Source organism: Lactuca saligna, chromosome 4 (genome assembly GCF_052625555.1).
Source record: "Lactuca saligna cultivar CGN05327 chromosome 4, ASM5262555v1, whole genome shotgun sequence".
NCBI classification, from domain to species: domain Eukaryota; kingdom Viridiplantae; phylum Streptophyta; class Magnoliopsida; order Asterales; family Asteraceae; genus Lactuca; species Lactuca saligna.
Genome location: NC_136420.1, coordinates 10,721,037 through 10,793,125, shown reverse-complemented (window position 1 = coordinate 10,793,125; position 72,089 = coordinate 10,721,037). Strand labels below are relative to the sequence as shown.

The 72,089-nt window shown below is 33.2% G+C and overlaps 5 protein-coding genes and 1 pseudogene across 6 annotated transcripts in view; 4 read left to right on the top strand and 2 right to left on the bottom strand.

Moving 5' to 3' along the window:
• Positions 1 to 13,434: 13,434 nt before the first annotated feature.
• On the bottom strand, positions 13,435 to 15,059 carry LOC145041213 (ribonuclease 3-like). The gene is made up of 4 exons (XM_078989192.1): positions 14,873 to 15,059; positions 14,374 to 14,529; positions 14,065 to 14,263; positions 13,435 to 13,863 (listed from the first exon to the last, which is right to left on the bottom strand). Exons 1-4 carry the CDS (start codon positions 14,975 to 14,977, stop codon positions 13,607 to 13,609), a joined length of 717 nt encoding a protein of 238 aa, XP_078845318.1. The 5' UTR covers positions 14,978 to 15,059; the 3' UTR covers positions 13,435 to 13,606.
• Positions 15,060 to 27,565: 12,506 nt separating this feature from the next.
• LOC145039274 (uncharacterized) lies at positions 27,566 to 39,859 on the bottom strand (annotated as a pseudogene).
• Positions 39,860 to 42,501: 2,642 nt separating this feature from the next.
• FAR1 (FRS (FAR1 Related Sequences) transcription factor family) lies at positions 42,502 to 46,891 on the top strand. Of its 2 annotated transcripts, none has more exons than XM_078989191.1 (8): positions 42,502 to 42,827; positions 43,489 to 45,565; positions 45,653 to 45,709; positions 45,831 to 45,899; positions 45,974 to 46,036; positions 46,119 to 46,187; positions 46,351 to 46,395; positions 46,717 to 46,891. In XM_078989191.1, exons 2-8 carry the CDS (start codon positions 43,511 to 43,513, stop codon positions 46,771 to 46,773), a joined length of 2,415 nt encoding a protein of 804 aa, XP_078845317.1. In that variant the 5' UTR covers positions 42,502 to 42,827; positions 43,489 to 43,510; the 3' UTR covers positions 46,774 to 46,891. The 2 variants fall into 2 exon arrangements, with proteins under 2 accessions (XP_078845317.1, XP_078845316.1); XM_078989190.1 differs by having other exon boundaries at positions 45,968 to 46,036.
• Positions 46,892 to 47,900: 1,009 nt separating this feature from the next.
• On the top strand, positions 47,901 to 51,304 carry LOC145041211 (putative apyrase 6). Its single transcript, XM_078989189.1, has 8 exons — positions 47,901 to 48,851; positions 49,434 to 49,546; positions 49,651 to 49,758; positions 49,867 to 49,921; positions 50,001 to 50,165; positions 50,235 to 50,332; positions 50,415 to 50,611; positions 50,709 to 51,304. The coding sequence occupies exons 1-8, from the start codon at positions 48,215 to 48,217 to the stop codon at positions 50,998 to 51,000; spliced, it is 1,665 nt and encodes a 554-aa protein (XP_078845315.1). The 5' UTR covers positions 47,901 to 48,214; the 3' UTR covers positions 51,001 to 51,304.
• A 15,516-nt stretch (positions 51,305 to 66,820) lies between these two features.
• Positions 66,821 to 68,912, top strand: LOC145041210 (uncharacterized). The gene is made up of 8 exons (XM_078989188.1): positions 66,821 to 66,961; positions 67,261 to 67,479; positions 67,591 to 67,662; positions 67,740 to 67,807; positions 67,918 to 68,074; positions 68,158 to 68,244; positions 68,339 to 68,428; positions 68,529 to 68,912. Exons 2-8 carry the CDS (start codon positions 67,303 to 67,305, stop codon positions 68,670 to 68,672), a joined length of 795 nt encoding a protein of 264 aa, XP_078845314.1. The 5' UTR covers positions 66,821 to 66,961; positions 67,261 to 67,302; the 3' UTR covers positions 68,673 to 68,912.
• A 3,055-nt stretch (positions 68,913 to 71,967) lies between these two features.
• The window catches only part of LOC145041209 (large ribosomal subunit protein eL34), a 1,443-nt gene continuing 1,321 nt past the window's right edge, over positions 71,968 to 72,089 (top strand). The window contains exon 1 of the mRNA XM_078989187.1: positions 71,968 to 72,089. This exon is cut by the window's right edge and continues 47 nt beyond it. Coding sequence (XP_078845313.1) covers positions 72,058 to 72,089 — 32 coding nt within the window. The 5' untranslated portion in view covers positions 71,968 to 72,057.

Sequence of the window (72,089 nt, the reverse complement as noted above, 5' to 3'; positions counted from 1 at the left end):
CGGCTCGGGAATTGCACTTCTCGGGATCTTCGGGGCTTTGGGACTTGCCTCGGGGGTCGGGAATGATATCGAGGCTTCGGGATACCTCTGGCATGCAAAACGATGCAAAACGGGAGAAAGATGAGAGAATTAGGCAAAAGAAGTCGGATGCCCTCGCATGCCTTTTATAGAGGCTGAGCCTCGCACGTACGCTGGGCGTACTCAGTTACACGGGGCGTACGTGACCAAAAACATCACTGCATGCGTCATCGGAGCACTTGAGTCTGAGGCAATGCATGCATCGGGGTACGCTGGGCGTAATTCGGATCAGACCAATGACTCCTTCGGATATTATCCGAATTAAAGATTAAATAAATAAGTATTAATCATTTAAAAACTTCTGAAATTCATATCTTCTTCATAAGAACTCCGTTTTCAACGTTATTTATATCCACGCGTAGGTGAGACTACGCTCTACAACTTTTGTTTAGACTCCATCGGCTAATTTTGATTTTAATTTTATTATTTATTTTTAGTAGGCCGGGACTAGAAAACTCCGTTATAAATTCATAACTTCTTCATCTGACGTCCGTTTTTACCTATCTTTTCATAGTTTCACTACAATTAACGAGATCTTCGATTCTCATTTAGATTGTTTCGGCTAAAAACCGCTCGGTCTTAAATCAAGTATTAGGGCTGCATACTGCTAAGTCGAAACTTAGAAAAATCATAACTTCCTCATACGAAGTCAGATTTGGGCGTTCTTTTTATGCACGCTCTTGGTTTAACGAACTCTACGACTTTCATTTCGATCACTAAGGCTAAATATCGCTCTAACATAAATTTCACTTTTTACGTCATTCAGCGTTGTCGGTTCTGTCGCGAAACTTCGACAGGTCATAACTTCTTCGTTATAACTCGGATTTCAGCATTCTTTATATATTCGGAAACCTCATTTCAACTACTACAACAGTATCCATAGATATCAAGCTTATCTAACATTTCATTTTGACGCTTATTTTTATTCTTAATTCAATTAAGTCACACAGTTAAGCACAAAACACATAATACTCAAATAATACACTTCTATTATTTCAAAATGGTTTACAAAGGTTAACCTAGTCTATTATATCAACATTAATGACAATCCCAAAAACACAGGAGTTACACCATAAAATGGGATTATGGCTAAGGTTAATGTCTTCGAAGGAGTCGGGGGTTAGGCGTATCATGTTAGTGACAACGAACATGGTTTATAAAAACAGCATGGAGGGAAAGGTCAAGGCAACGTAGCCTATAATGGTTGAATGAATTTGTTGGTAGAAATGTCAAGGCAACAAAGTCCACAATGGTTTGAAGGGTTGTTAAGGAAGATGCATAAGGTTAACCAGGGTTAGAGTCTGCAGTCGGTGTTTATGTGGGGTAGAATAAGTACCCCGAAAAGTGAGAAGATATGAGTAGGAGGGTGATTTGTTGTATAATTTAGTGAAGAAAACGTGGTTTGGATATATTTTGAAAGAATGATGTTTCGGAGATGAATAGCCATATGTAAGTCCTTAACCTAATAAGTAGAGGAATGTGCAATTGGAATAAATGAGTAAAAATAGAGTTGTTGATGGTTCAAATCAAGTGTTTTGACTTCCTGTTTTGTTGGGAAGTTTTAGGACACGAAAAAATAATTTTAATGTCATGTATGTCAAAAAGGTGGTGGAGTTGTTAAATTCACTAATATGATCATATTGGAATGCTTTAATTTGTTTATTTAATTATGTGTTTAAGAAAGCAAAAAAGTATAGAATTTTTTGGAAGTGTATCACATTTACGACAAAGAGGATAAACCCACCAGTAACATGAAAAATGGTCTAAAATATATAGCATAACATTTTATTCCACTAGTACATGTAATATGTAAGTTCCAAATTTCTAATGAAAAATATCAAAAATAGAACTAATTACAATTGATGGATAAAAATAGAAGATCGCTTTGTTTTTTGAGTTCACAAGATTGGCAAAGAGTGTTGTATTTATTATCTTATAGAAATTGACAAAGAAACCGATTTTGTCAATATTTATCAAGCATTTATTATCATGTGTAAATTTACATACATAAATGAGTTTTTTTATTATTTGTGGGGTAATTAATTAGGTGAAAGATTCAATGAGGATTCAGCAAAATTAATGTTCTATGTGAGTTACGAGAATTGATGAATAGTCGTCAACAATGATAGATGAAATGTAGTGTTTACTAAGAATAAAATTTACTTGTATCCTATGAGAGATGAGTAGTTGTGTCGGTGTCCATAAACCACTCGGAATTCGACAAATCGTGGAGATTTAAATTAAATACAAAAAACGATTGTTTAAAAATGTTAATAGTTCGGATCAGACCAATGACTCCTTCGGATATTATCTGAATGAAAGATTAAATAAATAAATATTAATCATTTAAAAACTTTTGAAATTCATATCTTCTTCATACGAACTCCGTTTTCAACGTTATTTATATCCACGCGTAGGTGAGACAACGCTCTACAGCTTTTGTTTAGACTCCGTCGGCTAATTTTGACTTTATTTTTATTATTTATTTTTAGTAGGTCGGGAATAGAAAAATCCGTTATAAATTCATAACTTCTTCATCCGACGTCCGTTTCGCCTATCTTTTCATCGTTTCACTACAATTAACGAGATATTTGATTCTCGTTTAGATTGTTTCGGCTAAAAACCGCTCGCTGCATACTGCTAAGTCGAAACTTAGAAAAATCATAATTTCCTCATACGAAGTCAGATTTGGGCGTTCTTTTTATGCACGCTCTCGATTTAACGAACTCTACGACTTCCGTTTAGATCACTACGGCTAAATATCGATCTAACGTAAATTTCACTTTTACTTCATTCAGCGTTGTCGGTTTTGTCGCGAAACTTCGACAGGTCATAACTTCTTCGTTTTAACTCGGATTTCGGCATTATTTATATATTCGGAAACCTCATTTCAACTACTACAACATTATCTATAGATATCGAGATTATCTAACATTTCATTTTGACGCTTATTTTTATTCTTAATTCAATTAAGTCACACAGTTAAGCACAAAACACATAATACTCAAATAATAAACTTCTATTATTTCAAAACCGGTTACAAAGGTTAACCTAGACTATTATATCAACATTAATGACAAGCCCAGAAACACAGGCGTTACAATTCTCTCCACCTTAGAATGATTCCGTCCCCGGAATCACACATCAACAAACAAATGCGGGTAGCGACTCATCATGTCACTCTCCGTCTCCCATGTGAGATTTGGCCCATTAGTGTGTTTCCATCGGACAAGCACTAACTCGACCATCTTGCGTCGCAACTTTTTAGTCTTTCGGTCAATGATTGCCTCTGGTTCTTGAATCAACCTTTTGTTCTCATCGATTCTCAACTCCGAAAGTGGAATCATGTTGGGAACTTCTCCCGTGAACTTACTCAAATAACACACATGGAAAGTGTTATGAATTCCATTTATTTATTCTGGTAATTTGAACATGTAAGATTGGTTCCCAATCCTCTGAAGAACTTTAAACGGTCCAATAAACCTTGGACTTAATTTTCCCCTTTTACCAAATCTTATAAGTCCCTTCCCCGGCGAGACTTTAAGCAAAACCGAATCTCCAACATCAAAAGTCATTGTTCTTCGCTTGTTGTCAGCATAGCTCTTTTGACGATCCTGAGCTGCTAACATTCTTTCCTTAATTATTTTCAACTTTTCAGCAGTTTGATGAACCATCTATGGCCCCATAAATTGCTTTTCCCCATCCTCAAGCCAACAAGATAGCGTACAACACTTCTATCCGTACAAAGCTTGATAAGGTGCCACCTTTATGCTCGAGTGGAAACTATTATTGTAGGAAAATTCTACCAAAGGTAAATGTTCATCCCAATTACCTAGGAATTCCAGGGTACATGCTCTCAGCATATCTTCATGTGTTTGTACCGTTCTTTCGCTCTGACCATCAGTCTGTGGATGGTAAGTTATACTTAAACACAACTTAGTACCCATTTCCTCTTGTAGACTCTTCCAAAACCTCGAGGTGAAACGGATGTCACGATCCGATACAATCGTTAACGGAACACCATGAAGCCTCACAATTTCCTTCATGTAAGAATTTGCAAGCTTTTCCATAGACCATATCTCCTTTGCTGCTATGAAATGCACACTCTTAGTGAATCGATCAACGACCACCCAAATCATGTCGTGACCACTTTTTGTTCTGGGCAGTTTAGTGACAAAATCCATAGCAATGTCTTCCTACTTACCCATAGGCACATGCAAAGGTTCTAAACTCTCATATGGTTTCTGATGTTGTGTCTTGACTCTCGCACAAGTCACACACTCGCCACATACTTTGCAACTTCAAGCTTCATCGTTGGCCACCAGTAGTAGTGTTTCAGGTCCCTATACATTTTAGTGCTACCGGGATGAATCCAGTTAATGGTCTTGTGAGCTTCTTCCATCAGAAGATCTCTGACACCTCCTATCTTAGGTATCCAAATCTGATCTTGGAAAACCTTCAGTCTGTGACTGTTTATACCGAACACCAACGTTTTGCTCAAACGTTCTTTTTTTCGATCATTCTTCACAGAAGCTTCCTCTTGAGCTTCCTCTATACTTTCCACAATTGTCGAGGCGACTTCTATTCTCAACGCTCTTGGCCTTTTTCCTTCAAGATTGACTTTCCGACTGAGAGCATCAGCAACAACATTAGCTTTACCAGGGTGGTAAATTATCTCACAGTCATAGTCCTTAAGTAACTCTAGCCAACGTCGTTGCCGCATATTCAATTCTTTCTGATTATTGGATACTCTTATGATCAATGAAAAGTTTGCACTTTGTGCTATAGAGGTAATACATCCATATCTTCTGAGCGAAAACTACCGCTGCCAACTCCAAATCATGATTCGGGTAGTTATTTACATGCTCTTTCAATTGTTGAGACGCATATGCGATCACCTTATCTCTTTGGGTCAAAACACAACCCAATCTAGCCCCATACACATCACTATAAACAACGAAGTCTTCAACTCCATCGGGTAGAGAAAGTATCGGTGCCTCGCATAGTTTCATCTTTAGCTTCTCGAATGCTTCTTTATGCTTATCATTCCAATCATAAGTAGCTCCTTTGTGGGTCAAAGCTGTTAATGGACAAGCAATCGAAGAAAAGCCTTGGATAAACCTTCGGTAATATCCGGCTAATCCCAAAAAGCTTCGGATCTCCGTGGGACTTTTCGGTTGTTCCCACTTCATCACAGCTTCAATCTTCGCTGGATCAACCATTATCCCTTCTTGGTTGACCATGTGACCCAAGAATTGTACTTCTTGAATCCAAAAATCACATTTGGAGAACTTTGCATACAACTTCTCCTTCTTCAACACTTCGAACACTTCTCGCAAGTGTCTGCCATGCTCCTATTGGCTTTTCGAGTAAATCAGAATGTCATCTATGAACACTATCACAGATTTATCTAGGAACGGATTACAAACCATGTTCATTAAATCCATGAATGTTGTTGGAGCATTGGTTAGTCCAAACGAAATAACCAAAAACTTGTAGTGTCCATATCTTATTCTGAATGCAGTTAGGTCGATCTTTGAAAAATAACATGAACCTTGTAGTTGATCGAACAGGTCATCAATCCTTGGCAATGGATACCTATTCTTTATTATTGCCTTATTCAGCTCTCTATAATCAATGCACATTCTCATACTTCCATCTTTCTTCTTCACGAATAACACCGGAGCTCCCCAGGGTGATGAACTAGGTCTAATGAAACATTTGTCCAATAACTCCTGAAGTTGCACCATCAGCTCCTTCATCTCCTTCGGTGCTAATCGGTAAGGTGCTTTTGCTATTGGCGTCGTCCCTGGTAATAGGTCTATTCTAAACTCCACTTGTCTATCAGGCGGTAATCCCGGAAGATCTTCGGGAAATACTTCCAGATAATCACATACGACAGGAATGCTCTGCATCGCCTTTTTCTCCTTCTTAGCATCTATCACAAATGCTCTATACGACGTACATCCTTTGGCCAAACACTTTCTGGCTTTCATCAATGAAATGATTCCAAAATTTACTTTGCGTTTATCTCCATACACCATAAATGACTCTTTCCCAAGTGGGTTTAATTTGACTATATTCTTCTTGCACAATATATCGGCGTCATTGGCGCTAAGCCAATCCATTCCAAGCACGATGTCGAAACCGTTTAGTTCGATAGGCAATAATTCCTCGTGGAATTTATTCCCATTCAAGTCAATTAAGATGTTTTTCATACGATGGCTAACAGGTACCAACTTGCCACTGGTAACTTTGACTAATAAGGCATTATCTAGTCTATCAACCGGCAAAACTAGTTTTCTTCCAAATTCATGCGATATAAAGGAGTAGGTGGCTCCATAATCAAATAAAATTTGGGCAGGCAATTTGTTAACGAGAAAGGTACCCGAAGCGACATCAGCTTCATCTTTAGCAGCTTCCAGCGTCATTTGGAATGCTCTCGCCTTCGGCTTTGGCGGAATATTGGGTCTTGTTGCCTCCTTCTTTTTCGGGCAATCCCTCGACATGTGTCCCTCCTCACCACAAACATAACAAACTTTCTTAGTGAGCATGCATTCATTGGCATAGTGCCCTTGCTTTCCACATTTAAAACATGTGGCCACTACCTCACATTTTCCATGATGCTTCTTCTTACATTTTTCACACCATTTCGCTTCGCCTCCTCCTCCTCTCGAACCAGAATTCAAGAACTTGTATTTCTTGTTGGACCCTGAAAGTCCATCGAACTTCCTTTTCTCACCAACATCTATCCTTTCCAGACCCTTTTCCTTCTGCTGGGCGTCCACATTCTTAGCTGCTCGAACAGTTGTTTTCAGACTGTTTGTCATCTTGACTGTCGGGCCAAAGTCGACAGGCAGTCCATTAGCAAACCTCTCAATCTTGGAGAGTTTCGTTGGCACTAGGTACAGAAATAACTTCATTTTCTCAGTGAATGCAGTAGCATAGTCATCTATGCTCATCCTCCCATTCTTCAAGTTTTAGAACTCATTGTTCAGATCAATCAGATCTATCTCTAAACAATACTGCACCCTTAACTGTTCCAAGAACTCCTCCCATGACATTTTCAGGGCTTCTCCTTGTGGCATAGTATCTGCCAACAACTTCCACCAACTCAAGACTCCAGTCTTCAGTTGTCTAACTGCAAAGACAGTCTTCTGTTTGTTGCTACATTCGCAACTTTCAAATACCATCTCCATTTCGGAGATCCAATCCATAATCTCAACATGCTTTGGGCTTTCAAAAAGACTTGGCGGGTTGGCGCCCAGGAAATTTTTGTACATTCGCCCATCCTTGTTGTTTCTCCTTTCCAGGTCGTTCCTTCATTCTCCTTGAGTCCCAACTTGACTCATAATGCGACTATTGTTTCCTTCCTATGATTGCTCGGGAATCAATTCAGGTTCCTCGATGGGTATGATAGGTTCGTCCCTATTATCATGCAACATCTGTCGCATTTCATCCCTTTGTTCGGCTAACATAGCCCGAATCATAGCTTGCACCCCAGCCATTGTTATTGGTTCTGGTGTTGCTGCTACAACAGGTATTTGCTCAATCACTGGTGGTTGATTCTTGTTTTCATTCGCGTTTCCAACGCCACTCCTTGTTCTCACCATTTTTTATCTATACACCGAATAAGGTGAAATTAGATCCTCATTCACGATAGATATTCAAACCATCCTTATTACTCCGAAACGTTTACATGCTAGTTCTAATACCGTAGACATACGCTTAGAATCCTAAACACATAAGGTTTCCAGATTTGGTCGGCAACAGACCATAGATCCGAACAATTAATATCATATATGGCAACATATAACATTTAGCACATAAAAGCATTTTAGGCAACTTTCCTAAAATAAACTAGTGCTCGTGTCTAAAATATAACAGGCACGTATCTAACAACCTTCACTTAGCATTCTAAGTTGAAGTCTAGAAATCCTACAAATTCCTAGTTCGCTTAAACTAATGCTCTGATACCAACTGTGACATCCCCAAAATATCGGCCAGAAAAGACCGATTTCATTTATGCTTTTTAAAATAATTTCAGAGTAAATCCTTTTGATTTAAAAGAGTTTCGGAATTTGTTCCCAAAAACAAAATATGATAAAATAATATTTATCAAATCATTTCATCAAGAGATGCATTTTCATTATATAATCAAAACTCGGGATATCATGTTCCGATACAGACCATAAAACATAAACGATAACATTACAAGTCATTCAAAAAATATATACATATACAGACTTGTAAACAAAACAACTCGATGATTCATCCATCTTATGCCTATGCGCCACTCCCTGTAATACAAATAAAACTGAGTGGGTCAGGCTTGGGAACCTGGTGAGCATATAGGTTTTTCAACCCACAATAAATAATTATATTTAATTTTCACCAACCAACAATAACCAGATTACCCATTCCCGTTATCCTCAATTTACGTCCCTAAAACAACATCTATTACAAGGGACCTAATCTAAGATTTTCATCGGGACGGACATTACTGCTAAGGGGTTTCCTCAACAATAGATATCCTAAAGGCAACCATGAGGGGGATAAACCCACCAGTAACATGAAAAATGGTCTAAAATATATAGCATAACATTTTATTCCACTGGCACATGTAATATTTAAGTTCCAAATTTCTAATGAAAAATATCAAAAATAGAACTAATTACAATTAATGGATAGAATAGAAGATCGCTTTGTTTTTTGAGTTCACAAGATTGGCAAAGAGTGTTGTATTTATTATCTTATAGAAATTGACAAAGAAACCGAATTTGTCAACATTTATCAAGCATTTATTATCATGTGTAAATTGACATACATAAATGAGTTTTTTTATTATTTGTGGGGTAATTAATTAGGTGAAAGATTCAATGAGAATTCAGCAAAATTAATGTCCTATGTGAGTGACAAGAATTGATGAATAGTCGTCAACAATGATAGATGAAATGTGGTGTTTACTAAGAACAAAATTTACTTGTATCCTAGGAGAGATGAGTAGTTGTGTCGGTGTCCATAAACCACTCGGAGTTCGACGAATCTTGGAGGTTTAGATTAAATACAAAAAAAAACGATTGTTTAAAAATGTTTATAGTTTAAGAATGGTGAGATATAGATCCTTTAAAGTATATTTATATACACTTCATTTAACTAGTTGGGATGCCCCAAAATGTAGTTTTTAACTAGTCAAACCATGTGATTTTAATTTTTACTATGACTCGTCTCAAGATCAAAACAGAAACACACAAAACAATAACTAGAACAACTCTCTAATTTTATTGAAAACTCGCACAAAACTTAATTACAACTGATTGTGTTCAACATACATAATCCATAATCTCGGTATGTATTTATAACATAACTTACTGAATTATATAGTTAGAATAGGAAACCTACTTTCTTTAAATATGACCAAACCTACTTACTTGTGTCCTACTCAGCTTGAAGTTTGTTGTATCCTACTCGACTTAGGAATTCCAACATTCATCCCCTAATTTGTATGTCATCTTAGAAACATCCTTGATCCCAATTAAGATCTTCATCTCCTTCAACTTTGTTCAGGTTAAATGTTTTGTAAGAATATTTGCCTTCTATTCTTCACTTGGTACATACTCCACCTCTACTTGCCCATTTTCAACACAATTGTGAACAAAATGATACCTTGTGTGAATATCTTTACTTCATCCATGAAAAATAGGATTTTTCATGAGCTTTATTGCAGACTTGTTATTGACATATATGACTACCTTTTCTTGATCTTTGTTCACAATCTCATTCATCAAATCCTGAAGCCATGTTGTTTGACATGCACCTGCAATGGCTGCCATAAATTCTACTTCACAATATAACAATGCAATAATATCTTGCTTTTGTGAACACCAAGTTATTGGTGATGACCCATAGTAGAATATATGACCGGTTGTACTTTTTTCATCATCCAAATCAGTATTATATCTACTATTGTTCTATCCTACAACTCTTTTGTCTCTCGTTCTTTAATACTTTATACCATGTTCTTTAGTACCTTGTAAATATCGAAGAACATGCTTGATTGTTTTCCCATGTGACTCCCTTGGACTTTGCATGTAATGACTCAAAATTCCTACCGAGTATTCCATATTAGGTCTTATTTGAAGGAGATATCAAAGGCATCCTACTAATTTTTGAAATTTTGTTGGATCAATTTCTTGTTCAATTACAGCTTTACACAACTTCATTCCTGGTTCCATTAGGATGTGAGTTGGAGTGCAATCTTGTAATCCAAATTCCTTTAAAATGTGTTCAGCATAGGCCTCCTGTTTGATGATGATCTAGTCTTCTCTTGTCTTAATTCAATGTATATGTTAACTTACCAAGATCTGACATTTCGAAATTCTTGGACATATCTATTTTGAATATCTTAATCATGTTCAAACTTGTACTTGTAACAAATAGATCATCAAGATATATTGCCCATATTAATACATATTTTCCTTCCTTCTTGCGATAAATGGATGGTTCCTTTTTACACTTTTGAAATCCCAAATTTCTCAAAATTGCATCTAGCTTCGTGTTCTAAGCTCGAGGTATTTGTCTTAGATCGTATAAAGTTTTCGTAAGTCAGTATACTTTATACTCATCTCCTTTCTTTATGTATCCCTACGGTTGTGTCACATAAACAATTTCCTCTAATTCTACATATAAGAATGTCATCTTAACGTCCAAATAGCAAATCTCCCATCCATTTGTTGTTGCTATGGAAATAAGAAATCTAATTGTCTCAGTGCGAGCTACCAGAGCAAACACCTCATCGAAATCAACATCGGGTTCTTGTACATAGCCTTTTGCAACTAATAGAGTTTTGTATTTATAGATCGTACCATCAAGAAAGATTCACACAGTTGATTTTCATAATTACAGTGTGGCAAACCTTTGAATTATCCTTTTCTAACGTCGTTTTCAATGACTCAAAGTTTATGTGTTCCAATCTTGCATGTCCTCGCCAAGTATTTTCACTGAGTTTGGAGTGAAGACACACATGCAATCCAACTTTTAGTTTTATTTTATAAAGACAATTTGGAGTCCTTTATACCTTCATAAGTAAGCAATTATTAGCATCATGCCTAGTTAGGTAGGCATCTTTCATCTGGATGTCACATTCGACTTTTGTTTCTTGGCCAAGGGTAATGATGTTGTTCTTAAGATTTGATATGTAGTAGATATGTGTCATTAATCATTGTTGTCCCCTTTTCCTTGGAAAAGAATTTCACATTTTCCCTTTATATTTACACAAGAGTTATCCCCCAAACTTGAATCGCCTAGTTATGCATTTATTGAGTTCAGAGAAGAAATATTGGTTTCCTATCATGTGATCACTTTCCCCGTTGTCTAAGTACCACACATCGTTGTCTTGTGATTCATATCGAGATAACATTACTTTTTCTCCATTTAGGAACATAGTTTCGTGTAGGAACACAATGTTATCATTATCCTCGTTCTCAGTAAGATTTGACTCTTGCAGCTTTTGAATTTACTCAGGACATTGAGAGATAAAATGTCTTGGTTTGTCACACCGGTAACAAACCACTTTGTAAGGTCTTTCTTCTTCTTTTGTCCTTTCACATTGTGCCTCTTTTAGATCTCAATTCATCCTTGACATATGAAGTTTTCCCTTTCGTATTTCCTCATCCTTTGTTGTTTGATCCCTTCCATCGATCCTTCATATTATCTTGATTTTTTCCGGTTTGATCCTGCATGATCATTCTTTGAAAAAAGTAATTTCGATTGATTGTTGATTTCAAAATCATCTTCTTTTATTCGGTCATCATAAGCTTTCAATTGAACCCCAACATCTTCAAATCCAGTGGTTTTAAGACCAAGAACTTGTTCGGGTGAAGCGACTATGTGTATGAACTTGGTTCGTGATAGGGTTTTAAAAAACTTCTTCACAAGTTTTGTTTCATCTATAGTTTCACCTAACGTTGCTGACTTTGAAGTTATTTTGGATAACTTCCCGACATATTCATCAATCAATTCAGACTCCATCATCTTGATCCGAATTCAGACATTAAGGTTTGTAGACGGGGTTTTTCACAGAATTTGCTCCAACATGTTTTGCCTTAATTGCGTCCCAAAGGTCCTTGGAGGATTCTTGATCACCGATTTGTTTGATCAAGTTTTCTCATATTGCTCGATATAACAAGCCAATCGCCAAGTCATTCTTCTCATCGTACTCTTCCATTCCTAGATCAATCACACTCCATGCCTTGTGGATTCGCAAGACTTCCTTCATCCTCATTGCCCACATAATGTAATTTGTAGACTAAGCATGTACAGTATATAACAATCGTCCTTACCTCTTTTTCCTCAATGAAGGCGTACTAGATTTACCTACATCGTATCCCATGTTGACAAATTTGTTCAACAAGTAAAATAGGAGACGAGAATCTTAACACGGAAATTGGTTATGTGTTTCGATCTTAAGTGCTCTTATACCAAACCAAGATCAAAACAAAAAAACACACAAAACAGTAACAGGAATGACTCTCCAATTTTATTGAGAAACTCACACAAAACTCAATTACATCCCATTGTGTTCAACATACATAATCTATAATCTTTGTATGTATTTATAGCCTAACCTATCGACTTATAGAGTTAGAATAGGACCCTACTTTCCTAAAATATGACAAAACATACTTGCTTGTGTTCTACTCAACTTAAAGTTCATTGTGTCCTACTCGACTTAGGAATTCAAACACCATCAAAAGTCAAAACTACTTGTGGTTAATTATTTTATTTATCATAAATTATTAATCCATTAAATATGATGATAAAACTGTTATTCTATTTCTTTTGATTAAACTAGTAAAGATGTTACGAGACTAGTTATTTTCATATGTTAAATATGATAATAAAAGTTACTCTTCGTCCGTTACATGCCTTTTCATTAAGGATCATACAAGAAATCCGATACACTTGAATACATTTTGAGTGACTTCGGTTATGTTTAATACATTTTTTTAACTATTTTTTTTAAAAAGTAATAATTTAAATTGATATATCTTTCCATAAATTAATTGAATTTTCAGCTTGTTGGTTATATATGAAATAACAAATAAACTATGAAAAAGAAAATGAAAAAGACAAAACTAATTGGATATCGTGGGCTTTTTCAGGCTTCACTTTATGGGCATGCTGTCTCAGTAACTTTTATGGGCTTCTTTTATTATTGTTTAATATATTGTTACTTTGTTTGTTATAACTTACGTGAAATAATTAATGTTTGGTGACACTTGAAGATGAAGCAAGATATAAAGAACACTAATATATTGTTATTGTTATAAACGTGTTAGGTGAGTGTTCACAAGATATATAATGTAATTTGGATTACTACTTGGTTGATGTTGGATACACAATCACACATTTACACTCACGTGCCTTTGAAATAATTGCAACAGAAATATACAAGAATCAGTTATCTCATCATTTATTACGAAATCAATAAAATCCAATATAAAGAATCAATGAAATTTAAAGAATTTCAAAGCTCATCATGACTTGAAGCAGACGAAAACGAAGGGAATTCAACTTTATTTCCACAAGGTCTCCCATGAGGAAAAACTGGGCATTCGATGAAATTAGAAGCCGATGCATCAACACACTGGTACACTTGGTATAATTGGTGGTACCCTGAGGAGTCAACATTGCATTCTATAAATGGGGCATAACCCACACTCTTTGTAATTGCATCTTTCATTTGTCCCATTGTATGAAATTTCCCATCAGTGGGTTTAATCCCTACAATCAAAATCAATATAACACTTGTACTTTATGCATTGATTGTTGTACATAATCCTTGCATCTTTTACTCTAGTGCCAATGTGTAGAAATGGATTAAATAATAAATACCATGTCCATTTAACTCACTTTGATGGTTGTATTATATAGTAGTTGTACTTTATGCAAGAAGAGTTGTACATTATGCATAAAAAGTTGTACCTGCGTTCTCGAGAGCATGGAGGAGGTTTGCTTTTTTCTTGAGAGAAAGGGCGGCTTCAAAGTAACCACGCTCGTCAAAAACCGATTCAGCACAAGTTCCGTGTTTTTCCCATTCATGACGCCAAAATTTCAAACCGTCGCCACTCGGACACGCAAGTGTAGGCCAGTGCTTTTGCAACACACTTTCAAGATTTGCAACCTAAATATACGCATAGACATTGTATGTGTCATATTTGTTATATTTAGCGACAGTTTTATGAACTTTTAAAAAAAAAAAAAAAAACGTTATGAGTTTGGAATTTTTAATACCTTAGAGTCATCGAAAGGGTTGGAGGAGTCACAGTTAGAAGGATAGGAGCCATCTTTGTAATTAGGCCAAAGCCCGTGGATGCTGAAATCTTCTGCGGGCTTCCCGGTTTTTGGAAAGCAACAACCACGCCTTGAGTCACAGTACGAAGCTGGCCACTACAAAATTTTAATTGGTTATCATTTAAACTATAGTATAAAATTTTCATGTATATGTAAACCTATTAATTGATAATTCATAGAAACGTGTTTGTCGCCAAAAGATTTGTCATATTTAGAAAAGTAAATCATATTTTGGCAAATTAGTAATATTTTGCCAGTTTATTGAGTATCGATGACAAGAGTTTACGAATAAATATGTAGTGATAGAAATCACTTGGAAAAATACAACGAGAAATATGTCACGAATAACCTCTCAAATGTTTAGCAATTAAATAAAAATACTTGAAACAACTGTCACACAAGTCACAAAAGTATGTGCATGGAAATATTAAGAACAAACCTGTTGAACGAAGTAAAAGAAATCAAAGTCTTTAGCAACGGTTAGAATTGCAAAAGATTGTATGACCAAAAATAAGATAAAAAATGCACTCCCATTCAATTTCATCTTTCTGTAGATTTAGTTTAGTTGAAACAAAGTTTTAGATATACAAGATAAGATGTTTATTCATCTATATATACACAAACCAGAATATGCCTTCTAAGCATTCTCTTGTCCTATAACCTTGCTTGTTCGTATTGGACATTGCTTCAAAATTTGTTCAAATATATATATATATATATATATATATATATATATATATATATATATATATATATATATATATATATATATATATATATATATATATATATATATATATATATATATATATATATAGAAAAAATGAATATGTGACTGTTATATACCTAAACTTAGGTATAGAACCATTTAAACGACGTAGTTTTAATCGAAACAAATCTAATTTCATTTTCTCTAAATTTTGTTTTAATAGAATACCATTGAATTGAGTTAAATTATGAAATGAAAAAAAAATCAATATTATATTTTTTTATTGCAAATAATTATTGAAGTTTATCGGAAAAGTAAAAAAATCAATATTTTTTAACGAGCATAACTCAAATATTTTGTCCTTCGATTGAGAAACTATATCCAATGATTTCATGAAAAGCTTATTGTGTTTTTGTATTTTTTTTTTCTTTTATCTTTTATTATATTAGTTTTTATATAAAATTTAATATGGTTGATTAAATGGTCATAACTTTTAATATTTTAAGTTCTTAGAAACAATGAAAAAAAAGATTATAAATTCAATCCTTTTGGTAAGTCGCGTGATCAAGGAAGAATAGTAAATGAGATATCATTATTAGCTTTGATATATATGGATCAAAACTACCTAGTTTGGAGAGTTCTATATATAAGCTTTTTTTTCTACACAACAAACATATGTGCATTTCTACATATGTTATATGTATATAAAAAAAATCTTTTATATGCAACCAGCTATATGTACGTTTGTTTTTTTTTTCTTTTGTTATTAATGATCTATATGTGTATATATGTGTACGTTAATATGCATATGCATGTTCCTATGTAAGTGCATAATATTTTATACGCATATGAGAAAAAAAAAATCATTTTTGCAAAAAAGATTAGCGAATCTCATAATTGTACATTAGAATTAGGGTTATAGAAAAATTATAGAAAATTATTGTATTTATTTCTAACAGGAGTACTAAATATATGTATTGTAAAGTTTGCTTTATACAAAATTTATTATTTATTATGCAATGATACAAATGATACATTGTATTTTGCTGTGATTAAAGAAAGTAAACATTGTAGACACCATTAATATGTTTGGTAGATAAACTTTAGTGCAAATGGAAGATAAGCTATATTAAAGATGGATATACTTTAAAATCAAATTTCCCAATGTCTTTATTACGAATTTAATAACAATCGACTTTAATAACAAGTACCATAACTATTGAATTTCTTATTTGATCATAACTACTTAATCCATTAAACATTATTTTGAAAATACGTTTTGAAGAGTAAAAAAATTGATCGAAAAACGTTTTTACTTAAAATTTTGTGAAATGAATATGATATTTATCAAACAAGTAATGAAGGCCATATAAAACCTTTTTTATTAGTTTCTACGACATCAAGTAATGTATGCCATAAAGAGCAAGATGTATGCTATTTGTAAATGAACCCTTATGGCTTTTGCGTGCACTCAATACGAATATTAGTTGAACGAAAGAGACATGTTCTAAATTTGGCAAATTCAATGCCGATTATTACTAAAATTATAGGGTGAATGACTTAGGAGCATAATAAGTTTTAACTTTGTCCATATTAGGTTCTTAAAATTTTTTTTGTACATATTACACAAATATGATTTGTTATAACCGTTAAAAAAAGGTAATAAGGTTTTAATTTTGTCCACATTAGATCCCTAAGGTTTTTTTTGTACATATTACACCAACATGATTGTTATAACCGTTTAAAAATAGGTAATAATGTTTTAATTTTGTCCACAGTAGATACCTATTTTTAAAAAATTTATCATTTCATCTAACTCTTTTACAATTTATATTGGTATTTAGTTAGACGACTTTATCATTTCATCTTTTCATTTTATTCGCTCATTCACTACAACCGCGGTTTCAATTGAAATGCTACATAACAATTTTTTGTCATTTTTCCAAAAAAAAAAAGTAATAATCAAAATCTTAATGATTAACTTTATGTTTGACACATCACAGGTAGTTGATAGGCTAGCGTATAAGCTAGTGTTTTAAAAAGCTACTTAAACTAATATTTTAAAGGTTTTTTTTTAATTTTCAAGTATACCCCTTAATTAATTAAAACAATATATTTTTTTAAATGTTCTTTTATATCATTATATAAATTTCAGGTAGCTTATAAGCTAGTGAGGGTCAAAGTAAACGAGTATCCACGAAAAGTAACGTGATATTCCCGATAAGTAATGGCTCCACCAATGGGGTATCCCTAATATGTCATCACTTATCGGAGATACCCCATTACTTGTCGGGAATACTCTTTTACTTTGACTATAGCTCTGCCACTAGCTTATAAACTATCTGAAATTTATATAATGACATAAACGAGCATTTAAAAAATATGTTTTCTTAATTAATTAAGGGGTATATTAGGAAATAAAAAAAAACTTTTAAAAAACTAGTCTAAATAGTTTTTTAAAATGTTAGCTTATAAACTACTTTTTGGCTTACTAAACATAACAACTTAAAAAAGATCGAAAAATAAAATAACTTATCAGCTAGCTGTGGCGCGCCAAACATAACTTTAATCATTAAGACTTTGATTATTATTAGTTTTTTTTTTAATAAATGACAAAAAATTGTTATGTAACCTTTCAATTGAAACCATGGTTATGGTGAATGGACAACTAAAATGAGAAGATGAAATGATAAAATCATTTAACTATATACTAATATAAATTGTAAAAGAGTTAGATGAAATATAAAAATATTAAAAATAAAGAGTTAATATGGATAAAATTACAACCTTATTACCTCTCTTTAAACAGTTATAACAACCAGGTGTAATACGTATAAAAAAGACCTTAGGGACCTAATATGAACAAAATTAAAACATTATTACATTTTTTAAACGGTTATAACAAACCATATTGATGTAATACGTACAAAAAAACCTTAAGAACCTAATGTGGACAAACTTAAAACGTTATTACCTCTAAGTCGTTAACCCAAAATTATATTTTTTTTTTATAACCTACATTGCGTTAACTTTCAAGTAACCTTATATCCAAAGTGTCGTGGCATGGTCGTTAATCAAAACTGACCTTAAATTAAAAGTCGAAGCGAATCTTAGTGACACAAAGCATGAATTAGCTTTTGTTGAGTGTATTTATCTTTGATTCTAATTTTAGACAAATTGTTTAAAAAGCGTAGATATAATCTTGCAAAGGGTGATTAGAGCTAAATTGTCGTATTCAAGAACACGATTATTTGTTTCAACAAACGTCAATCATATTCCTTTTAATGATTAGATTTCCTTTATGTTTTCGACCATAAATTATGTAACATGAACATGATGCCCCAAAACTCCCTGGCTTTCTTTAGGCTATGGGGTGAGATTTCCATTTCACTACATCTTTTAATAGCTTGCCACATTGGCATAAACAAAACTAACAGGGAGCAAAATATATAAGGGATAAATATAATAAAAATTAATATATATATATATATATATATATATATATATATATATATATATATATATATATATATATATATATATATATATATATATATATAACAAACACTTGTTTTTTGCTAAAATGTTGAATTGAAACTACTATTTTTAAATTTAGTTATACACCCCACTTGTTATACACTAGATCATGCTACTGCACATTGGTGTCATACACTAGCGAAAAAAAAACAAATAATAAGGAAAAGGAAAAAAAAATGAGATGAGGTTGTGTGATGACATCTCACCGTGGAAGGAAAAAAACGAAGGGTTGGTGTTCACCTCAACTCACTGCACCTTCACACCCCTCCACCTTAGTCCTAGAACTAGAACATGAAATATCAATGCACCTTTATTATTCTTACCATGAATATAAATAATGTACCTATATCTACACAAAAACAGTCTCAGATTAACCCGGTGTTTTAGAACCGATATCAGTCTATACCAGTTATTTGGTCTCACGGTCTTTCCATTCGTTTTTTTAGACCGGATTCAATTTTTTCACTTTGCTTTCGGTCTTTTTCCTAGTACAGTTTCATTTTTCCGATTTGGATAGATAAAGAATTTTGTTAGATTTGTGGTACGTGGGAGTTCAGTGATTTCAAAAATGTCTGAGTTGTATTGAAATTATATTGTTATTAGGTGGAGTTTGGTGTAATAGAAGTGTGAACATTTGGATCATTTTACCCTTCCAAAATACTATAAATAAGTAATTGTTGGGTTAGTGTAACCACACTTTAAAAAAAATAATAGATAAATAAATAAAAACTCTTCATTCAAAATAATGGTTGCAATCCCGAACGACATTGTTGTATTTGTTTTGCCATAGTGTCGATGGGCCAATGTTTGAGAACCTTTTGAGTTGGTTGAAATGGCTTGTAGGTTGCAACGAGTGTGCTGCAAAATTGTGGTGGTTTATATACGAGTAAAAGGAATTATGTCCATGCATGTCATGTTGTTTTCTCATGTCCAAGGCATCCGACTATAGTTAATAACAATTACCAAATGGCTTCTAGCCCAGCAGTATTCGGTGTTGCTCTCCCTCTTGATGTCGAGGGTTCAAGTCATGTGAGGGATATAGGTGTAGATTTAGGAAAACTATAGTAGTAGAATAGAGTAGATTTGTCGTTCAAAAAAAAAGTTAACAACAAATAAATAAGTTCATTTTTAAACTAACTATAAATTAAATTAAACTACTTACAAGTTAAACTAAAGTTATTAAAGATATGACAAAACTGCAAATTTGGTCCCTGTGGTATTCAAAAAACTTTAGATAGGGTCCAAAAAGTTTTCAACTTGCATGAATCATCCAAAATCAAGAATTTACTGTGATTTTGGTCCAAAAAAGCTTAAAAAAACGGTTTTGCTATTTTATTTTCTTTTTTGTATTTTTTATAATCATTTTAATACTTTTTTATTTAAAAAAAAAAAAAGAAAAAAAATTATCCTCCACCCCCACCGTTCTCTCTCTCTCTCTCTCTCTCTCTCTCTCTTCCCCCATCTTCCTCACCTCACCTCACTTCACCTGCAATTTAAACTACATACACACATTGTTTACGAAACATTGAAGCTTCCGTGGCACCATGAATCATCAAAATATAATTAGAATCAAAAATATCGACACCTCCTTGGTTTACCTGCATATGAGTTTCATAAACACCACCTGTCATCTTGATTTGAGATAACTGACACGAACAAGATAAACCAAACAAACTAAGATATTAAATCAAATTATAATTCAAATTCCAAGAATATCTCTACAGATTTTGTGAATAACTTCATTTATGCATATTAACATAGCTTGGATTGTAGATTTATTAACATTAAAATTGTTAACGGCCAAAAATGAGTCAATGGAATCATTTATTACCTGATGAGAAGAATCCTTCCTCAACTAAGAATCATGAGAAGTAGGAGTTGAAGGATTAGCAGAAACATGATTCAAGATCATAATATGAATAAAAACGTTTAAAATCAAAATGATAGTGAATCAAAATCGATTTTTAGGGTTTTATTGGGGGTTTTGGAAGATCAGTGCAAAGTAGAATTAGAATGAGAAGAAATCTCATAGATGAATACATCAACTCATAATCACATACATATTATAAAATCGACAATTAGAATATTTTAAATCAAAATCATCCACAAATATAAAATCAAAAAGAAATTATACTATTATACATCACATGTATTAACTCTTGATGCAAAATATGAATCCGATTCTGTAGAATGATCTATTTGTTGTAAAACTAAGCTTTGATTTCATTTGATTCAGGAATGTTGATGCTCGAGAACTTGATCCGGTTTTAGAATCAAAATAACAATGTTGAAACTCCGAATCAAAATGAAGTAGAAGATGTTGATGATCGAGATTGAATCAGACGAATTTTGGTGTTCGTATCGAGGTTAATTAGGGTTTTGCAGATCAGAATGAAGAAGATTGAAGAGGATATAAAAAAAATTTACGACCTAAATGAAAATAGAGAGTAAAATCCCCTTACTGCCCCTCCGCACCATTATTCTAATTCCCGAAGTTCCATTTAAAACAATAAAACTAGGATATAAACAAACAGTTTATTATACTAAAATATTCTAACATTCTGACAATAATTAACAATATGAAAATTGTTTAATAAATAATTTACAAATAGAGAATGTTATTTTATTTTCACATTTAATTTTACACAAATCTAATATGATCCAGGCATTATTAACAATACAAAAAGTAGAATCTATGAGATAAAATAACAAAAAAACATAATTGTCCACATGGTACTTTCCCCAAATAAAGTTTATATTCCTTTAATTTTGATTGTAATATCTAGTATAATTCAAAGAGAGATTTAATATTATATAATATACAAAAGATTGGATAACCTAATCACCTAATCAAACATTTATGTTAATAGAAACCACTAACCTAAACCAATAATTTCATTAGCTTTTGATGTGTATCAAACACTAATCCTAGCTACAATAAACAATTTTAAAAATATTTAACCAAAACTACAATAAAAAAGTTCATTTCTAGCCCCAACTATAGTGAATTTGGATCAAACACTAACCATAACTATAATATAAATTTCAGAAAAAAAAAATCATAAATTTGAATAAATAGAATACTAACTTCCTGAAGCCTATTACAAAAGATGATTTAGAATCTACATTATATAGAATCCAAATTTGAATCAGATATTATTGAACTAAGACATAAAGAGATGAATTCGATTATGTCAAGATAGAATAACAAATTCTCAAAAAATATTATAGTTTCGACTTATCAAAGTAAGCATTAACATCTGGTTAATCAATAAAATAACATCTGAAATCAAATTTATAAAGTAACACCTAACTTAACAAATCAGAATACCTAGAATATTAAGTTATCAAATACTATTTTACTTGTATTTTTACTGGATCATCTAACTAATCAAACAAACTAACATCTTAATCAAATTAAGAAGTACCATATGACTTATCAAATCAGAATACTCAGAATATCAAGTTATCAAACAATATTTCACTAAATTTTTACTAGATAATCCAATTACTAAAGCAAAATGTAGCACCTGGTTCCTGGTACGTAAGTCTTATTGAGTATTTTCCTTCTTTTTAGCCTTGGACTCGGCGAGTCATAGGTCCGACTCACCGAGTAAGGACGGGACCCGGGACATGTTTAAGTTGGCGACTCGGCGAGTCCATATTCTGGACTCGGCGAGTCACCGCTGTTGGATGAAACCCTAAGTTTCAGGGGTTTGCACCCTATTTAAGCAACACATCCGCCCCAAGCCAGCCCCCATTCACCCCCCAGAGCTCCCAACCCTCGTTTAAGCTTGTTCTTTGAAGAGTTGAAGCATTTGTTGTGTGCTCTTGAAGGTTTTGAAGAAAAAGGGAAGTAGATCCAGAAGAAGGGAAGCCATCCAAGCACCATTGTGTTCTCTCAGCAGTTCCATTGAGGTATATCCCGTTTTTCCCCTGTTTCTATGCTTATTGCTTCATTTAAGACATTCTTGAGCCATTCCCCAAGCTTGTATGTGCTAAGTATTTCGTAATAAGTTGTTTGGCCCTTAGATCTAGGCATGATTGAGCTCCAAGAGCTCAGATCTGTAGCCTTTATGGACCCTCACTGCATGAAGACCTTGGATCTACCATTTTTTAGTGCATTTTGAACCCTAAAACCCGTATTGGTGAATATCTACATGTAAAGTTGGAAACTTTACGTGTGATTCATGTTCTAGGAGTCCAGATCTGTGAATGGCATGGACTGGAATCGAGCAAATCTGTGTATTTAGTGGTTGCATGGTAACGAATCGGCGAGTCGTTCATGTGACTCGGCGAGTCTGTTCGCGAGTCACCGAGTCGTCCCCTTTTTGTAGTGTCGAGTGTGAGCAGTGAGTCACAGGGTGTGACTCGGTGAGTTGGAAGCTAAACTCACCCATGGAAGGACTCGGCGAGTCATTGCCTGACTCGGCGAGTCCAAGGCAATCTTCATAGATCAAGAACAGACTCGGCGAGTTGTTCATACAACTCGGCGAGTCTCAGCATGAGTGTTCATCGGATGAAGATGAACTCGGCGAGTTGTTCATATAACTCGGCGAGTAGGATGAAGGGCTTGAACCTCAAGTTTAGAAGGAGAACTCGTCGAGTCAGCGCCCAACTCGACGAGTAGGGACGGGATTCAGGTCAGACGATTTGCTAGGGACTCGGCGAGTTGGCGAGCCAATTCGGCGAGTCGGGTCAACTAAAAGTTGACTTTGACTTTGTCTTATGACATGATCAGGGGTAAAATGGTCATTTTACCCAAAGGACAATTAGTAGTAATTGATTGAGTATGTTGTGGGAATTGCAGCCGGAGGATTTCCGCAGCAGCAGCAGTAGGCAGTCAGTTCCCAATCAGATCAGCAGCTACTTTGAGGTGAGTTACCTTCCAGTAGCGGTGGGTCTATGGCCACAATGTCGGCCCACCAGTAGGAGTTGTTGTTAGATGATCGTGTTTGTGATATCATCTTGGTTTGCTACTACCTGATATGTTATGTGCTAGCATGATCTGTTTTATGTGATAGAATAGGGATCGGTTGTTACGACCGAAGGGTAGTGCAGACACCCCAGAAATGTCTGACAGTGTATGATGATATGTTTGCATGTTGGCTTGTTATGCTATATGCGATAGAGGTAGTAGTAAGGGACTAGTCCCCGAGGATCGGATGTCAGGACCGACAGGTAGTCAGCACCCCAGAATGGCTTGACACGGGTAGGACGGCACCCAGAATGGCCGCACGGGTAGTCGGCGCCCCAGAATGGCCGTACCGGGTAGTCAGGCACCCCAGAATAGCCTGACAGTAAGTGTGTTATGTGTTTGCATGGTATGTGGTAGGTTGGGGGAACTCACTAAGCTTTGTGCATACGTTTTTCAGTTGTTGTTTCATGTACTTCCTCAGCTAAGGGAAAGGAGTAGGCGCGGTAGCAGCTCATCACACACGCACTCCTTAATTCCGCATTTATGTGTTTTACCTGGGATTGATACTCTGATATTTTGATTGTTATCTGTTATGGATTTTAAACTTGGTTGTTAATGTGAAATGGTTTAACTAACTAATGTTTTAATTGTTAATGTTTCTAAAGTAATGTTTTAAAAACGAAATTTTTAAACGTGAAAATTGGGTCGTTACACAAAATAACATCTAAAATCAATTTAGGAAGTAAGTTATGACTTACCAAATTAGAATAAGTATAATATAGTTGCATCATTTTATAAATTCAATCAACAGTCCTCATTCCATTGCATCTCATTTTATAAATTCAATTAACGGTCCTCATTCCATATCATAAATTAATTCTAGTATATGAATTAGCTTTGACTTATCAAATTAGGAAGTAAAATTCTGATTAATTAATAAAATAACATCTTAAATCAAATTAGGAAGTAACATCTGGTTTATCAAATTAGAATACCTAGAATATCAAGATATTAAACACTAGTTTACTAATTTTTTTTACAATATCATATAATTATTCCAACAAAGTAACATCTGAAACTAAATTAGAAATTAACATTTGACTTATAAAATCAGAATACCTAGAATATCAAGTTATCAAAAACTATTTTACTAAATGTTTTGCCGAATCATGTAATTAATCAAACAAAATAACAGATTTGGTTTTAGAAAAGCAAGAAAGTTCAAGTCCCCAAAACACAAAACATTTAGGTTTTAACAAAAACATAAATTTGATATGAAGTTATAGTTGAAATACCTTTAATATCTTAACATGGTTTGGTAATAATGTCCTTAAGATGATCTTATGGTGTAGATTTTGAATCACGTGTTGATGTAGCCATTTTCGATGATAGAATCATATGTATTCTATTTTAACATGAAATAATCAAACGAAAGATAGATTCCCACATAAAAAACATAACTCATTTGATCGGTGAATAAAAATAACATATATATGATATAATCCTCAAAATAGATTAAAACAGTAAAGGAGAAGACACAAAGTTAGAAAAATTAACTCTTTTTGAGAAACATTGAGTTGATTTGGAGAATGGCTAAAAATGTGGATACGATCTAGGGTTTTGATTTGACTAACTAGGGTTTTCCAAATTAGAATATGTAGAACAAGAATTATTCAGCAGGTTAATTACACAATCTGAACTCTAAAGGTTTGAATTAATACTTGTTTTGCAAAGTGAAGTAGTATATAATCATAATATGCTTATGTAGAATGAGGCATTTCCCTGATTGTTTCAATGTGTTTATCATGGTGAAGTGCAAACCATATTAAAATCAAAAACAAATTGTTGAATTTAGAAAGAGATGAAAGATTTAGGAATCAGTTTCTAGGGTTTTGAATGCACAAATCTGAATCAAGATTAAATTTGAGTTCTTCTGTGAAGAGGGTTTTTTTTGGAGGAAGCAAGATGTAATATGAAGAGATATTGAATGACGGTGGATTATTTTGACGGATAAAAGGTATATTGTCAAAACTACCCCTCCGTGTCCTTCCTCTAATCCTGAAGTTTGATCAAATTGCAAAATTGCCACCGCCTTTATTGTTTTAATTTGAGTTAATTATACCCATACATTATTATAGATTAGTGGTTCAGATTCTATCCCCACGGCTCACAAAATATCATTGGCTCACATGAACTCAACCCTATATATATATATATATATATATATATATATATATATATATATATATATATATATATATATATATATATATATATATATAAAGGGGAGGGTTCAATTGAGAAAAAAAAGGTTGAGAATGAGGGAATCATTCTCAGCCAATCATTTATTGCCGTAAAAGGCTCCAACGTACCGACGGAAATGGGAAACGAATGCACATGTGTTTTCCAACATAACATATTTCCTTAAACTATGCTAATCATTACCTTAATATATACAAAAACATAGTTTTTTTTCCTTTTTTTTTTTAATTTTTATAAGCTATTTTTATCAAAAAATGATTTTAAATATACCAAAATTCATGATTTTTTATTCTCTACAAATAGACATCTATATTGATATAGTTTTAAGATAAAATAATATTTTTTTTATATATATATTTTCAGCTATCGTTATTCATAAATGAATAACAATGCATCAGGTTTTATTACAGTACATTCGTTATTCACTTACGAATAAAAAGTATGATTTATTTTTTTACAATTTAAGTATCATTCATATATGAATATAGCATATAATAAACATAGTATATTCATATTTTAATATTGGACGATGAATTCACTTGTGAATATTAACATAGTATATTCATTGTGAATATTAGATGATATATTCACTTATGAGTATTAAATGATATTTCATATGTGAATATTACATAGTATTACATGGTATATCACATGTGAATATTACATAGTATATTCACTTGTGAATATTAGATGATATATTAACTTATGAATATTACACAGTATATTCACATATGAATATTACAAGGTATATTCACTTATGAATATTGAAGGTATTTTGAAAAATATATATAATTTTTATATGTTATTCACATATTGCATATTTATTTTGTGTTTTTAATAATCATATACTGATTCAGGTAAGAAAACATATTCATATGTGAATATAACGTGGTAATTTAGTTTATGCATTTCATCAAACAGTTGGAGTGCAAACAAGTTAACTATTTTAAAAATGTTAAAAACATCAAGTTATCAATTCCAAATCATCATATACTTCCGATTTCAACTTCAGATGCGACATCCTATCTCTGATCGATTTCTCAATTTGATTTTGATTTCCGAAAATCCGATTGGGAACCTGTGAGTACCGATTCTAAGTCCCTCAATGTCGACTGTGATTGCGAGTCCAGAACTCTGATTCCAATTTCATGAACAACGAAGAAATTCCGGTTTAGTTGAAGAAATCTGGATGATTATTGAAGGTTGGAGGAAAATTTTTGATGATGAACGAAAAGTTATCGAATTCTCTATAGTTACGTATTTAAGATTGAAGTTTATTACGATATTTACAAGTTTGTCACCGTGTTTTTTATGCTTAGATTAAATGAGTGACTGAGAATGATTCCTCCATTCTCAACCTTTTTTATTTTCTCAATTGAACCCACCTATATATATATATATATATATATATATATATATATATATATATATATATATATATATATATATATATATACTAGGTTTAAACCCGTGGAAATCCACGGGTGATAAATTGAAATATAATTATAGTTTTTAATTTGTAACAAAAAAAAAAGATATGAAAGTTTAGAAAAAATGAAGAATAGTGATATTAGCATTAATATGAATAAGTCAAATACAATAAAGTTGTAAAAATTAATTAATTAATATGATAGATGAAGTACGATACAAGAAAAGTAAATAAAAGATGGTAGAAAAGTAAATAAAAGATGGTAGAAAAGCATTGTTTATAAATTCCCAAAAACTTCCTTATAAACGACATTGGAAGTTTTATTTGTGAGACTACCATCCTTATCTAAAATTAACAATTTTAATCCGTCCCTACTTTGGACTCTAGATAAAGCAACATACAATTGGCCATGTGAAAACACGGGATGTTTGAGAAACAAACCAACCTTGGATAATGACTGTCCCTGACTCTTATTAATGGTCATTGCAAAACATACAGCCAATGGAAACTGTCTTCTTCGAAATTTGAATGGAATTTTCTTTTCTGATGGAGTTAGAGACATTCTTGGAATAAAAGTGTGGTTTCCAATATTAGTTCCAGATATGATACGTGCCTCAATAACACGTTTGCCCAATGAAATCACCTGAAGTCTTGTTCCATTACACAAGCCGTTTTTCTGATCAATATTTCTCAGCAACATAACTGGAACACCGATTTTTAAAACTAACTTATGGTTTGGTAAACCTGATACTTTCAGACCATTTAAAACATCAGGTGAATATAAATTTGCATCAAATTGATCATGGAGAAATTCAGATTGGCATATACTATCTGAACTTAAGTATTCAACCTCATCTCCTGGAAATTTCAATAGCAAACGATCGTTTATTTCTTGAACCACTTCGTTCTTTGGAGCAAGTATTGCTCTTTCTTGAAAATAGCTTGTATTGTTGTACTTTTCCAAAATCGAAGGATATACAAACTCGATTAATGAACCTATAGGATCATGTGCATCATTAATGAGAATATCATCTGGAATATCAATAACCGTTTCTCCATCGTTGATACCACCAAGTTTGCCTTCTCCTATATCCAACAACCAATTTGCAAAATCTCCGATTTTTTCTATATCAGATTGATCCCTTCCAACACTTAGTCTCATGTTTTTTGTTAATTTATGGATCTTGCAATGTTGCCATAAATATGAAGAACTTAACGAAGCATTAACAATGTTTTGTCTACTTCCACCTGGAATAACAGGTAAGATCTGTCTAAAATCTCCTCCAAAAACAATAACTTTCCCTCCAAACGGAATATCTGAGTTGCTAGAATTTTCAGACTTGAATACATCTTTCAAACTTCGATCTAAAGCTTCAAATGCGTGCTTGTGGACCATAGGAGCTTCATCCCAAATTATCAATGAGGTTTTTCTCAATAAGCTTGCAAGGTCACTATCTGGATTTATTCTACAAACAGAATCCTCTGTTAGTTCAAATAGAATTATAAATCGGGAGTGTGCTGTTCTACCTCCAGGCAATAATAATGAAGCAATCCCACTTGAAGCAACATTTAGAACAATATGACCATCTTTTCTAATAGCAGCAGATATTGTCTTCCATAAAAAAGTTTTACCAGTTCCACCATAACCATAAACAAAGAAGACACCTCCTTTATTTTCTTTAACTGCACTCATGATATCAAGGAAAATGTGATGCTGCTCATTTGTCAATGCAAGAAACATACGATCAAACTCGGTCTTCATAGCGGTAATGTCATATTCTAGCTCCTCGGTGATAAGTCGATTGTTTGAAGAAGAAACAGAATCAAGATCCGGGATAGGCATGTTTTTATAATTTTTTAGACTCGAGTTATTCCGAAGTAAAACTTGTTCTATCTCGAACAAAGTTAAGTTCTTAAGCTGATCTTCATTGAGTGATAAGTCTGGAGGACAAAGAGCTAAGTAATTAGAAATATTATTAACAATATTTATTTATAATTAAAAGTATTATTTAATGTATGTTTAAAAATAAATAAATGACTACTTAAATAATAATAATAATAATAATAATAATAATAATAATAATAATAATAATAATAATCTTTAATACCTGGAGACTTGAATCTATGTCGTTGGTTATAAAGAATTCCATCTGCCAAATATTCCCATGTGTTTTCCCAAACAACCTCCGGTTTAGACATACTGTTACACATCAACAATGTAGCAAATAAGAATCGTAGGTAAAAACCAGATCCAGAATGACTTGCGTCTTTGATTGCATCGATGTATTCATTGTCATCATCCAAGAGCCCAAGAGCATAACAAGCATCTCTAAAAGAAGAATATTCTTCACCATTTACTGTGCGAATTTCTTCAAATGATTTCGGACCTTTCACCTTATTTAACAAAATCCTTAGGAAATAAGCTTCCCCTAGTTTAGGTGAAACCGAATGAATTCTACCAATGCACTTTCCTACTTCCCTTGGCTTTTAAATCCTATCACCACGATTCCAAACAAACTTTGTAGGAAATTCAACATACGTAAGTTTCCGTGCATCACCATTAACTGCATTACACTCCATCCAAGCTGTAAACATTGAATAAGCAACGGAGGGTTTGTCGAGAACATCGTGAATATCATCGTCTTCCCCATATACGATTTGTTGTTGACCAGGAAGATGAAAAGGAAGTCTAACCACAGAAGGATATCTGTAATGAACATCATATTTAAAAATTCTCCATGATGCTTCACATGCAGATAAATATCTACAGTCGTAATACTCATTTATTTCATCGACTACATCATTACTATCAGCTTCATTATTGCTTCGTACAACGGCAACTGTAGCTCTATCAGGTCCCTTGTTTATGTATTTGAATAAATACTTGTAACGCCTGTGTTTCTAGGCTTGCCATTTTTAGCAATGTAATAGTCTAGGTTAACCTTGTAACTCAACTTGAAATAAAAAGAATGTATTATTTGTGAATTATTTGAATTATGTGAATTATGTGTGTATTTTCTTAATTTTTATAATTTAATAAATTAAGAATAAAATAAGCATCAAAATTTATGTGTGAGATAAGCCCGACATCTTTGCATAAAGTTGTAGTGGTCGAAACAAGGATTCCGGGGATATAAGGAATGCCAAAATCCGAGTTATAACGAAGAAGTTATGACCTGTCGAAGTTTCGCGACAGAACCGACACGACGCCGAGTGATGTAAAATATGAATTTAAGATAGAGAGATATTTAGCCTTAGTGATCTAAACGAAAGTCGTAGATTTCGTTAAACCGAGAGCATGCATAAAAGGAACGCCCAAATCTAACTTCGTATGAGGAAGTTATGATTTTATGAAGTTTCGACTTAGCAGTATACAGCCCGAATACTCGATTGGAGATCGAGCGGTTTTTAGCCGAAACAATCTAAATGAGAGACGAAGATCTCGTTGTTAGTAGCGAAACGATGACAAGTTAGGCGAGGACGGACGTCAGACGAAGAAGTTATGAATTTATAACGAAGTTTTTCTGTCCCGACCTTCTAAAAATAAATAATAAAAATAAAAGTCAAAATTAGCCGACGGAGTCTAAATGAAAGTTGTAGAGTATGGTCTGACCTTCGCGTGGATATAAAGAACGTCGAAAACGGAGCTCGTATGCGAAAGTTGCGCAATTTAGAAGTTTGACAAGTCAATTACGCCCCGCGTAATTTGTGTACGCCCCGCGTACTCAGTCGGATGCAACTTGTCTGACCAATACTCGAGTGCCACCAGTCGACGCACGCAGTGACGTCAAAGTACGCCCCGCGTAACCCGAGTACGCCCCGCGTAATTTGAGTACGCCCCGCGTAATCCCAGACCCAGCAACCTATAAATAGAACTCGAATTCAGCCATTTTCTCTTGTTCAAACTCTTCCCACTCTCTAAGTTTTGCCTCGTTTTGCGGGTCGTTTATACCCCGAAGCCCCGGTAATATTCCCGAGCCCCGAAGTAAGATCCGAAGCCCCGAGGATCCCGAAGAGCGTTATTCCCGAGCCGAAACGCTGCCCGCGAGGAGCCCGGTTTTGTGAAGATCTTCCAGATCTACGAAGAAACACCTCTTCTACAAGCCGTAGTGCTGCCCGATCATCTTCTGATCAAGTGAGTGTGTAGTTATTTTCTTTCCAACGCAATATTATGAAGTATTTCATATAAAATACGTGTTATGTGTATATATTTGGTTGTTATACGTGTGAGTGTATATTCACTCTCTTCTATCTTATAGATCTGATGTATTCTCTATGAAATACGTGTTATGTGTGTATGCCTCATCTGTTATGTGGAATATGTGTTGATTAAAACATGTTATACAGGTTTTTAAACAATGTATAAAAATGTATATTTTTATCTACTAATATGTTGGGTAGAACATGGGTAGGTAATTGGTGTGTAATAAACAGATGAGAGGCCTCGGTGTTATTGGTGTTATTTTAGTCATTCAGCAGAGTATGGATGACGACCACGGACTATTCTAGACTGTCCTGTGGAACACTAGCAGGCTCATTACCTGTAGGTGTTGTGAACGACGTGTTCACCGGTGTACTCTATCCCCCACATGGTTGCCTTTAGGACACTTATTGTTGAGGAAGCCACTCTGCAGTAATGTCCGTCCCGATGAAAAATCCTGAAATAGGTTCCTTATAATAGACGTTATTTTTAGGAATGTAAGGTGAGGATAACGGGAATGGGTAATCGGGTTTATTGTTGATTGTTGAAATTAAATATAATTATTGTGGGTTGAAAACCCTATATGCTCACCAGGCTCCCAAGCCTGGCCCACTCAGTTGATTTATTTTACAGGAAGTGGCGCAAGAGCTTAAGATGGGCGAACATCAAGTTGTTTTGTTTACAAGTCTGTATATGTATATATTTGTTGAATGACTTGTAATGCTATCGTTTATGCTTTATGATCTGTATCGGAACATGACATCCCGACTTTTGATTGTGAAATGAAATCATATTTCTTTATGAAATGTTTTGATAAATATTTATCATGTTTTGTTTTTGGGAACAAATTCCGCATCTCTTTTAAAATTAAAAGGATTTACTCTGAAAATTATTTTAAAAAGCATAAATGAAATAGGACTTTTCTGGCCGAGATTTTGGGGATGTCACAATACTTTATAGAAGAACCCTGATTGCACCATTCAACATTAATATGTGCCTGATATCTTTTCAATAGATATTTGTTGTATGGGACAACCTTTCTATTATCCAATTTCACACCCGATTTTTCAACAAAATGACCATCATTTCTTCTCCTATATAATGGAAAACCATTCTGATCAACAGAGTTATGATTACAGAATTGTTTTGGAAAGTTTTTCGAACACTTGATGTCGACCATGCATGGACAATTGATGTTTTCAGCTCCACATGGACCATGAATCATGAACTCTTGCACAAGTTTATACAACTCTGGATCTTCATCTATGTTTGGTATCTTAGCGGAAATTATCGTATCGATCAATTCAACAGTGGGTAACTTGTAGTCAGAATGCATAAATAAACATATATGACTATGCGGCAAACCACTTTTTTGAAATTCAATTGTATAAACAACTGCAAAATATTTTGGAAAAAAAAATAAAAAATGATTATACCGTAAGGAAAAATATAAAAAATATGTAATAAAAATTATAACTTTTATCAATTATGAAGAAACATAATTTCAAATACCTGCTTGAACTATGCCGAAAATGTGATTCTCTCTTAGGTCTTTAATAAATGCATCAAGCTTGATCTTGAACAACCTACATAGTATATCAGGTCTGTCTTCTGGTTGAAGTGAAGTATCCTTAAGGAACCTTTTAACCTCTGGCCATTTGGGATTACACGTAAAGGTTATGAAGAAATCAGGATATCCAAACCATTTACATAGCAACATGGCATCCAAATAGTTTTGCAGCATATAACGCGCACCACCTGTGAAAGATGAAGGTAATATCACACGTTGGCCGATGTTGGAGATATTTGTAGTTCCTTGAGCTTTTTGTTTACTTAAATTCTCGTAAGACTCGCATCTAAGAACATGTTGTTGGCTATGTATGAAATACATTCTTTCACTTTCAATCATCGTATACGCATCTACCAAAAATTGTTGAAACAACCTTTTTGAATTAAGAATCAGTGAGAACGAATGATCTCTGTCTTGAATTCTGAAAGCGAAAAATTCTCTCATTGTACATTTCGAGCGCTTGTTGTTGGTTGTAGATTCAACACCTCTATGAAGAATATCAACGTTGTAACCATCATCCCCATATGGAAATAGTAGCGGATATTGGAAAGGAAGGTAAGAAGGATGCAATTCACTGATACGCTGTAGAAATCCCGATTTTGTCTGAACAACAATATCTCTATTTTCAACCGAATCAAAATTGTCACCTACAATTAAAGCGGCAACCTCAGAAGCAGTTGGTAGGTTATATGTCCTTCCATCTCGATCCCTTTTCCCGATAATTCTTAACTTCATATCAACTTCAGGATTTTTTTTAAAAGTATCTCTTACCATCCTATAAGAGCTAACCAAGATATTATTTGAATCTAACATCACCTTCAAATCTTGAATAATATCATTATCGATTGATGTAGATTGATGCTTTTCCCCACTATAAAAATTGAAAATATACATAATATTAGTAAAAAAATAAAAATAAAAAAAAGATTAAACTTAAGTATGAATAAGAAGTTTGAAAATATACCCAAAGCATGTTTGTCTATTTGAAATTTCGTTCTCAGTATCATAAATGTATAACTGAGAGAATTTTGATTGCGATCCATTTGGTGGTAAAAGGCTTCCAATAGTATGATAATTTTGACCACCAAGTCTGAAAATATATGGAGCATTTCCTCTATTGATTGAATAATCAATTTTACCACCCATTGACGTAAAAGAAAACATTGAATTGTAACGTCGAATGTTTTTCATGAAGTTTTTGCTTTTAGAATCCGTTGCTCTGAACATTCTTTCATAAGTTGGTGGTGCGTTCTTTAAATCTGGTAGTTGAACCTTGCCATAACCACAACATAATGAATAATTTGTGTTCCTTTTTTTTTCCTCTTATGGATTCATTTGTCCATAATTTTGCATGACATGTTTGACATACAACAATTTGATCACCATGATCCAAATATTCTGTAAGAAAATAAAGTTGTTTTAGTAAAATATTTAATTTTATAAGTATATACAATATGATATTTCAGGTGTAAGATAAAAAATGGGTATATATATGTATTACCTTTGGAAATACCTACTATTAGGTTTTCATTATTGACTTCATGTACATCTTCTAGATCTGTTGTCAAGTCAATCAATGGAATAGGAGATAAATGTTCCAACTTCCTTTTTAATTTATGACATCCTGGATTTAACTTGATTGATGATGAAGAAGCAGTTATTGTAGATGCATTTCTTGAAGTCATGCCATTACGAAGTCCAGAGTAATGTATTTTATTTTGTAACGTTGAAGTAACATAGTTATTGAAACTAATATTAGCTGGAAAAAAGTAGTAAATATATATAAATATATTAGAAAGTGGTTAAAAGTAAATTTCAAAAACAAATATTATTACCGTTTGAAATGTTAGATAATGGAGTTCTAACATTTATACATGAAGGAGAAGATTGTAGGGGTGTACTTTGGTTTCCACGTGATCTATAGAAAAAGACATTTTCATTTTGTTGAACAACGTTTTTTGATTGATCTGTAAAAAACAACATGTTATAAAAATTGAAGACATATATTATAAATTAAAAATTACAATTTCAAATTTTATATTACTACAGGGGAATAATATAAAATGATGAGAATGTATGTATTTTTTATATAGGTTAATGAAGTGTAAAAATTAAAAAAAAAAAAAAAAATTACAGTTATCCGTGTTTTTCAAGACATGTGGTGTAGACGGATTTTGAACAGTGTATTTTGTATTCCTTTTCTTCGATCTCTTATTATCCAAATATAATTTTCTATGTCTTCTGTTCTCTCTTGCTTGCAAGTAGTACATATTATTGTTTGTTCCTGCATAAAGAATAAAAGTTATCACCATGATCCAAATATTCTGTAAAATAAAAGCGTTGAATAAAATATCAATGAATTTTATAATTATATAGAACATAGTATCTGAAATGTAAAATGGATTTTATTTTTTCATTACCATTTGAGATACCAACTATACGATTTTCATTGTTCACTTGATGTATATTTTCTACATCTTCTATCAAATCAATCAATGGGATAGGGGATAAATGTCTTGTCTTCGTTTTTAATTTATGACATCCTGGATTTAACTTGATTGATGATGAAAAAGTTGTTACTGTAGATGCATTTTTTGATGTCATATCATTTGAAAGTACATGGTACTGTCTTTTCTTTGCTAACTTGGAAGTGATATATTTATCGAAACCAGTGTTATCTGAATAAAATAAAAATAAAATAGTTAACTAAATAAATAAATATTTACATAATGGATAATAGTATATTTTAAAAACCAAAAATAATTACCATTCGTAATGTTAGATAACGGATTTATAACATTTTTAATGTTAGAAAATGGAGTTCTAACATCTGTAAAGGAAGGACAGTATTGTATGGTTGTGTTATGCTTTGCAGGTGTTGTAAATGAATTGACATTTTGAGTTTGACGAACAATGTTGGTTGATTGATCTGCAAATAGAAATAACTTATAAAACTTGTAAATATATGTATTCAACTATATAATAGTAAAAGATGGAATATAAAATACTAATACGGTTATAGTTAATGGTTTTTTTGAAGAGATGCTGTAATGATATACTTGGAACGTTTGGCATTGTTTTTATTTTCTTCGATCTTTTATTTTCCAAATATATTTTTCTTTGTCTTCTTTTCTCTTTGGCCTGCATGTGGTACATGTTACTGTTGTTTTCTGCATAAGAAGACATAGGTTAGGAAATGAAATGTGAAATTATGTACATAATATGTTTATATAATACAATTGAAGTTAGTTAGAATTAAATAAATAATGATAATAAAGTAAATGTATTTAAAAAGTTACCTTTATTAATTTGTTTATTAAAATGTTAGCATCATGACTCATCATCCTCATTTCCAACCTAGGGTTTATTAGATTTAAATCTACTGTTTCCCCAATTTCAACCAATCGTGGGTTCGGATGATATCAGGGGTTAAAACCCTAGATCTCCATGGAATCAATGAAGGTAAAATTGTGTGATACACGATAATCGTGATGATTATAAATTGCTTATTGATCTTATGTATCTATTCAAGATTATATTTTTACAATTAGAAAAACATCTATTCCAGCATATTGATTATTGTTGTAAATTTCAACCATAAATTCATAGATAAAACAAAGTGATCTAAACTGATAATACTAACCTGACATATGGATATGGAAATCTTGCAGGTAGAACTGGAATGAGGATTACAACTTTAACGAAGCAGTTTGATGTAAGCTTAATGAAAAAAAAAATCGCAGAAACAATTGAACATTAAGAAGACGAATGAGGTGTTTCAAAATTTTGGATTTCACGTTTTCAGTTAAAGTTATATGCTTGAATATTGGAAAAAGATTACGATTATATGATTTTATTGTTGTTGGATCTTTATTAGATATAATTTTCTTCCTGATTTTTTGGAATTTAAAAGATTACAACTAAAAATTAGTTTAATATTCAAATTTCATCTAAAAAAGGAGTATAGAATATTAGGAAATAGTTGGTTGAATATAGGTTATTTACAGAAGATAAGTAAATATGCTGCAACCATTACAAAAATGTATGAATTAATTTTAGAGAATGAAAGATATAAATTTTGTTTACAATTGGTTATTGATTATTTATTAAAAATAACATATTTATCGTGACAAAAATAATAGTTATTATAAATAATAGACATAAATGTTCCATGTTTAAAATAATCAACATAAAGATGCGAAGGTGATTATGGTTAATATTCATTATTGGAGTCAAATGCAGTTCACGTGTAAAAGCAAAAATGTTCGCATTTGGTAATACAAGTCAAAATTGGGTTTCGCATATGAGGTTGTATGGATTGGGGTTAAAGATTCGAAGGTGATTATGGTTAATATTCATTTCGTATTTGGTGAGACAAACAACTCAAATGCGAATGAAGTAAAAAAAAAAAAAATGACTGGAACATGCGAAGAAAGAGGGTGAATGAAGAATGTGAATTTTACAGTAGAATGCGAATTGGGGAAGAAAGCTAAGAATTTCGCATTTTTATTATACAAATTGATTGATTGATTGATTTGTCTTAATTGTTAATTGCGATATATGAAATACTTATCAATTTAGGGGCAATATCGTCATTTTGAAGTAAAATAAGCCTTGGTTATTAAATGAATCATACGAAGGATCTGTTATTTGATTTTGGAATTGGGGCGAATAATCTAACCATTTGGAGTTGCGAATTTGATTTTGAAAAGCCAATCAATTGGGTTCGCATATAAAACAGAAGTTTTGATTTTGGATTAGCAATTGGGTTAATTGGTTTGTTGATTGAGGGACGATTCGTGAAGAAAAATGCGAAGTCAAGAAGGACTGTGAAATGTGATTTGTTCAATATTGGAGTCAAATGCAGTTCACGTGCAAAAGCAAAAATGTTCGCATTTGGTAATACAAATCAAAATTGCGTTTCGCATATGAGGTTGTATGGATTGGGGTTAAAGATACGAAGGTGATTATGGTTAATATTCATTTCGTATTTGGTGAGACAAACAACTCAACTGCGAATGAACTAAAAAAAAATAAAAAATGACTGGAACATGCGAAGAAAGAGGGTGAATGAAGAATGTGAATTTTACAGTAGAATGCGAATTGGGGAAGAAAGCTAAGAATTTCGAATTTTTCTTATACAAATTGATTGATTGATTGATTTGTCTTAATTGTTAATTGCGATATATGAAATACTTATCAACTTAAGGGCAATATGGTCATTTTGAAGTAAAAGAAGCCTTGGTTATTAAATGAATCATACGAAGGATTTGTTATTTGATTTTGGAATTGGGGCGAATAATCGAACCATTTGGAGTTGCGAATTTGATTTTGAAAAGCCAATCAGTTGGGTTCGCATATAAAACAGAAGTTTTGATTTTGGATTAGCAATTGGGTTAATTGGTTTATTGATTGAGGGACGATTCGTGAAGAAAAATGCGAAGTCAAGAAGGACTGTGAAATGTGATTTGTTCAATATTGGAGTCAAATGCAGTTCACGTGTAAAAGCAAAAATGTTAGCATTTGGTAATACAAATCAAAATTGGGTTTCGCATAGGAGGTTGTATGGATTGGGGTTAAAGATACGAAGGTGATTATGGTTAATATTCATTTCGTATTTGATGCAATCATGTTCTGTGTCTTGTTTTGATGCAATCATTTTAATTCCACTTGATGACAGTTGTTGTCCATTTTCAGAGACCAATCTGTTCATTTACAACAAAGAAATGATTTAAATTTATTATAGTATGAAATAAATAAATCTGATAATACATAGGAAATTCTAAATGAAAATACTTGTTTTTGTAGATTGTAATTTCATCGATATCATTGTTTATGAAAACCCTACTAACATCAAAGTAGGTGGATGAAAAAGGACGACCTGCCAAAATAAATTTGATTATTCAATAATATATATATATATATATATATATATATATATATATATATATATATATATATATTAGATTATGCTTGTTAAAAATAGTTACAAACCATTAATAAACTTCACCCTGGCAAATTGAACAATAACAACAACTGGAGCAAGGCTGTTATTGTTAGCAAGAAAATCATGCATGTAGTATGCATTATGACCCCACAAAGTTATCTTAAGCTTAGTATCCCTGAAATAATAAACAAATATTGTAAATAATATAAATGAAGCTATATTACTTGTTTGTAATAATGGTGAATACTCTATATCTTGAAGATGCAAGAGCATCTTGTGTTTTGATTTATCTTGTTCTGAGGTATCCATATGCCCATACTCAAAAATGTGTCCGATAATATCTACAAAAGCAAGGAAATATAATTTAATATAAAATATCAAATTGTAATACGAAGAAAGAATTTAGGGTGTTATATAGCAAAAGTTAATATTAAATAAACCAACCAAAAGAGTTTGACTCCAGGATGTTGTTAGAAACGATAGTATTGAAGTCAACAAAATGAAAGCCATGTGCAGATCCAGAAAAGTTTTCACAATCTTTTACAATTGTATCGTGATAAAAATTTAGTTTTGATTCCGGATGAGCAAACTTAAATTTTGAAGTATTTGGTGCGACGTTAGGTTTCTTGACGTAAATTGAACTATCCTCTTTTAAATAGCGCTTGAATTTAGGAAACCATTTCTTCACACATGATGCATGAATTTTCCTTCCCTAAAATAAATGAAATAATAAATATTTAAATATAATTGCTTATGAGTATGAATAATATAATTGCTTATGAGTATGAATAATTTTTTATAAAAATAATAATTGAATACATCCATCTTATACCTCCTCATCCATCAAAATCATTTCTATCGAGTATATGTCGTTCGCATCAAATCTTGACTTTTGAGTCCAAAGACGTATGATCCGAACTTTAATTGTGAAATCGTCCTTGATTGAGTCAATTTCCTTTATAGGAGTAATATGTTCCATTGTACCTTGCAAGTTAAAAAAAAAATTTACATTAAATTAGACAATTATAATCAGCACACAGAAAAAAACAATCAAACAGTCAAGAAGAAAGTACATTGGTAGACTGTTACGATTAAATTAGACAATTATAATATGCGTTTTTCCAGGTGAGTATTCATATAAAATATTTATTTCCTTAATTAAAACAACAAAAGATATATTTTTATTTATTTTTCCAATTTGCATAACTTTTTTTATTGATTTAATAAAGTTGCATACCAAATTGTTAGGCTGTTACGATTTCACCACCTAAAATATGTATATTTGTATTATAATATATTATCTTGTTAGTATTTCATGAATGCAATCAATAACACTTGTGTGCTTTGAATGCGAAGTTGGATTTAGCTTTGCTATAAGTTTCAATCGATTTTGAAATTGAGTATTGTTCGCATTTGTATGAGTGTAGTCGATGAATCGATAAAGCAAGAACATATGAGTTTTGATTCGCAATTGGATTGATGATTGAGGGATGATTCGTGAAGAAAAACGCGAAGTCAAGGACTGTGAAATTGTTGTTTGCAAGAATTTAAAAACTCGATTGTGGAGTTGTTGATGCTCATTTTGCGAAAGTAAAACAATCGAGTGTTTGCATCTGTGAATCAATTTGAAGTCAATTGGGTTAATATTCGCATATGGGTTCAACATATGAATTTTTGATTTCGCAAGTTTAGAGTTCAAGAACTAAACTGTGTTCGCATCTGGAATGAAAATTTTGTGGTTCGCATTTGATTAATTAGGTTAAAATGCGAAGGTGATTAATGCGAAGGGATGCGAAGGGTGTAAGAATGAAGATACGAAGTATTTCACAGTAGAATGCGAATTGGGGAAGAAAACAGAAATTTTCAAATATTGTCCCTGGAGTTTCGCATTTTTGGAAATAAATACTCAACTTCGCAAATGGGGGTCATAAAATGATGAAATTGCAGAATTTTTAAAGAGATACACACACATATATTTAGAAAATTAAACTAAAAGATGATAAATTACAGATTATAGCATTGTTCTTTGAGAATAAATTACTAAAAATGGGATATAGTGTAACAGGAACTTCAAAAAGAAATTGATACTTTTTTGTTTATTATATAAACAGTTGGATAAATCAGACGAAATAATCAATTCTTTTGTTTATCATTTAAGTGTAGATGTTACCAAGAAAACAATGAGAAAATTACATATTTACTGATATACCCTTAAGGGTATATAATGAGAAAAAAACTAAAAATCGAAAACTAAACAGAAAAAACCTGTATATTTAACAAAAAAATTAGGATATAAACAGGAAAATCGTAAAGCACTGATTGATTTATATATTTAATTGTATCACTTGCAAACATACTTTTCAAAAACAGATATAAACATATACGTACATATAGACAATAAAACATATATTTAGAAAAATAAACTAAAAGATGATCAATTCCAAAATATAGTATTGTACTTTGAGAGTAGATTCCTAAACATAAGATATAGTGTAACAGGAAGTTTAAAATGAAATTTGTAATTTTTTTGTTTATTATTTAAACGGGTTTGATAAATCACATGAATTGATAATTTGAGTTACTTTTTCAACAGGTTTGTAGTTTATATGAATATGATGTTAAAAGAAACCACCAACTGATAAAAGTATTTTCAAGTTTTCAGAAAACGTGTCATGTAAGAAAAATCATTATGGAAGAATTATTGGTCTAACCATCCAAATACCCTAATTACGATTAAGTATTTAGATGGACCAAATCATTGGAGGAAGCAAATAGGTGTAGAAGAAATTGAATGGTCCTATGACTCTAATGTATCACATACAGTTATATAAGATACACATATTAAGAAAACCAAAAATCGACATACACAGATCGTGACTATATGTACCAGAATATACATAAAGAAATACTAATGTATCAAACTCTTATACATAACAGGTAAAAAAATAGAGGGAAAAATGATGAAATCGATTAAGAATGTAGATGAAATAGAACATCTAAAAGGTAAAGAGCAATGTAGTTTTGCTGACCTGATGATGAATACGTGACCCTTAAAATCGTATTGACTTCTGAAATTGTATTGAAATATATCATCTCTTCCTAAACTGATTTCCTGATTTTTTGGGATCGATATAAAATGGAATTTAAATTGATTACCTGATTTATTGGGATTGATTTGATCTTCAATATTCCACCGAATTAAATTTGAAATTTCCTGATTTATATATTTACTGATTGACGATTTATGTTTCCTGATGTGTACAGTTTTATTTTTGAGAATAGAAGGGCGAAGTGGGAACTTCACTTATAATTTTTGAGCGGGAAAATGCAAGGGTGAGTGGCTAAGGGAATGCCAGGTGGCGTTTCTAGTACTGTTTTATTAGTAGAGAAGTATATATATATATATATATATATATATATATATATATATATATATATATATATATATATATATATATATATATAATATTTTGTTATTTCTGATTTTCTGTAACCAGCCCTCCGACTTTGCGATGGAAACAAAAATTTACCAAGAACCTTAGAGGGATCCATAACCTCATGGAAGCTTCAAAGGAATCAAGGAGAAGAAAGCAGCAGCAGCGGTGGCCTGAGATTGTTCGGGAAATCTGCTCCAAGCCCGGTATGAAGATGAGTTCAATTCCAATACCCCCTCGTTTGTGTAAATGACTGAATTTTCCAAAACCCTAGAATTTTACAACCAAGGCCATCATCTCCTTGTTGATCTGCTCACTGTTTCGACCTGCCATCTCTCTCGCTCTGCTCTTTGATCTTCCCTCTCGCTCTCCTCCTCATAGCATCAGGTAAACAACATCTCCTTTCTGTAGCTCCTCCTTTCGTAAACTGTCTGTTCGGACACTCTAGATTGTCTTTTTGGAGCCATGGAATTATCCGGGGTTAATCTGGGTAATTATTTGTTTGATGATGGTGAGTTATGCGTCCTTTAAGTCTTGCCCACATTCGTCATTTTCACTCACAAAGCACACCACTACTCAATTACAATTATTACAGTGCTCAGGAAAAGAAGACAAGTATAGACAAAAACACACATTCTGTATCTATTTTGTTTCTGCAAGATACACCATAGCAGATTAAGATTATGCTCTTCAACTCACCATCACTAATTTGTCTGTGCTTTGTATCTGCAACACATTCCTTTAAGCCCTGATTTTGTTTTATGTGTTTTGTGTCTGTATAATCATGAACTATACTGTATATTTAGGTTATTACTTAGTTGATACCAATCACTTTTTAAAAACAAACTTTGTTAATGGGTTTTCTTTAGGAGATCAAGAAGATGTCTGTTTGAATTTAACTCTTGAATTGGATGTAAGATTAGTAAGAATCTTGGATGACCAAATCCAATTCCTTCAGGACTACAAAACCATTCTTTTATACATTTTGCACTATAAGTTTCTATTCCATTCTACCTTTTGATTACATTCTCATGGGAACATATTTTAGCTTATGACACATACGTGAAGCCATGAGTCGCCATATAACTGATGTTATGGATGAAGAAACAGACAAAGATGCCCAAATTATCACATCTCCCACAAACATTGAAATGGAAAAAGATCTTGAAGTCCCCGAAGGAATCGTATTCGAATCCCACGAGTCCGCATATTCCTTCTACCAAGAATACGCAAAATCCATGGGATTCACCACATCAATAAAAAACTCGCGAAGGTCAAAAAAGTCAAAAGAATTCATCGATGCTAAATTCGCATGTTCAAGATACGGAGTCACACCAGAATCCGATTCGGGTACAAGTAGGCGTCCAAGTGTGAAAAAAACCGACTGCAAAGCAAGCATGCATGTGAAAAGAAGAAAAGACTCAAAATGGTACATTCATGAATTCATTAAAGAACATAACCATGAACTTTTACCTGCTTTAGCTTACCATTTCCGCATCCACAAAAACGTAAAATTAGCCGAAAAAAACAACATCGATATTCTACACGCAGTTTCCGAACGAACAAAAAAGATGTACGTTCAAATGTCGCGACAATCGGGCGCGTATCGTAACGTTGACTTTTCAAGAAACGAGTTAAATTACCAATTTGACCGTGGTAGGTATCTAGCACTTGAAGAAGGTGATGGTCAAGCTATGCTCGAGTATTTCACGCATATCAAAAAAGAAAATCCGAATTTTTTCTACGCGGTTGACTTAAACGAAGACCAACGTTTAAGAAACTTGTTATGGGTCGATGCCAAAAGTAGAAAAGATTACATAAATTTCACCGATGTTGTTTCTTTCGATATCAGTTACGTTAGAAGCAACGACAAAATGCCAATTGCTCTGTTTATCGGTGTGAATCATCATTTTCAAGCTATGCTGCTTGGATGCGCGATTGTCGCAGACGAATCCAAAACAACTTGTGTTTGGTTGATGAAAACATGGCTACGCGCAATGGGAGGGAAATATCCGAAAGTTGTGATCACTGATCAAGGAAAGGCGGTGGAGGCGGCCGCCATGGAAGTTTTCCCGGCGAGCCGCCATTTGTTCTCTCTTTGGAGTATCTTAGAGAAGGTTCCGGAAGCTTTCGCGCATATTATCAGACGACATGATAAATTCATGACTAAGTTCTACAAGTGTATTTATAAGTCGTTAACAGACGAACAGTTCGATATGAGATGGTGGAAACTCGTGGGGAGATTCGAGCTTCAGGAGAACGAATGGTTTCATTCGTTATACGAAGATCGAAAAAAGTGGGTCCCGTCGTTTATGCGGGAAGTTTTTTTAGCGGGAATGTCTACGCCTCAACGTGGCGAAAGTGTGAATTCTTTTTTCGATAAATATATTCACAAAAAAGTTACGTTAAAAGAATTTGTGAAACAATACGCGACCATTTTACAAAACCGATATGACGAAGAGGCGTTAGCGGATTTCGACACGTGGCATAAACAACCCGCGTTGAAATCACCTTCACCATGGGAAAAACAAATGTCTAGTGTTTACACTCATACAATTTTTAAAAAATTTCAAGTTGAGGTTTTGGGGGTTGTTGGGTGTCATCCTAAAAAAGAACGTGAAGACGGATGCGTTACGATATATACGGTTGATGATTGTGAAAAAAACGAAAGTTTTAATGTTACATGGGACGAATCAAAATCCGAGGTTTGGTGTTCTTGTTTGTTGTTTGAGTACAAAGGTTTTCTTTGTAGACACGCGATGATTGTTCTTCAAATTTGTGGGCGTTCGAGCATTCCCTCTTGTTATATTTTAAAAAGATGGACGAAAGATGCAAAGAATGATGATCAGAATAAAAATGGGGTGATGGAAAAAACACAAAATCGGGTGCAATTATATAATGATTTATGTAAACACGCGATTCAATTGGGTGAAGAGGGATCTTTATGTGAAGAAAGTTATGATATTGCGTTTCGTGCGCTTGTGGATGCTTTAAAAGCATGTGTGGATGTGAACAATAAAGAATCTAGTAATGGCACTGTTTTGATACGAGATGTTGAGGATGAAAATTTGGGAGGTGTTTCTGGAAACAAGAGTAAAAGAAAGAGCGTAAACAAGAAACGAAAGGTTTTTTTTTTTTTTTTTATTGTTTTTTTATAAATAATTTATACATATATTTAGTATAATTTGTTGTATTTTGTGTGACTTTTGTAGATACAATCAGAACCTGAACCTGTAATGCTTGAGGCACGAGATAGCTTGCAGCAAATGGTTAGTTTTCTTGAAATTCTATTGATAAATTGGATCTAATTTTATAAAAAAAAAAAAAAAAAGTAAGGTTTGTGTTTGGACTTTGGATTAACAAAATTTTATCTGGATTTGTTGGTGATAGGAAAGTATGAGCTCAGATGGAATAACTCTTCATGGGTATTATGGGGCCCAACAGAATGTACAGGGACTGGTAATGACGTTTTGTCAAATAATTACTTTTTTTTTAATTAAAAAAATTCTTAATCGGGTCAAATGTAGCTGCAGTTGAACTTGATGGAACCACCTCATGATGGTTATTATGTTAATCAACAAAGCATGCAGGGACTGGTATGTAAATTCAACCTTTATTTTTGTAGATTTTTATTCAAGTTGATTTTTTTTTAATTATTATTATTATTTTTTGGTATAGGGTCAATTAAATTCATTGGCCCCAACGCATGATGGTTTCTTTGAGGCTCAACAAAGCATCCATGGTCTGGTATGTTAGCGACATACTTTCATTTCTTTCTATTACAACATTGCTATAATAGGAAAAAAATGAAAGTAGGATGCTATGATAAACAAACCAATTGAATTGCATTGCTATTTCTTGTGTTTAACCCTTTTTAGATTAATTTTTTTTTTCATTTGTATGTATGTAGGGGCATTTGGATTTTAGACCACCAAGTTTTGGATACAGTATGCAGGTTAGCATTTGCATTTGTTACACATGACTGAAAACTGGATTGGTCTGGACTGGACTAAACAGAACAAATTTTCTAGGGCTATTTTTCATGATAAATACGAGGAGCGCATTCATGTCTTTGCACATACGAGAGACACTGAGAGAGTTCGTGTTCACCTACCATTTTAGATGGGACAAAAAAATTGCAATTTTTGTCCTATTGATATCAGTCTCGGTTACAGTCCAATGCAGACATACATTGGACTAAAATCAATACAACCTGTTCTGTTCTATGAGCAATGGAATATGCATATAACTTTGATTTTTGTTTTGGTGGGCCCAGGATGAACCTAGTCTGCGAACTAATCAGATGAACAACAACCCGTCTAGACATTCATGAGACACACACACACTCGTCATCTTTACCACATTCTTTCATGTTACATATGTAAGAATCAAACCAATTAGCTAGCAATATTCCTAGTATTTTTAATCTAACATATATATATATATATATATATATATATATATATATATATATATATATATATATATATATATATATATATATATATATCAAATTTGATTTATTTGTTGTAATGTGATTGGTAGTTTTTATTTGCGTTTTGGGCTTGTGGTACCGTATATACGAATCAAAGAATGTAATGATATTTATAAATTGATAACAAAATTTGTTTTTGGAAGGTAAGATTGTCCACATGGTTTTTATAACTCGATCCAATCATATCCAAAATCCTAATAAGGATATGATTTCTTTTAAGTAATATTTTAGGTCAAGATATCGTCCAATTAATCCAAAATCCATATTATGGTAACATGAATAACAACCAAATTTACTTTGAATTGAAGTTCGATTAATTAGGATCGAGGCAAAGTTACACATTTAGTCCTAACTTTATGAATAACTACCAAATTAGCTTGAAGAAATTAAATATCCTCCTATTTTTCTTTCTAATTATCTTTCTATCTGTTTAAAATAATAATCAGGGTCCTCAAATGTAATGAATTTCATCAACAATACAACATTTCTCATAATTTCATATGGATAAGAAGTTAAGTAGGAGCAAAAATAGAACGATATTTAATTTGTGATTAAGTTGATTCAGATGAATGATTACATTGGTGGACCTAGGGCTTTAAATTTTGGGCACAGTGTAAATTTTCTTATAAACTTTTAGGTCGAATGTAAAATTTCGATGCGTTACCCTTAAACTTAAAAAGATATGTTGAGATTTAGCCACTTGACTAACTAACTGTTGACATGACTTTTTGTTTTTTATACTTTCCTAATGATAGAATGCTTTTTATTCAAATTGTTTTGTGTTTTGTCTTATTAAATTATTGAAGCACTTGACCGTTGATTTGCTTTTAAAGGATTTTGGTTATTTTCTTTTCAAATTTCCGTTTATATTTTAATAGATTAGGGACGAAATCTGGAAAAGATAAAAAGAAGAGGGGGCTAAAGTGAAAGTTTGATATCCAACGAGAAAAGAGAAGAAGAAAGGGAGCAGCGAGGAAGCCGGTCTAACACACACACAAACACACACGCACACGCGCACGCACACACACACAGAGAAGTCCGAAACCTTGAAATACATCACGGGCTCTTACAGAAGAACCAAAACAGCCTGAATCATCGTCGGTTTTCCCTCCGATCAAACCAGGAGATCGAGAGAGACGGCAGAATTCCGTCTCCGATCACCGCTCTCTCATCTCCAATTCGACCGGAAGGACACATACTACTCAGATCATAACTTCTGCGTGTTTAATTAATTTTGTGAACTGTACATGTTCGTATGGTTCACGGATAAGTTTTTTGGATGCGAAGATCGAATGCTCGTGTGGCGCCAGCACCAGAAGCAGTCGATCATCCGGATATCAACAATAAAGTGAAGAAGGAAATGGATAACTCCATAAAGCTTAAGTTTCGCCCTAATCAACCTCTGCGATCCACTAATCTCTTCTCCAGAAACCAAAAACAATCTCATCTTGCGAAATCGAGTATTTTTGCGATCGGATTCCTCACTTTGGTTTTTGTGTCGTGTGGTTATTTCTATCTTAATTCGCAGAATCCGTCGGAGAAACGCTACCGAGTTGTGATTGATGGAGGGAGCACAGGGAGTCGGATTCATGTGTTTGAGTATGTGATTAAGGATGGAGCTCCTATTTTCGATTTGAGTGCTAAGAAGGGGTTATGTTCAATGCGGGTTAGCCCTGGGTTATCGGCGTTTGCGGAGGATCCCAAGGGAGCGGGTGAATCTATGTTGAAACTTTTGGAGTTCGCAAAGAAGAGGATTCCGGGAGAGAACTGGGGTGAAACAGAGATCAGATTGATGGCAACGGCAGGGTTAAGGATGTTGGAATTGAGCGTACAGGAGCGGATTCTAGAGTCTTGCAGGACGGTTTTCAGTACTTCTGGGTTTGCCTTTCGCGATGATTGGGCTTCAGTTATTTCAGGTATGAGGAAACTTTATGTTCAATTCATGATTGCTGTTTTAAGTTTGTGCATTTGTAGTTCAACTTATACTTTGAGCTGCTATCAAGGATTTGCGACTGAAAAAGTGAGGCATTGTTTATTTTGTAAGGACTAGACACACTTGGTGTTGATTGTCTTTCAGTTTATGCTGTCAATATTACTGTGGGCATACCTTTGCTGATTCTTCTGTTCTTGGAGGTGAATGATTGATGATTATAGGACAAAACAATTGACCATATGTTACTTATTTGAGATACAATTTGATGCACTTGTATTGATTTTATCGATTTAACATTCCTTCCAAGAAGAATACCTGTAAAATCTGGCTGTCCTTTGATTTGGGCTGATTAGTGAGTATAGCTGCAAACATTGGTAGTTTAATGTGAACATATAATATCATAAAAAAGTGAATGGAATTGTTTAAGAATCCATTTCAACAAATATTTGCAGGCTTAGAAAATCTTTCCTTTTTGGTATGTTTTGTGGGATACATAAACATAAAGAAAGTTAATAGTACGATAAAACTTCAGAAAGTCAATTTTATTCAAATATCATTGTTTCAGGGTCTGATGAAGGAGTTTATGCATGGGTTGTGGCTAATTATGCTCTTGGAACTCTTGGAGGTGATCCTCAAGAAACAACAGGGATAATCGAACTTGGTGGTGCTTCTGCTCAGGTTTACATTATTCTTCTTTTTCTCTACATTTCTAATAATACAAAAAAACTTTATTATCGATTCTTGTTTCTCAAAAGAAACATAATCATACAATTGTCTTTCAGGTAACCTTTTTCTCAAAGGAGCCAATACCCCCTGAATTTTCAAGAACAATTAATTTTGGAAATGTCAGTTATAGTCTTTACAGCCACAGCTTGCTTGAATTTGGTCAGGTAAACATCATTTACACCATTCTTTATTCAATTAAATATTCATATTTTCATTCTTTTTAGTCCACCATATAAAATTTTACACCATTACATATGCCTTTCTTTTTTCAGAATGTTGCATTTGACTTGGTTCGTGGGTCAAACTTTGCCAAAAGTAAAAATCTGGGTAGGTACTACATATTTCGTTACTTGTTAATCTCCTAGTTTTGATGAGGAGGGCATTTACGTCTTTTATATTGGTGCAGTGGATCCATGCTCCCCAAAAGGATACAAAAACAATGTGATAATAGGAAATAATATGACTCCAACTTCTTTACTCCAAACAAATCACCAATCACCAGTTCTACATTCAACTGGCAACTTCACTGAATGCAGATCTGCCTCCTATAAATTGTTGCAGAAAGGCAAAGGTACAATTTTTTATTCAACATTTCCTTTATTTATTTATTTTTTTATTAACATTTTATTTCAAAAAACAGTAGACTGCGCCTTTGACCAATGCTCCATCGGGTCAACATATATACCCAAGCTCCAGGGGAAATTTTTAGCCACTGAGAATTTCTTCCATACATCTAAGGTCTGTTTCACTTTCTTTATCAAGTAAATAATAATAATAATAATTTTTTTTTTTTTTATATAAATGTATTTTTTTTGGGTAGTTTTTTGGGTTGTCACCTAAAAAGTTTCTTTCTGAGCTGATGGTGGCTGGAAAAGAGTTCTGTGAAGATGATTGGTCAAATTTAAAGAGAAAATATCCAGGAATTAATGATGAGGATTTACATCGATATTGCTTTTCTTCTGCATATATTGTTGCTTTTCTTCATGATAGCCTTGGAATTGCTTTGGATGACAAAAGGTGCACACTTTTATTTGAATTAGTTAACATATTAATAAATCCAAACATTTTTTATTGAATATATAAAATAAAATGGTTGTATACTACTTTGAAACAGGATTGGATATGGTAGTGAGGTAAATGATATTCCACTTGATTGGGCATTGGGAGCCTTCATCTTTCAAATCATGAAGGATGTAGACCTCAGGAAATTACACCCAACAACAAAGTCAAAATCTACAACACTCGGTGGTGTTGACTTTACGACATTAGGTGGATTAATATTTGTGATATTTTTAATATTTGGTGCGTATTTTGTATCGAAATGGAGGAAGCCCCACTTAAAGACAATATACGATCTAGAAAAAGGAAAGTATATAGTGACACGAGTAATAGGTAGACACTCATAGTTGTTGTTGTTCCTTTTTCTTCTTCCTTTTTGGCTCCTTGATTTTTCATTAGTGGCCTCAATGTGATATATAATATGATGATAAATTGACAATGTGATATGAAATGGTATCGAGGAGAGGAGACGCGCGTGTTTTGCATATGGGATGATGGTAGGAGTGATTTTTCGGGGGTGGGAAACCGATGTAATTTAGCATTTTCTTGTTGTCGATTATTCTTTTTTGCTAGATTTGTAAAAGAGGGTGCTTAATTTTGTGTTCTATTGGCATCGATTGATATATTCAATATCATATTGGTGTTGCGTTATTGTAAATGTTTGTGGAATGACCACATCTTTCAAACTTTGATCATATTAGGTCATTTAATGTTTTGACAATCGTTTCGGCAAAGAGCTAATTAATAGTATGAACACCAATAATCCATAAGACCATCTGTTATACCTAGGGGTGAGCAAAAACCGCACCGCAATTAAATTTAACCGCAAAAACCGCAACCGATAAACCACAACCGCAATTAAAACCGATGATGAGGTTTTCTGTTTTTCAAAAACCGCAAATTTGAGGTGCGGTGCGGTTCGGTTATTAGTTTTCAAAAACCGCACCGCACCGCATATGTTATATATAATTTTTTTAATTATTTATTAATATATTAAATACTAAAAATAACATAAGTTTCATGGATGAAAGATGGATAAAATACTAGAAGACCAAAATATTGGTGTTTTGTTATGTTTAACTTTGAAAAATAGTGAAATTCGACAATTTTAAGATATTTTTTGTAAATTACTATTGATTTGACGTTTTTAAGATATTAGTTGTTTGTAATTTAAGTTAATTGTCTTATACTTTATGGTTTTTTTATTATTACAAGTAATATGTTTGGACTTTTAAAACCGTTTGAGCTCTAAATTGTGGTTAAAAACCACACAAAATAATCGCACCAAATCCATGCGGTTAATAACCGCAACACAGAAAAAACAAAACCGCACCGCAAAAATAACCGCCTAACAGCACCGCAAAAATAACCGCACTATGCGGTTTTCAAAATGGATTAACCGCATTTGCGGTTAGTGGTGAGGTTTTAGCTAATAACCGCACCGAACCGCACCGCGCTCACCCCTAGTTATACCCACCACATACCACATATGTGGTGGGTACCACATCAGCACCACATTTTCCTACCATTAACTTACCACTCCACTTCATTTTTTTTATTTAAATTTAATTCAAAAATACATTAAAACACAATAACATATTTTTTTAATTAAATTTAATTCAAAAACACAATAAAACATATATTTTTTTTATTAAACTAGTTTTTTATTTAATAAAACAAGATTACATTAATTTAAAACAAACAACATTTAAAATAAACATAAAAAAACTTAAAAATACAACCACAAACAACTTAAAACTACTTTTTAAACCTTATTTTTACCCACTAAATTTTGGGCACCCTCTTAATATTCGTCAAGCTTCAACGTGTTTAAACGGTATGTGTTTCGTAACTTCATATTGGTTCATGGTCACATCAAACGGATCGTCTTCGTGTACGTTGTTTATAACAAAGTTATAAATACTATTGAATTCAACGCATTTAACTTTCATATCACGATACTTCGAACATATTTCATCAACACTACGATTTTGGCAGCCCATTAATTCATGGAAAATGTTTCCAACCTTTATCCAAAAATTAGGACGCGTTACTGGGTCTTCCAAAACCGCTACCCATGTTCGTGCTAAGTTTTCTTCTTCATTTTCTAACCAATTCATCTTTTTAGGAGCTATTAGTTTTGGAATAATGTAAAAGAAGTGTGTGATTTTGTGAGAAAAGAAAGAAGAAATTGTGTGAAAATGTTTAATAGAAAATGTGGTATTTATAGGAGAAGGTTAATATGTTTGAAAGGTAAAAAAGAAAAAAAAATCCGTTGGAATCCAAAACTAGCCGTTGCAGCATTGAACCAATAGAAATGTCTGTTTGATTTCGTCGTCGGGAGCACGGACGAGCACGACCACGCCTGACCACAGAACATCGGGGTGGTGTGCACGAGAATCCCTCGTTGCCAACTAGACCACGATTGCCTTCGTGGTATATATACCACAAGGTCTAAGTTAAAGTATAATCTTATCATCTTCTGGTTAGAATTTTAAAGCTTTTTGAATTACTTACACATTTTCATTTATGGTTTGCAATTATGAGAGCAAAACCTAACTCCAAATCATATTTAGATTTTAAATTCATTGTCCGAATATTATTTAAGGAATTAGTGAGAGCTTTGCCCAATTGTGAACTCAAAAAACTTCATTAAAGCTCCTAACATCCCCATAGCTCCAATTAAAGCTTCTAATGCTATGATTCTGATTGCGAATCTGTAAATTCACATTCAAACCACATCATTAACATATTTAACTGCTTAAATTTAAAATCCACAAGATCTGGTGATGGTTTCAAAACCTCTATTAAACTTTCATGAACTCAAATTCACCATAGGAATATGATTACGTCACTATAAATTATTAGATTTTAACCAACACTAATCGACATCAAAACATCACTTGGATACATGAATGAATGGATTTTGGAAAAGACAAGTAACTGAAATGAAAATGTATATATTGTACTATAAATTATTAGTAGTGATCATATATAAAAAGTGATCGGCATTTATATTCGGTGCTGGTGGTTTGACTTTTTGAGGAACAAACAAGAAAAAGAGACCGAGTCATTAACTACATAGAAATTAGAAAGAGACACGTCGAAGAACCTACTTGTTCATTTCGAGATTGACTTCTATAATTCAGTTTTTTGGAATTTATTTAATCACAAGTGGATGAAAACTATCGATTTTGTATTTTCAACTTATTTTATTCCAACAGAAAACATGACTATATCAACAAACTATATATATATATATATATATATATATATATATATATATATATATATATATATATATATATAATTTCCATATTATTTTTCATACAATTTCATAGTCATCCTAAATTGTCTTTTGAAAGAATGAGGCTTTCTTAATTACTATATTTATAATGAAAAAACATCTTTTTAGTCTTTATTAGGAGGGAAGAGAAAGAAAATAAAGAGAACATGTTTTTTGTTTTTTTCCATTCAAATCTTTCCCTATTGAAAAAGAAAGGTAGGGACATGTTTTTATGATAATTTAAGTTTTGTTTTACACAAAAAAGGCAAATAATAAAAGTGTAAGTTTTTCCAGTCTTTTAATCAAACTTAAAAGTATATAAAAACTGTCATTTTTTCTTTTTAATTGTGATTCCATAATAAGAGTTTGACTTTGTTTCTTTTTTTCTTTCTTTCTCAAAAAAAGTTAAGAACACAATGAAATATTCAATGTCAAAAATACTTACAATCTACCTAGTTTCATTGCAAAATAACCATGAAAGCCTTACTCTAAGATGCTTTAATACATTTTGTATTACAAAAATCTGAATCCATTCGTCTCAAATATCACAACACTTTCTAGATTAATCCATTCATTTTATCTATTTATTTATTATTATTATTATTATTATTATTATTATTATTATTATTATTATTGTGTGTGGTGGTGGTGTGTGTGTGGTGGAGAAATCCAAAATGCAACACAGTTTTTAGTAAATTTTCAATCCCATATTTAACGATCTATGCGTATGATGTTTACTAATCACTACTTAAAATTTATAAATACTGTGTGTTTTAAATGTAAAAACTAAAATACCATGTAATTTTTTATATAAAAAATATGACAAATTACAATCAAATCACTAAGTTAACTGAAATTTCCGATTTTGATACCGTATTGTTTTTTCTCTAAATTGAATCACTATACTTACAATTTTGTTGCACTATCAACCAAATGACCGGTTCTTCATGCTCTTCAGGTAACTACTTTTCCTAGATTACAATGAAGTCACTAAGTTTCCCAAAATTTTGATTTTGACACCGTGTTTTGCTTTTCCCAGTTATGTCATATATTTACAGTTTTGTTGTAATGTTAACCAATTGACCGATTACCATCAATCTAGCATGTTACCAGATAAATGACATGATAATATTGTGATGTGGAAGCCACGTCAGATCTTATGCGGCAAGATTGAGTTTCAAATATATGGTGTTTTGCATGTGCCTGCTTTAGTAAAGTAAGGAAAAAGCTTGAAAAGCGTACTTGCTTTAACAACGAAAAGACGTTCCTTCAGCAGTTCAACTGGTTTGCATCAAACCAATCACATATCTTCTTTTCTTCTTCTCGTCAAAGTATTTATTCACAAATGACGCCCGAAGGTCGGTTCAATGGTTCAAACTCACTTACAAGTCAACAAAAAGGGCACAATCACCATTTTAGGAGATGTTATTGTGGTTTAAAAGTTTCATTTGTACAATAAGTAAATGAAGACCCCTACAAAGTTGTTCATACTCACTAAGCATCTTCTGAATCGACCTTATAAGAGGCTTCATTTAATTGTTGTAAAAATCGAGGTTCTAAACCACACTAGCATCTCCTGAAAGGGTGAGAACGGCCGTTTCGCTGACATTTAAGTGAGCTTGAACCACTAGATCGACCTTCATACACCATTTCGTGAAGAAATACTATGATGAGAAGAAGAGAAGAAAAGAAGAAGATATATGAAATTAGGTTCGATCCACACCTTATATTTGAAACTCAATCCTGCCACATAAGATCTGACATGACTTCCACATCACAATATTGTCATATCATTTATTTGGTAACTGTGATTTCCCCAAAATCACGGCCAGAAATAGGGATGTCAAAGGGATCAAATAGGAGCGGAAATAGTTGCCCCCGCTCACGCCCCCGAAATCAGTTTTTGCCCCGCTCTCGGTCCCGCCCCCGGCTCCCCCGTTTACAAAGCCCCCGATCCTGCCCCCGGTTACCTCCATCGCCCCCGGTCCCACCCCCGTTCCTCCGGTTTATAGGCTTAAAATTTGTTTTTTTTGCTAAACAACTACTTTGGTTTAGGCTAAAAAACTTATTTTTATTAACTTTAGAAGTTTAAAACATAATCTTGTAGAAACTAAAAAATTAAAAATCCAGCATTACAAAACGACAATTCCAACAATCTTAAAAATATAAAATATGAAAAATCCAGTATTACAAGTATAAAATACTTACATATCCAAAAATCTATGATTAATTTACTACCTCTTCAATATCCATTAATTGAAAACGGGAAAGTGAAACCTAACAAAAACCTAAAATTATAAAATATATTTTGTATATTACATATATATATATATATATATATATATATATATATATATATATATATATATATATATATATATATATATATATAATATAATTGTACAACCGGGGTCCCCCGCGGGAGTACGGGACGGAAATACCAACTCCTGACCCCGGTCCCGAAAATAAACGGGGTTTAATTTTGCCCCCGCTCCCGCTCCTGCTCCCGTTTTTTTAAAAATTTAGTCCCGTACGGGATCAGGGTCCCACGGGAACGGGGTCCCACGGGGGTTTTTGACATCCCTGGCCAGAAAAGAACGATTTCATTTATGCTTTTAAAATAGTTTCAGAGTAAATAAGATTTATCAAAGCATTTCTTAAAGAAATGTATTTTCATTATATATCAAAACTCATGATGTCATGTTCCGATACAGACACAAAAGCATAAACAATAAAACATAGACCTTACATAGTTATATACAACTACTGGTCTATAAACAAAAACATTTTCACAAGTTCCCCAACTTATGCTCTCGCACCACTACCTTTAATACAAATAAAACTGAGTGGGTCAGACTCGGGAGCCTGGTGAGCAAATATGGTTTTCAACCCACAATAAATAATTATATTTAATTTTCACCAACCAACAATAACCCGATTATCCATTCCCGTTATTCTCACTTTACGTCTCTATGACAACAACTATTATAAGGGACCTAATCTAGGGTTTTCATCGGGACGGACACTACTGTAGAGGGGTTTCCTCAGCAATGAATGTCCTAAGGCAACCATGAGGGGAATAGAATACAACGAATGAACGCCCAAGTTCACCAACACCTACATGTTATGTGTGACATCCCTAATTTCACGATCATAAAAGACCGATTTGTTTATGCTTTGTTTTTAAAAAAGCAGAGTAATCTTTCAAAGAAAACGGTTTCGGAATTTATTCCCAAAACAAAATATGATAAGAATTTATCAATGCATTTCTTAAAAAATGTATTTTCATTATATGACAAAATCTCGGGATGTCATGTTCCGATACAGACACATAAGCATAAATAGAACATACATTTATTTACACTAGTTATTAACATCTCCTTTAATCTCTCAGTGAAATATGTCTTCGTATTGATACCTGTGATACAAAGAAAACTGAGTGGGTCAGACTTGAGAGCTTGATGAGCATATAGGGTTTTCAACCCACAATGTTATATCTTTTATATATATATATATATATATATATATATATATACATATACATATACATATAGAACTCACAAACTTATATAATTTCACCATATAAAAAAAAACTCTTATCCTACCCCATCGATCCCCACAAAGACACGATCTAACACTCGTATTTAAAATTTTTCTATTTACCTGATCTCTACTCACGGATTTAAAACTAATCTCTTCACCTGATCCATATTCCAGGATCTAAAACTAACCTCTTGGTCTGAGCCATACTCCCGGATCTAAAACTGTGCCCAATCCATACTCCCGGACTAGGGACAATTTACTATACCTAAATCCAGATCTGATCCATACTCCCGGATCTAATAACAAGTTTATCTTGTTTATTGATAGTATCATTCTCGAGATCCCTCTCGCAATACATGTCAATGGGTTTTTAGAGTACACCGGTGAACACATCGTTCACAAACACCTACAAGTTGCGAGTCTGCTAGTGTTCCACTGACTGTCTAGAATAGTCTGCGCTTGTTATCCATAATCTGCAGAATGATGAGGGACATCGTTTGGGTAAAGGTTTCACTCATTTTCCACTTTTCACCCTCATCTCAAGATCTATATCACCTCTTATCTCATTATCCAACTCATCCTTTTATCACACACCAACTATCTCATCTACCCATTTTCTACCCAACATATTTGTAGATATAAAATACATATACAGTTTAACTCATTTAAAAACTATATAAAACATCCATTCCACACTCATCTCAAATAAACAACAATATATAAACACATAGCACATATTTCATAACAAATACTTCATATTTATGTGTTAGAAGAAAGTGATTACACACTCACACAAAACATATATTTAATACATTCAAACAATACTTGTATTAAAATCGTGTTATGAAAGGGACTATACACTCACCTAATCAGAAGATGATCGGGCAGCACTACGGCTTGTAGAAGTAGTATTCTTCGGTGAAATTGTGATCTCTTCACACACCGGGCCTCTCGCGGGCAAAGCTTCGGCTCGGAAACTCTTTTCTTCTCGGGATCTTTGGAACTTCGGGACTTGATTCGTGTATCGGGATGATACCGAGGATTCGGGGGGTTAAAATAGGGCTTAGAGAGAGTATCAAGAGTGAGAGAGTGATAAATTAGCAACCTAAATCGGCTGCCCTTCGATTTATATTTATAGGGCTGATTTTATGGTTTCACATCATGAATCTTAAATATTCACGTTGTAAGTTCAGTCGTCACTGCATGCGTCATAGCAAGTTGCGTCTATCAGGCTCCAGAAGTCATAAGTACTGAGTTCACGTCGTGAACACTGTATTCGCGTCGTGAACTCTGACAATTTTGGGTTTCGCGTCCCGAACTTCATAAATTCATAACTTTCGCATACGAACTCCATTTTCGACGTTCTTTATATCGACACGTAGGTAAAAACAAGATCTGCAACTTTCAGTTAGACTCTGTTGGCTAATTTTGACTTTATTTTTATTATATCATTTTTATATTATTTTAGTAAGCTGGGACAGGAAAACTCCGTTATAAACTCGTAACTTCTTCATCCGTCGTCCGTTTTCGTCTATCTTTTCACCGTTGGACTACAATCAACGAGATATTCAATGTTTCGTTTAGATTTTTTCGTCTAAATATCGCTCGATCTCATATTCAAACTTTGGGTTGTACACTACTAAGCTGAAACTTCGAAAAATCATAATTTCCTCATACGAAGTCAGATTTGGGCGTTCTTTTCATGCACGCTCTCGGTTTAACGTATTCTACGACTTTTGTTTAGATTTCTAAATCCAAATATCGCTCTATCGTAAATTCACTATTTACGTCGCGTTGTGTCGTGTAACATATACTACAACTTAGTTAGGATTACTCCTTATAACTAATCTTCCATAAAAAGTCATTTTTGATGCTTATCGTCTCTAAATTGAATAATCCAGATCTACGGACGTTATATTATGAGCCTGACAGCATTCCACAGAACTGTCTAGAAAAGTCTGTGGAAGTCATCCATATTCTACTGAATAACTAGATCACAGTCGCATGGAGGCCTCTATCCTTTTTATTTCATCACACAACTCTATCTACCCATGTTCTGTCCAACATATTTGTAGATAAAAATATATATATATTTATATACAACTTAAAACCTGTACAAATCACTCATTCAATACTTATTTCAAATAAGCAAATAATATACAAACACATAACACGTATCTTGTAGAGAATACTTTGTATCTATGTGTTAGAAGAAAATGAATATACACTCACCTGATCAGAAGATGATCGGACAACACTACGACTCTAAGAGTAGTATTCTTCGGTGAAACCGAGAGATCTTCACAAAAACTAGGCTTCTCGCTGGCAGAGTTTCAGCTCGGAAACTTTTCTTATCGGGATCTTCGGGGCTTCGGGACTCGTTTCGGGTCTCGGGATGATACCGGGGCTTCGGGGGTATAAATTGTACGAAAAACAAGGAAATAAGGAGTGAGAGAGAAGAAATGAGCAACAAATCCCGAAGACCTTGCATTCTATTTATAGGGGAGGCTGACCCTCCGAACGTGGGGAGTTCCCTCTATGTACGCGGGGCGTATCGCTGAACGCGACGTGTAGCAGCGGGTGGCCGATCCGAGGCCTCGCAATGAATGCGGGGAGTTCCTCTTCCGAACGCGGGGCGTTCCTGCTTTGGGGTGCGTGCCTCAAACTTCAGAAATTAATAACTTTCGCATACAATCTCCGTTTTCGACGTTCTTTATATCCACGCGTAGGTGAGATTATGCTCCATAACTCTCGTTTAGGCTCTGTCGGCTAATTTTCACTATATTATTTTTAGTAGGCCGAGACAGTACAACTCCGTTAGAAATTCATAACTTCTTCATTTGACGTCTGTTTTCGTCTGTCTTTTCACTGTTGTAGTACTATCGACGAGATATTCGATTCTTGTTTAGATTGTTTCGGCCAAATATCACTCGATCTCAATTTCGAGATTTGAGTTGCATACTGCTAAGTCGAAACTTAGAAAAATCATAAGTTCCTCATACGAAGTCAGATTTTGACGTTCTTCTTATGTACACTCTCGGTTTAACTTATTCTACGACTTTCATTTAGATCACTAAGGCTAGATATAGCTCTATCTTAAATTCATATTTTACGTCATTCAACGTCATGCCGGTTCTGTCGCGAAACTTCGACAGGTCATAACTTCTTCGTTATAACTCGGATTTCAGCATTCTTTATATATTCGGAAACCTCATCACAACCACTACCACATACTTCATAGATATCGTGTTTATCTAACATTTCATTTTGGCGCTTATTTTTATCCTTAATTCATTTAAGTCACACAATTAAGCACAAAACACATAATACTCAAATAATACATCTTCATTATTTCAAGACGAGTTACAAAGGTTAATCAAGACTATTACATCGACATTAATGACTAGCCCAGAAACACAAGCGTTACAATTTTCTCCCCCTTAGGATGATTCCGTCCCCGGAATCACACATCAACAAACAAATGCGGATAGCGACTCATCATGTCACTCTCCGTCTCCCTAGTGAGATTTGGCCCATTCGTAATTTTCAATGGACAAGCACTAACAGATGTGGTATGGGTGAGGTTGAGGTTCCTGTTGGTTGCTTTCGAAGTTTTGCTTCCTTCTTTAGCTTCCTAGCAGTCTTCTCAATCTCTGGATAAAAAATCAGATTAACTGTACGTGAAGATCTTGGCATAAAATTATTAGTGTTTTATCGTGTCCCCGCAACGACGCCAATTTGTTAAAACCGCTGTCGTGCACGATTTAAACAAATAAAAATATAAAATAAATTGCTTTACTGCACTAATAGATAGCACATGTAAGCAGAGTCGGATCCTCAGGGACATACACCTCTTTGCGTAAGGCGTGAACTAATTCTTAACAAATGCAATAAACATAAAGAGGGGAGGGGGTGTTTAGGAAAATTAAACTATTAGAAATCGAAATCGAAAATGAAAAGAAAATGACTAAAATTAAAGTGATGTAAATTCAAATAAAGAAAAGAATTCCAGTTTCACGGTGACACCCCTAATCATATAATTAACTCTCAAAACAATATTTGACTATACATTTATTCAAACTGGTACTTAGGTTCATTAACAAGCTCTAATAACCTATATTACAAAAACCATTTAATCAAAATAAGATCTTTGAGTTAAACCTAACGTTTTACTAAATTAACCAAACAAACTCTTGATTAACAAAGAAAAGTTGCATTAGACACAGTGTAATTCCCAGTAAAGTTCAATACCTCTCATAAGCTCGGAGGCGTTAAAACTTGTTTGATTATTTCATATTAGAGTTAACCCTAAACTTAGAATTAATCTAATACTTGTCATTTTTACTAATTAATCTAGACAATTAAGGATCTAAACAATTAAATGACTAGAATGATTCACAAACAATTTAATTGGCCAACAGAAACTGAAATCAACATCAAACATTCAATTTATCACAGAACTGATCAAACTAAATAGTAATCATAGTCAAACATAGTGCCTAATGATTAATCATATGAAAATGTTACGTCTTGCGAAACTGAAATTGGAGTTTTTAGCCTGACATGGCTAAAAACGGATTACAAACAGTAGAAATAGAATCTAAATGATAAATCTTACTAAACTACGGATTTTTATCGAATCGTCTCCTTTAGATCTGCGTTCTTCACTTGATAACCTCTGAAAGTCGCCTCTGAATCACCAATTAGGATTACTGGAAGAGTATGGGGCGATATTTATACGTCTAGCTGTCAAAACGACATACCTGCGATCATAAAGGGATATACTTGCGATCGCATGTATAACCAAAAATGTGTCACGGGACTCTTTAATGAAGTACGTTGCTATTTTGAGGCAATATGACCAATGTAACGCCTGTGTTTCTGGCCTTGCCTTTTTTAGCAATGTAATAGTCTAGGTTAACCTTTGTAACCCGTTTTGAAATAATAGAAGTGTATTATTTGAGTATTATGTGTTTTGTGCTTAATTGCTTAATTATGTGGTTTGATTAATTAAGAATAAAAATAAGCGTCAAAATTTAAGTGTAAACTAAACTTGATATCTTTAAATAATGCTGTAGTAGTTGAAACAATGTTTCCGAAGATATAATGAATTCCGAAATCCGAGTTATAACGAGGAAGTTATGACCTGTCAAAGTTTTGCGACAGAACCAGCACCGCTGAATGACGTAAAAAGTGAAATTTACGTTAGAGCGATATTTAGCCTTAGTGATCTAAACGAGAATCGAAGATCTCGTTGTTAGTATCAAAGCGATAAAAAGTTAGGCGAGAACGGACGTCAAACGAAAAAGTTAAGAATTTATAACGAAATTTTTTGTCCCGGCCTATTAAAAATAAATAATAAAAATAAAGTCAAAATTAGCTGACGGATTCTAAACGAAAGTTGTAGAGCGTAGTCTCACCTTCGCGTGGATATAAAAAACATCGAAAACGGAGTTCGTATGAAGAAGATATGAATTTCCGAAGTTTATTAAATAATTAATAATTAAATTTAATTATTAAATCCGGCCTTATCTAAAGGCGAGTCACCGGGCTCATCCGGAGTACGCCCTGCGTACTCGTGTACGCCCCGCGTACAACGAAGAGTGTCGACACTTCGGATGACGCATGCAGTGACGATTTCGGACGCCAGTACGCCCCGCGTACTACGAGGCATCAGCCTCCTATAAATAGGATGCGAGGCTGCCGAGTTTCTTTGCTATTTTTCTCTCCTCTCTCTCCCGTTTTGCATCGATTTGCGTGCCAGAAATACCCCGAAGCCCCGGTAATATTCCTGAGTCCCGAAGCAAGTCCCGAGATCCCGAAGATCCCGAGAAGTGCGGTTTCCGAGCCGAAACTCTGCCCGCGAGAAGTTCGATTTCTGTAGAGATCTTCCAGATCTGCTGAGGATTACTACTTTTGCAAGTCGTAGTGTTGTCCGATCATCTTCTGATCAAGTGAGTGTATACTACCTTTTATAAACACGATAATAATACAAGTATGATTTGAGTGTACTAAGTATATTGTTGTTTATATGTGTGAGTGTGTGGTTACTTTCTTCTAACGCATAATTATCAAGTATTTAATATAAAAATACGTGTTATGTGTATATTTTGTTGTTATATGTGTGAATGTATATTCACTTTCTTCTATCTCATAGATATGATTTATTCTCTATGAAATACGTGTTATGTGTACGTGTCTCATCTGTTGTTTTGGAATATGTATTGAATGAGAATGCTATGCAGGTTTTAAACTATATATAAAAATATATATTTTTATCTACTAATATGTTGGGTAGAACATGGGTAGATAGTTGGTGTGTAATAAATAGATGAGAGGCCTCAATGTTGTTTTGATCCAGTCATCTAGCGGAATTTAGATGACGACCACGAGCTTTTCTAGACAGTCCAGTGGAACGCTAGCATGCTCATAACCTGTAGGTGTTAATGAACTTGGGTGTTTATTCGATGTATTCCATCCCCCTCATGGTTGCCTTATTTGACTTATATTGCTGAGGAACCCCCGAAGCATGTGTTGTCACCCCGATGAAATATTCTTAGACTAGATCCCATTGTGTTAGTTATTTTAGGGACATAAAGTGAGAATAACGGGAATGGGTAATTGGGTTATTGTTGGTTGATAATAATTAATTTAATTATTTAATGTGGGTTGAAAACCGTATATACTCACCAGGCTCCCAAGCCCGACCCACTCAGTTTTATTTGTATTACAGGAAGTGGCGCAAGGGCGTAAGATGGATGAACCATCAAGTTATTTTGTTTACAAGTCTGTATATGTATATATTTGTTGAATGACTTGTAATGTTATCGTTTATGCTTATTGGTCTGTATCGGAACATGACACCCCGAGTTTTGACTATATAATGAAAATACATTTCTTTTATGAAATGCTTTGGTAAACATTGTTTTATCATGTTTTGTTTTTGGGAACAAATTCCGCAACTCTTTCAAATCAAAAGGATTTACTCTGAAATTATTTTAAAAGCATAAATGAAAATCGGTCTTTTCTGGCCGAGATTTTGGGGATGTCACAACCAACCTGCGATCGCAAAGGCACAACCTGCATTTGTAGCTTCTCATTTTTTTCTCATCTGATGAATTTTGTGACTTGCTGGAACCTTGATGACAACCTGCGACCCAACCTGCGATCGTAAAGACATAACTTGCGATCGCAAATGAGGCTTTTTGGCTCTTTTTGTTCGTCGTTCCTCCTTCCAAGTAGTTCTCGAACATTTCCCGGCATCCTTCCTTGGTCTATACTCCAAATAAGCTCCTAAGCATCCACAAACGCATCTCGAACTTGCACAATCATCCATGTGCTCTAAATAGCCCTAAAAAGTCATAACAAACGTGAGCAGTACGGGCATTCTACAAAACAATCATGAAACACGAAATACATAAGAATAATCGGGAATTAATTAACTTTTTATAACGAAATACGTAGGAAATTGTGCTAAAAGATGCACATAAAATGCATCTAACAGCTCTTAAATAATATTTTTACTTGAGGGCTTTAGTTTAAGGTTACTACTAATTTATCACTATAATTTAGATTTATACTTATTTCGTTTGAGGGTAAAATTACCATATTACAAAGAAGGGGCATAATACTCATTTTAAAAGGAACTTAACAAAAGCATATGGATGGTAACTAGAATAAGGACCAAAATTAATATATTTCGCTAAGCTATGGCCTAGGGTCTTCAATTCTAAAAGGTCACACATTTTCCAAACTTTACCCAATATTAATATATCTCAAATCTCAATTAGTCCATTACTAATTGTCCAACATGTCACATCACAGTGAACGATCTTGATTCTTGAAGACAAATGTATGTGGCACATCAGTGCGATCTTGAAAATTGAAACACCACATTTATCTTATGTTTTTCTATCACGATTCTCAATTGCTCAAATCCTCAACGCCAAACGGTATGTGTTTTACTTATTTTCCAAATTTCCATTATCTGTTAGGTTTAATTATTTTCAATTATCATTTGATTACAATATATATATATATATATATATATATATATATATATATATATATATATATATATAATTGTCAAGTCTTGAATATTTATATGTGGATTTTGCCTTTGGGGCTTCCAAATTTAGGTTGGAACGAACTCAATGAAGTAGTCAACGAGTCAAGACTGTCAAGTAACAAGTATTTCTATTAATGCCCATTACTTCCAGTATTCTGTTTGTTCATTGTAGTTGTCTTGATAATTCACAAAAAACATATAAATAATAAATAAATACAATTTAACTCCGCAATTTATAAAACTTTTTAGTTTATTATCGTTGATCCCAAACCTGAATAAAAATGGAGGGTTTATAACGATAAATATAATAAAAGCCAAAATGTTGGGAGCCTCCAAATTGATTGAGTTACCCTTAGATATAAAACCATGATTAGGGGTGTTCGTTTGGATGGATCGTTTTAATCCGATCCGATCAACTGAATCCAAATTAATTTCGGTTTTCAAAACGTATATCCAAATAATCCAAACTAAATTCAAATCCGATCTGATCCAACCAAATTATAATTTTGTTGGATCGGTTTTTTACAATTCGGTTTTCAAAAATCAAGACATTTCAACAAATATATAATTTTAATATTAACTTACTCTATAATATAAACTAAAAAATATTGTTTAATTAGTTGTAAGTTAAAACTTATAAATAACTATCAAGAAAAATATATTATAGTTTACTAATTTATAGACAATTTTTTTATAAAAAGTACATATTAAAGTATTATAATAGATGAAATTTTTTCATATACTAAAAGAATAATTTAGTAAATTTATAAATTATTAAAGATATATTTTAAAAAAAGAAAATTATAAATTGCAATTCGGTTCTTTTGAACTATTCGGTTTTTATTTTAGAAACCAAAACCAATCCGAAATCCAAAATAATAATTCGGTTTACTAAAAACCAATTCCAAAATCCAAATACCCAAACAAAATTGTCCAATTAGACAATTCAGTTTTATCAAAATAATGTAGGTTACTAACCACGACTAAGCGAGATTCATGTCAACCGAAAGGAAAGGACCAAAACTATAGTTTACTGATTTTGGTAAAACTTGTAAGCCAGTCTAAATTATTTTTAAAAGAAAATGTTATTTTATTGTTGTCATTTATGGGGTAAACTCAAAGTCACCCCTCATAAAAGTTCCAGCCGTTGAAGACAAAACAAATCCCTAACGTCTCCAAAATGCGTTAATGTAGGAACCTTTCAAAAATGAAAAAAATCATGTCTTTATTTCTATCCATCCATATAAATTCTCTTTCACCATTTGCTACAAAACAACGCGGTTTTCAGCAAATTGGACATCAGTGTTAATTTGAGAGAGACAGAAAGATTCAGAAAGAAACAAACCCCGCAAATTCTTCATACGCTTCTCAATCTCTGCCATCCTCTCACATTTTCCTTCTTCATTCTCAGGTAATCAATCAATCAATCATTCGTATCTTCTGTCTCTTCCCAATTCCATTTTTTTTTGTTGTTATTCGATGCAATCCTTCAATCCAGCTTCTAGGGTTTTGTAAACAACGATCGTGGTCAAAATCAGCATTTATTCCCATGGGTTTTGGGGTTTTATGTTCTGATTTCAGGGAAATTGCAATTTACATTATGATTTTGATTGGATGTAAAAGGTTTTATTGCCGACACGATGAACAATAACGAATATGAGAATATTTTTTGTTTTGTTATATAATGAGTTGAATCGATGATTGGTTCAGCCTGTGGGCGGAGAAAAGATAACATAAAAAAGGAGCGAGGAGATGGCAGGCCCCTCATCTTGCACCGACGCCGGAGATGGTGGTCGTGCAGCGGATGAAAATGGGGCCGTTGATGATGAAGAAGCGCCTCTTTTAACAACAGCAGAGTGTCGTATTTGCCAAGAAGAAGATTCAGTTGATACCTTAGAGACACCATGTGCTTGCAATGGCAGTCTTAAGGTAATCCATCCTCAATCCATCAATCAATCAATCGAAATCCATTTCTCTTCATCTATTTTTTTTTTTTCATATCGATTATGTTTGAGTTTGATAGTTTAATTGTTTATGCAGTATGCTCACAGGAAATGCGTTCAACATTGGTGCAATGAAAAGGGTGACATCACATGTGAAATATGCAATAAAGTAAGTAGTCCAGATTAACAAGAAAAAATCAAATTGCTTTTTAGGGTTTATGATGATGATTTGATATACAATTACAGGCTTACCAACCCGGGTATACAGCTCCACCTCCGTGCCCTCGTTTGGAAGAGACTACTATAGATATCGGGTAGAATTTAATTAAAGTATTATTTAAATACCATAAGATTAATTTATATATATATAAAAAAAAAAGATTGAGTTTAATGGTTTATTAATTAATTAATTAATAATGAATAGAGGAGGATGGCAAATATCAGGGACACCTATGGACTTAAATGACCCACGTCTCCTTGCAATTGCTGAAGCTGAACGCCAATATCTTGAAGCTGAATATGAAGATTATAACGCATCAAATGCCAGTGGAGCTGCATTTTGTCGTTCAGCTGTTCTAATTGTAACTTTTTTTCTAATTTTATTTTCTTATTTAAAAAAAAAAAACAAAATCACTTTTTTTTTTATTATTTTAATTTTTTGAAGTTGATGGCTCTTCTGCTACTAAGGCATGCATTCACAGTGCCGGAATCTGAAGGGGATGGAGATGAAGATGCAGCTACTTTCTTGACTGTAAGTAAACTAGTCTTATTAATTAATTTTACTATAAATAAAAATAAAATCATTTTTTTTTTTTTTTAATTTTTAATTTGAAAAAAAAATGCAGCTTTTCACGCTTCGGGTTGCTGGATTTCTTCTGCCGTGCTACATCATGGCCTGGGCCATTAGCATCTTGCATCGTAGAAGGCAGAGACAGGTTAAATAAAAAAATTATATTAATTTCAGGATAGTTTGTGTGGCAAAATGGATAAAAAGAAAAGTTGAGGGGCTAAATTGTTGAAATGGTGATTTTGCAGGAGGCTGCAGCATTGTCGGCATCACAGTTTGCTTTTGTATGGCAAGCAGGACAAAGGCGGGGCCTACACTTTGCAATTGCCTCAGCGCCACCACCAGCAGCCGCTGCCACTCCCGCTGTGGCTCCACAGGAGGACATTGTTTGATCATTAATTTAATTATCACCAAAAAGCCACTTAAGGAATTCGGGGGGAAGAAATATACTACTCCAAATAACACATTGTTGTAACAGTTTGTTTTACTACTCTTTTTTTTTTTTTTTTCTTTCTGTTTTTTTGAGTCGTTTCTGTATTTCAAAGGGTATTGTTTCTGTATGTGTATAGAATTGTTTTGTCATCAACTTTTTAGACATCTAAATCTTTCACATCCTGAATGTGTCTTATAAATGATTCTTTTCTTATTATTTTTTCCCTTTGGGAATTCACTTGCTCAAAATAGTCATTTCATAGTGTTTTAATATTCATGGTAAAAGAGAACCCCATTAAAATCCATTAAAGAAGCGAAAAAGGAATAGTTTTAGGAATAAACTACGCATTAAACTAATTCGTTTCTTTGTGATTTGGCCGGTTTGTTTCAACAGTGGTTATGGATTCAGGTGGGAAATTGGGCTTTATTTCACATATTCATGAACAGAAGAAGTGAAGTAGGAGGTGTAGATGAGAAGCCAACAAGAAGAAGAATTGTGAATGCAAAAGATGTTGTCAAAAGAGATGTAGTAGATCAGAACAGAGATGTACTAGTTCGAGAGAAACAATGGAACATATTTGTTAGATTTGATGTTGTTTTGCTTAATATTGGTGCTGCTTTTATGAGTTTTAATGCTATTTTGGTGAAATTGATGGTGTTGAAAAATAGTTAAAATGTAAAATTGTCAATTTTTTTTATCATTATAGCATTGTACTTCCTATTTCTACCCGATCAAAATGCTAAAAATTTGTTATAGTTTTTAAAATATGACGTCTTAATAAGGAAAGCTTGGAAGTACAATGTTGTAATCGAAAGAAATGACAAAGAAGGGTAAAATGTAAATTTTTAATATTCAGCACAAAAATTTAGAAGTTTCAACCAAATAACATGTTAAAATTCAGATCTTAAAAATTCACTTTGTTATAAATTTACACATCTTAAAAATTTAGATCCTACCAAACAACCCCTTAAAACTAACTAAGCCAACCATAATACCACATGGTAATATTAAATGTTTTAAAATCATGTTTTTTAGTTGACCAGGCGACCTAGTCATGGGTTAGATGGTTCGGCAGGGTTCACAATATTTATGGATTTTATATATACCAACTAAATTAGGAAAATCTACAGAAAAATCCTAAACTTTTGGGCTTTTCTGTTAAAATTTGTCATTTGGTGTTCAAATATATATATTTTTTGTTAATTTGGACAAAATGTTAGATAAATTGGAGCTTTTCTGTTATTTTTTTTTTTTTTTGGACTTTATTGAAACTTTTCCCAAAAGTTTAAGACTTTTCTGTAGATTTTCTATTAAATTACTTTGTAATTAGAACATGATAATAAGAAAGTTATAAGTCATAAATTTCCATAATAAACGAACTTGTGGTATTTTCAAGAAAAATCTAGAATTTGTTCAATCGTGTAAAGCCGTGGAATTTTCGACAGAAAACGGTAACTTTCGAACCTCTGTCTATACTCAAGCGGATACAGATTGTAGGGACAAACTATTCAATCTTGTGAAGTCATTCAATTTTCGAAGGATTGAAAGGAGGAGCTTGTGAGAATGTAGAATCTAGGATTCAATTTAAAATAAACACTTTCTTTATTTTAAATTTTAGGTCAATTGGGGTTTTTAACCGATTACGGGTCATCAGCTCAACAAGTTTTTTTTTTTTTTTTTTTTTTTTTTTTTTTTTTTTTTTTTTTTGGTGATAAACATGCTTGGATCGCAAATATGCAAAAACTTGTTCCTAGTTGACTTGGTATCTTCACCGGTTCCACCAACAAAATCGACCTGAGTTTTAAAACATTAAAAATACTTATATAAAAAAAGTAAACCAAGGTGTAATCATAAAACCCCCCTTTGATGTTCATTGATCAAAATTAATTCACATGGAGCCAAGATGTAAAATCTTCTAGAAATATTTATTTACCAAGTCACTTTGAAAACATGTTTATAAAATGCATTAATATTTTATAAAACCGTTTTAAGCAATCTCCACTTTAATCGGCCGTGAATAAAAATTGATGAAAATACCATCCGATGCTATAAATTAAGAACCAACTCCAACAAACACTCGTATCATTTATCATCACTCACTCAGAATGTTCTACATTCTTCATGAAATATATTAAACGGCAATCTTTAACACCGTTCTAATTTGATCAAATGAAGCATGATTTGTCTTGATCACATGATCTATAAAGTATAAACTTAGGGCTGACAATTCTCGACACGACACGCGACACGATCCGCGACATGATACGAAATAAATGGGTTTGGGTTGAGTTTTTCAACCCGCCAACCTGCTAACCCGTCAACCCGTTTATTAAACGAGTCATATATGGGTTTCTCAAAAAATAAACGGGTTGACCCGCCAACCCGTTTATATTCTTAATAAAAAAAAATTATATTTTTAAATGTATTTATGTATCAACTATTAATATTTAATAAGTATTATATAATATATACAATTTATTCATAGACCATTTGATTGTTTTGACATTATTACTCGTGGTGGATGGTCAAAGGTCATAAGTCGTAACCTATAAGGCTAAGTCTGTAACATGTTTATATGAATGTTTTTAATTTTCATTTGGATGTTTAAGACTAAAATATCTAAAATTTGGACCCACGAACCCAAATCTGACCCATGAACCCGCCAACTTGTGAACCCGTATAAATAAATGGGTTGGTGGGTTATATATGGGTTTATGTTCCAAACCCGCCAACCCGTGACCCGCCAACCTGTGACCTGTATAGTTAAATGGATCGTGTTTGGGTTGGCATATTTTGATCCGTCAATCCGTCAACCCGCGACACGCCAATCCGAACACGGCACGATTGCCAGACCTATATAAACTAGTTATATAATAGAAAAACAAAATATTTGCAAGATATAGAAAAACAAAATATCTGCAAGATACAATTTTTCAGGATATATAAATTTGTCTTAGTATAATTATCATTGTTCATTTGTTCACAAGATACACATTTTTAATAACTATACTAATAAACGAATATGCAAGATATTTATAAATACAACATTTTATGCGGATTTAATCAAATTATTTCAACATGTAAATAGTCACTTTGGAAAGAAAAGAATGAATTATGAATAATTTAATAGAAAAGATGTTAATATTTAGCATAATTTAGAATTTGATATACAACGCAAAGGAGGTTGGGCCGAAATTGTTAAGGAATTGAGGCCCATTTAATTTAAAAGCCTAAAGCCTAGGGCATCCTTCACAATTCATATACATCTTATCGTTCCCACACATCGCTTCTCCTCCAGCCTCCCCTCGAAAAGCAGAGAAGAGTAGAGCGCCGCCGACCGGAAAATGGTTCAACGACTCACATACCGTAAACGGCA

Coding starts and splice junctions, on each gene's coding strand:
- LOC145041213 (XM_078989192.1), bottom strand. CDS start 14,977: ATGAAATTGAATGGGAGTGCATTTTTTATCTTATTTTTGGTCATACAA. Junction 14,264..14,373: donor ACCCTTTCGATGACTCTAAG/GTATTAAAAATT, acceptor GCGTATATTTAG/GTTGCAAATCTTGAAAGTGT. Junction 13,864..14,064: donor CCATGCTCTCGAGAACGCAG/GTACAACTTTTT, acceptor TTTTGATTGTAG/GGATTAAACCCACTGATGGG.
- FAR1 (XM_078989190.1), top strand. CDS start 43,511: ATGAGTCGCCATATAACTGATGTTATGGATGAAGAAACAGACAAAGAT. Junction 46,037..46,118: donor AACAAAGCATGCAGGGACTG/GTATGTAAATTC, acceptor TTTTTGGTATAG/GGTCAATTAAATTCATTGGC. Junction 46,188..46,350: donor AACAAAGCATCCATGGTCTG/GTATGTTAGCGA, acceptor GTATGTATGTAG/GGGCATTTGGATTTTAGACC.
- LOC145041211 (XM_078989189.1), top strand. CDS start 48,215: ATGCGAAGATCGAATGCTCGTGTGGCGCCAGCACCAGAAGCAGTCGAT. Junction 48,852..49,433: donor TTGGGCTTCAGTTATTTCAG/GTATGAGGAAAC, acceptor TCATTGTTTCAG/GGTCTGATGAAGGAGTTTAT. Junction 50,612..50,708: donor ATTGCTTTGGATGACAAAAG/GTGCACACTTTT, acceptor ACTTTGAAACAG/GATTGGATATGGTAGTGAGG.
- LOC145041210 (XM_078989188.1), top strand. CDS start 67,303: ATGGCAGGCCCCTCATCTTGCACCGACGCCGGAGATGGTGGTCGTGCA. Junction 67,663..67,739: donor CATGTGAAATATGCAATAAA/GTAAGTAGTCCA, acceptor ATACAATTACAG/GCTTACCAACCCGGGTATAC. Junction 67,808..67,917: donor GAGACTACTATAGATATCGG/GTAGAATTTAAT, acceptor AATAATGAATAG/AGGAGGATGGCAAATATCAG.